Source organism: Coregonus lavaretus (genome assembly GCF_964263955.1).
Source record: "Coregonus lavaretus genome assembly, contig: HAP1_SCAFFOLD_2728, whole genome shotgun sequence".
Lineage (NCBI taxonomy): Eukaryota > Metazoa > Chordata > Actinopteri > Salmoniformes > Salmonidae > Coregonus > Coregonus lavaretus.
In genome coordinates this window covers 1,489-73,577 of record NW_028160292.1, presented here as the reverse complement: position 1 = coordinate 73,577, position 72,089 = coordinate 1,489, and the positions used below count along the sequence as shown (strand labels likewise).

The window sequence follows — 72,089 nt, the reverse complement described above, 5'->3', positions numbered from 1 at the left end:
TCAGCAACCATCAGTCCTGTGTTCCAATGGCAAGTTGTGTTTGCTAATCCAAGTTTATCATTTCAAAAGGCTAATTGATTATTAGAAAACCCTTTTGCAATTATTGTTAGCACAGCTGAAAACTGTTGTGCTGATGAAAGAAGCAATAAAACTGTCCTTCTTGAGACTAGTTGAGTATCTGGAGCATCAGCAATTGTGGGTTCTATTACAGGCTCAAAATGGCCAGAAACAAAGAACTTTCTTCTCAAACTCTTCAGTCTATTCTTGTTCTGAGAAATGAAGGCTATTCCATGCGAGAAATTGCCAAGAAACTGAAGATCTCGTACAACGCTGTGTACTACTCCCTTCACAGAACATCGCAAACTGGCTTTAACCAGAATAGAAAGAGGAGTGGGAGGCCCCGGTCCACAACTGAGCAAGAGGACAAATACATTAGAGTGTCTAGTTTGAGAAACAGACGCCTCACAGGTCTTCAACTGGCAGCTTCATTAAATAATACCCGCAAAACACTGGTCTCAATGTTAAAAGTGAAGAGGCGACTCCGGGATGCTGACCTAGGCAGAGTTGCAAAGAAAAAGTCCAGTGTCTGTGTTCTTTTGCCCATCTTAATCTTTTATTTTTATTGGCCAGTCTTAGATGTGGCTTTTTCTTTGCAACTCTGCCTAGAAGGTCAGCACTGGTACATAGTTCCTCTGTGGAGATGGGAGAACCTTCCAGAAGGACAACCATCACTGCAGCACTCCACCAAGCAGGCCTTTATGGTAGAGTGGCCAGACGGAAGCCACTCCTCAGTAAAAGGCACATGACAAATGGCACCTAAAGGACTGTCAGACCATGAGAAACAAGATTCTCTGGTCTGGTGAAGCCAAGATTGAACTCTTTGGCCTGAATGCCAAGTGTCACATCTTGAGGAAACCTGGCACCATCCCTACGGTGAAGCATGGTGGTGGCAGTATCATGCTGTGGGGATGTTTTTCAGCGGTAAGGACTGGGAGACTAGCAAGGATCGAGGGAAAGATGAACATAGCAAAGTACAGATAGATCCTAGTGGAGCCGGCTGGCTGAGAGGGCCCTAGTGGAGCCACCTGGCTGAGAGGGTCCTAGTGGGACCAGCTGGCTGAGAGGGCCCTAGTGGAGCCACCTGGCTGAGAGGGCCCTAGTGGGGCCAGCTGGCTGAGAGGGCCCTAGTGGAGCCGGCTTGCTGAGAGGGCCCTAGTGGAGCCACCTGGCTGAGAGGGTCCTAGTGGGACCAGCTGGCTGAGAGGGCCCTAGTGGAGCCACCTGGCTGAGAGGGCCCTAGTGGGACCAGCTGGCTGAGAGGGCCCTAGTGGAGCCGGCTTGCTGAGAGGGCCCTAGTGGAGCCAGCTAGTTGTGTAAATAAATGTAGTTGAATTAGTTTGTGAACTATTTTATCTTTATTTATAGACTATTTTATATTTCATTTACCGTGTATTGACCAACGACCTGTACAGGTCCATACTGATACACTCATGTTGGTGTTTGTTTTGTACATAGTTAATCATTTAACATTTCAAATGTCTTTCTCTTTTGAAACTTTTGTTTGCTTAATGTTAACTGTTTGTTATTGTTTATTTCACTTGCTTTGGCAATGTTAGCATATGTTTCCGATGCCAAATGAGAGAGAGAGAGTGACCTTTCATGATGTGATGGCGAAGATAGGCTTATCGTTGGTATGGTGCAACAACACCCATGTGTACTCACATTCCCCTTCCATGGAAATGTGAACCTCTCTTTGCAGATTACTTTATATATCATTTAATGCATTTGCTTTCGTCTGTTTTTTAAACCATTCATTTCATATGTCAGGGTCAATCTGAGCTGGACCAAGAGTTGAAGAGTGGACAAGGTTACTGGTTATGATGACATCACTGGTGAGAAGTCAGTTATGAAAAGATATTCAGTTGACTGCGTGTTAGTCTGTCAGCCCTATCTCTTTTGACATCTCCCTCTCTCTACTCCTCTTCTCTCTCACTCTCCATCTCCCCTCCCCTCCTCCTCTGTCCAATAGCCGCAGGAAGTCGTTTGGGGGTGTAGAAATACAGCTAAACCTAGGGTATGGCTAAATGGGCTGTGCAGAAATCCCCCCACCAGTTGAAGCTCATTTACTGTACTTAAAAACTCTAAAATACTATTTGGAGAACAGCAAAAACTAACAAAAATGACCCCAGACATGAATTATCAATGCAATATTAGGTTTATATTAGGTTTAAAGGTCTGTGGAATGGAGTGTACAATGTACTACTCAACCTCAACATCCCCATTGACTCATTTATCCTACTTGTGGAACAGTGCATACAGTGCAATGAAATAGATGCATAATACACGATTCAATGGATGACTTCAAATACTGACATCAATGTGAAAGTAACTGGAGCATAAAACAGCTGACTGTGAATGCAAACTATCCCAGATAAATCCTACACATGCATTGAAATAAAAGGCATACATCAAAGGAATTACTTTGGCCTACAATCAACAAGGACATATAAAGACAAACAAACTCAACCAAAGAATGAAGAAAATCATGAAATACAAAATGAAAATCTACACATTAAAGGAAAAATCCACACAAAGCCACTCATCACTTTCATTTACAGTGTTAAATTACACTAATATGTGAAAACAATTTTGTAAACAAATGTTTAATTTTGACGTTATAATAATGTTGGTAGCAACATGGAAACTCGTTGTGGAAATCTGTTGCAGCTCAAGTAGACTACAACATCCACAATGCAATGCTCTCTCTATGGGCTGGTTACACACAATAATACAAAGACAATATCAGCATGTGAAGTAGCTAGCTAGCTGTAAAATCGCCCAAACAAACTGCACAATCAATTTAGGAGTCTACAATCTCCTGCAGATCGATGTCGCTCACAGAGTGGAGTCTAACATTCACAACAGCAGATATACTTGGAGGAGATGGGAAACGTTGCCCATACTATGTCAACGGGCAGCGCGGTGCATTCTGGGTGATTCTGGTACAAGGAGAGCTCTCCTTCAAGAAGTGAATGGGAGTCTATTGGGCGCTAGCTCAAAAACCTAACATTAGCACGAATTTCTTCAACAAGAAGTGCAACATTACACATCTTTTCCCGAGATGTGAGATAATTAACTTGCTATCTGTAGTATCGCATAGCTTTGTAATCGTGTTATTACGTACTTTCGAGGAATAGAGGCACGTTTCTCGACATATAGACTGACTTTGAGAAGGAATTGCCTGACGATTAGCTTAGCAACCGCGTGACGCAGTATGACAACGTCAACGCGATTGGTCGACAGTCTGCTGGGTGGGACATTATACATTCTTCATTGGATTCTATCTCTTTTCTATAATATCTGTGGAACTACACCATGCAATGCACCCTGGACTAAAGAGGCAGACAAATAGGAAAAATGTGCTAGACCCTCTGTTAAATTACACATTTCAATCGGTAGGAATATCGCAGAAATATGATCAATGGCTCATTCGAGAGAAGACATCCTCCCGAGTCATGACATCGGCCAGTATTGAAATCTGACATGCATAATAAACGTTTTTGCGATCTAAAAGTCGTATTCCTATTAACTTCCTATTAACTTCCAGATTCACTTCCAGATTAATTTCCAGATCCCCTCCTCTCTCTCCCCACTCCCTCTTCTCTCTCCCCTCCCCTCCTCTCTCCCAATTCCCTCCTCTCTCTCCCCTCCCCTCCTCTCTCTCCCCACTCCCTCCTCTCTCTCTCTCTCTCTACTCCTCTCTCTCTCTCACTACTCCTCTCCCTACTCCTCTCTCTCACTCTTTCTATCTCTCTCTCTCTCTCTCTCTCTCTCTCTCTCCTCTCTCTCTCTCTCTCTCTCTCTCTCTCTCTTCCTGACATATAGCATCAGGCATGTTGATCTTGACTCAGGTCACAGACCTCTATCATTGGACCAGACCTGAGTCTGTGACCTGATCACTCACACAACAGAGGACAGAACAGAAAAAGGTCTGATAAACTACAGTTCCTCACAATAAAATGACAGCTCTTAAGATTGTTTAAAAAGAAAGCGCAGCTCTATAGGACATTCAAACTAATTGTTTTGAGCTGATAGTAACTCCAGGTCCAATTCATTAAGACAGGCCTTTGAAGGCGTTACAAAAGTCCCTAGTTGTGGATCTCATCAAGGAGTTAGTCCAAAGTGTCCCCCCTCCTGCTCTAACAGATGACCAATATAAAATATATAATATATACTCTCTTTCATTTACATAGAGACATGTACAATCAATCATTGACACACTGAATATACAACAGTCAGATTGCTGTCACCATCACAACTTAACTGACATTATTGCCTGTCCCCAGATGGACAATTATGCTATAGTAAAGTACATTTACAGGTGATAACATAATTGTTCTGCTTTGAGACAGATTTTTACTGTCTGCTTCCAGTTGGATGTTCATTTACTAGCCCTGCAAATGATCATATATCTTACAATATCAAATCATATCTCAGTAACTGTCAGAAGTGTATATCAGTATAACAGCCAGTGGCGGCTCCTGAAAAAATTCTCAGGAGGGGCAATTTTTCTGATGATTTAGGTGACCTACACACATTTTAAAAAAGATATGTCCAGCAACAACATGAAGACAGGGGCAGCATATAAGTCAATACCAGAAGCATTTATTGACTGATCTGGGGAGATGGATTCCAGTTTCTGTGACAGATTATAAATAATCTCTGATGCCTTTGTTATATTAGCTTTTGGTTGAATGTACTGTCGTAGTAAATATATAATGTTATAGCTTGGTCTGACTAAAATCTTGTGCATGACCCATTTTGTGTTGGGCGTTTGTTTCTGTTCCTATCCTATAACAATGGACAAAAGAGTCCTATCTTGTCAGCCTTGTCAGCAGGTGGCCAAGGAGTGGTGATCCTAGCTGACCTAAGACAGGACACTTTTACTTTACTCGCGTGCACGAACGAGTCCGTGCACGCGATTCCAGATATCTTTACCTCTGAATAAACTGCCTTTATTATACCATATCCACCCTGTCCAAAGTCTCTACTTGGTCTCAGTTCTCCAGTAAACTTGTGATTATCAACAGTACACAACGGTAACAAACAATTGGGGGAACTCACGGGGCAGATAGTAACCACTTAAAAGGAAGCGATTCCCAAACCTTCCATAACAAAGCCATCACCTACAGAGAGATGAACTTGGAGAAGAGTCCCCTAAGTAAGCTTGTCCTGGGCCTCTGTTCACAAACACAAACAGACCCCACACAGCCCCAGGACAACAACAACAACAACAACAACAACACAATTAGACCCAACCAAATCATGAGAAAACAAAAAGAGAATTACTTGACACATTGGAAAGAACAAACAAAAAAACAGAGCAAACTAGAATGCTATTTGGCCCTAAACAGAGAGTACACAGTGGCAGAATACCTGACCACTGTGACTGACCCAAACTTAAGGAAAGCTTTGACTATGTACAGACTCAGTGACCATAGCCTTGCTATTGAGAAAGGCCGCCGTAGGCAGACCTGGCTCTCAAGAGAAGACAGGCTATGTGCACACTGCCCACAAAATGAGGTGGAAACTGAGCTGCACTTCCTAACCTCCTGCCAAATGTATGACCATATTAGAGACACATATTTCCCTCAGATTACAGCGATCCACAAAGAATTCGAAAACAAACCCAATTTTGATAAACTCCCTTATCTACTGGGTGAAAAACCACAGTGTGCCATCACAGCTGCAAGATTTGTGACCTGTTGCCACAAGAAAAGGGCAACCAGTGAAGAACAAACACCATTGTAAATACAACCCATATTTATGTTTATTTATTTTCCCATTTGTACTTTAACTATTTGCACATTGTAACAACACTGTATATATACATAATATGACATTTGAAATGTCTTTATTCTTTTGAAACTTCTGAGTGTAATGTTTACTGTTAATATTTATTGTTTATTTCACTTTTGTTTACTATCTACTTCCCTTGCTTTGGCAATGTTAACACACGTTTCCCATGCCAATAAAGCCCTTAAATTGAATTGAATTGATAGTAAGGTCGCAATGACACAGAAAGCAGTTCAATGTCGGGGTACAGAGTCGCTCTCTTACCAGGATCGCGGTCCGCTCTGACCAGGGTGAAGGTGGCCGGCTCCACTTCTCTGTCCGGGACTCTGTCATCCAGCCAAGTCTCCCAGCTGTATTGGGATTACAGCTGCCTGCAGCGTTTTCATTATTTAGTCCGTTCGTAGCGGGTATGTACACGATCAACAAGATCAGTCCAAAACCGAAAGATCAGTTCAAAGCAGAATGTTTGCAGAATGTTTGTAAACTAAGTCTACAAATTAAAAACATAAAATAACGCCACACTGCAGGTCACAACAGAGACGCTGCTAGCCGCCATTGTCTTAGTTACGTTCATGGTTACGTCACGTATGACGAAAGCGCGTAAGTGCATGCCCACAGACACCCATAGAGAATGTATTGAAAGCTTTGAAATTTGAAAAAAATAGATTTTACATGACAGGCTATGAGAGACTTCTGGGCGATTTTCAACTTGACTGAAATCGCCCCAAAAACGGGCGGGGCCATTTGAAGCACGACTTTAGCCTGATTTGATATTTAGTGGCTGGCAGATCAGACGTGAACACTGATAACTACTGTTGCCGTGATATAATTGATTAGAAAAAAAATCCCTTCCTTTTCCCGTTTGGCAGTGCGTCGCCCATATCGCCCTATTGAACACACCGCCCATGATAACAGCATCCTACCTGTGAGGAGGAGGAGAGGAGAGGATGAGAAGAGGAAAGGGGAGGAGAGGAGAGGGAGGAGAAGAGGAGAGGGGGAGAATAGGAGAGGGGGAGAGGGGGAGGGGGAGAGGAGGAGAAGAGGAGAGGAGGAGAGGAGGAGAAGAGGAGAGGGGGAGAAGAGGAGAGGAGAGGGGAGGAGAGGAGAGGGGGAGAAGAGGAGATGGGGAGAAGAGGAGAGGGGGATGAGGGGGTGAGGTTCGTCTTCCACCATTCCACCCATGTCTCATGTTAGAGCAGGAGAAGGGGGGATGTGGTGTAGAAGCTAGAGGTCTGTTACCCAAGTCAACTCAACAGGTCTGATGCTATATGTCAGGGTCAGGCTGGGCTGGGCCAAGAGTGGAAAAGGTTACTGGTTATGATGACATCACTGGTGAGATGTCAGTGATAATAATATATTATCTCTCTCTCCCATCTCTTGCTCTCCTCCCTCTCTCCTCCCCTTTCCCTCTCCCTCTCTATGTCTCCCCCATTACTCTCTTCCTCCTCCCTCCCTCCCTCCCTCTCTCTCTCCCTCCCCTCCTCAGATATATATTATATATTGTAAGGGAGAAGAAGAGGGGGAGAGGGGGGTGAGGAGGAGAGGAGAGTGGGGAGAGGAGGAGAGAGGAAGAGGAGGAGAGAGGAAGAGGAGGAGAGAAGGAGAGGAGGTTGAGAGAGGGAGAGGAGGAGAAGGGGAGAGGAGCAGAGAGAAAGAAGAGCAGAGAGGGAGAAGGGGAGAGGGGGAGAGGAGGATAGGAGAGGAGAGGGGGAGAGAGGGAGAAGATCAGAGTGTGGAGAGGGGGAGAGAGGGAGAAGATGAGAGGGTGGAGAGGGGAGAGAGGGAGAAGAGGAGTGGGGGGAGAGGGGGAGAGAGGAAGAGGAGGAGAGGGGGGAGAGGAGGAGAGAGGGAGAGGAGGAGAGGGGGAGAGATGGAGAGGAGGTGAGGGGGAGAGGGTGGAGAGGGGGAGAGGAGAGGAAAGGGGGAGAAGTGTAGAGAGGGAGAGAGGGAGAAGAGGAGAGGGGAGAGAGGAAGAAGAGGAGAAGGGGAGAGGAGCAGAGAGGGAGAAGAGGAGAGGAGAGGAGAGGGGGGAGAGGGGGAGAGAGGGAGAGGAGGAGAAGGTGGAGCGGGGGAGAGAGGGAGAAGAGGAGAGGGGGAGAGGGGGAGAGGGGGAGTGAGAGGAGAAGGGAGAGAGGGATAGAGGGAGAAGAGGAGAGGCTGGAGAGGTGAAGAGAGGGAGAAGAGGAGAGGGGAGAGAGGGGGAGGGAGGTCAACTCATCAGGCCTGATGTTATATGTCAGGGTCAGGCTGGGCTGTGCCAAGAGTGGAATAGGTTACTGGTTATGATGACATCACTGGTGAGATGTCAGTGATAATAATATATTCTCTCTCTCTCCCATCTCTCGCTCTCCTCCCTCTCTCCTCCCCTTTCCCTCCCCCTCTCTATGTCTCCCCCATTACTCTCTTCTCCCTCCCTCCCTCCCTCCCTCCCCTCCTCTAATGTATATTATATAATGTAAGGGGAAAGAGACGAAGAGGGGGAGAGGGGGTAGAGGAGGAAAGAGGGAGAAGAGGAGAGGGGGGAGAGGAGGAGAGAGGGAGAAGAGGAGAGGGGGGAGAGGAGGAGAGATGGAGAAGAGGTGAGGGGGAGAGGAGGAGAGAGGGAGAAAAAGAGAGGGGGTAGAGGAGGAGAGGGGAAGAAGAAGAAAGGTGGGGAGAGGGGGAGAGGGGGTACCGTTCGTCTCCCACCGTTCCACCCATGGGACTATACCTTCTGTTATCAAGAGGGAGTTTCCACCATAGTTCTTATACCAGTCATTCCAGTTTAGGGAAGTGAACAAGTGCACACTTTAAGAGAAAGGAGTTATAATTGGGACAATGCATCGTTCTAGACTGCAGTCATGCGTCTGTGACACCAGACTATCACCTAGTGGCCATAAGAGGAACTGTCCTATCAGTATGTTTTTACTGCTGTCTCAAAACAACACATGACCTGCATACATGATATGATTCATGTGTGAGTACTAAAAGCATATGAATATAGTATATTATATTCTAGTATATTTATTATATATGTGGGTCTGATAAGTAAACACTCTTAATGTTTGCTGTTTTATCACTAAGAAGAACATTGGGCACTATGTAACCAAACACATGTGGAACCTCATGATATGAGAGATAAGGAGTGTTTAAAAAGGTGAGTCCTGAACCCTGTAGACTACTACACTACTTCTGAAGAAGACCAGACTCATTTCAGAATGAAGACTGCTATAGTTCTGATGGTGTTGCTGTTGGGTCATGGCTAGAAAGGATCCAGCTTTTGTCAGAATAACGTCAGATTTGACTTTTCGTAGCAGGTTAGGAGAATTTGTGCAGCAGTTTAGGAGAATTAACGTAGCAGGTTAGGAGAATTAGGTTAAAGTTAGGAAAAGGGTTAGGATTAGCTAAAATGCCTCAACAAAAAATATACTTTTGACATTCATTTGACAAAATCTGGATCCCTAATTGCCATGTGGTCCTCTGTAGCTCAATTGGTAGAGAGCATGGCGCTTTTAATGCCAGGGTAGTGAGTGTTTTGAGTTTTGAGTATCTGAGATGTAGTTTCATCATACGTGTGTTAACAATTGGGGAAAACTGTAATGGTTAATCACTTAACCGTTTGGTAAAGCTATATATTTTAAACTGGTTTGTCGACTATATATGGATTTAGAGAACTACAGAAATTAAATCTGTTTGTAAAGTATAAACATTTAAATTACATGTATGATACATGATGAACATACATAATGACTACTCATTATTACTAATTGATTTCACATAGTGGGAACCACAATTAGTCACCATATAAAAGGGGGTGTGAACACTTCCAGTGTCTTTCAATATGGAGCAGGATAGACAGCAAGGGAGAGGAAGACACCAAAGAGCTGGTGGACAAGAGCCCCATCAGAGAGGAGGACAAGGGGCCCGTCAGAGAGGTGGACATGGGCCCCGTCAGAGAGGAGGACATGGGCCCCGTCAGAGAGGTGGACATGGGCCCCATCAGAGAAGAGGACAAAGGCCCCATCAGAGAGGAGGACAAGGGGCCCGTCAGAGAGGTGGACATGGGCCCCATCAGAGAAGAGGACAAGAGCCCCATCAGAGAGGAGGACAAGGGGCCCGTCAGAGAGGTGGACATGGGCTCCGTCAGAGAGGTGGACATGGGCCCCGTCAGAGAGGAGGACATGGGCCCCGTCATAGAGGAGGACATGGGCCCCATCAGAGAAGAGGACAAGGGCCCCATCAGAGAGGAGGACAAGGGGCCCGTCAGAGAGGTGGACATGGGCCCCGTCAGAGAGGAGGACATGGGCCCCGTCAGAGAGGAGGACATGGGCCCCGTCAGAGAGGAGGACATGGGCCCCATCAGAGAGGAGGACATGGGGCCCATCAGAGAGGAGGACATGGGCCCCATCAGAGAGGTGGACAAGAAGCCCCGTCAGAGAGGAGGACAAGGGGCCCGTCAGAGAGGTGGACATGGGCCCCGTCAGAGAGGAGGACATGGGCCCCATCAGAGAGGAGGACATGGGCCCCGTCAGAGAGGAGGACATGGGCCCCGTCAGAGAGGAGGACAAGGGGCCCGTCAGAGAGGTGGACATGGGCCCCGTCAGAGAGGAGGACATGGGCCCCATCAGAGAGGAGGACATGGGCCCCGTCAGAGAGGAGGACATGGGACCCGTCAGAGAGGTGGACATGGGCCCCGTCAGAGAAGAGGACATGGGCCCCGTCAGAGAGGAGGACAAGGGGCCCGTCAGAGAGGTGGACATGAGCCCCATCAGAGAGGAGGACAAGGGGCCCGTCAGAGAGGAGGACAAGGGGCTCATCAGAGAGGTGGACATGGGCCCTGTCAGAGAGGTGGACAAGGGGCCCCGTCAGAGAGGAGGACAAGGGGCCCATCAGAGAGGAGGACATGGGGCCCGTCAGAGAGGAGGACATGGGCCCCATCAGAGAGGAGGACAAGGGGCCCGTCAGAGAGGAGGACATGGATCCCGTCAGAGAGGAGGACATGGGCCCCGTCAGAGAGGAGGACAAGGGGCCCGTCAGAGAGGAGGACAAGGGGCCCGTCAGAGAGGTGGGCATGTGCCCCGTCAGAGAGGAGGACATGGGCCCCGTCAGAGAGGAGGACATGGGGCCCGTCAGAGAGGTGGACATGGGCCCCGTCGAGAGGTGGACAATGGGCCCCGTTAGAGAGGAGGACAAGGGGCCCGTCAGAGAGGAGGACATGGGCCCCGTCAGAGAGATGAGGACATGGGCCCCGTCAGAGAGGAGGACATGGGCCCCGTCAGAGAGGAGGACATGGGCCCCGTCAGAGAGGAGGACAAGGGGCCCATCAGAGAGGAGGACAAGGGGCCCACAAGAGAGGTGGGCATGTGCCCCGTCAGAGAGGAGGACATGGGCCCCGTCAGAGAGGAGGACATGGGCCCCGTCAGAGAGGTGGACATGGTTCCCGTCAGAGAGGAGGACATGGGCCCCGTCAGAGAGGAGGACAAGGGGCCGGTCAGAGAGGAGGACATGGGCCCCATCAGAGAGGAGGACATGGGTCCCGTCAGAGAGGTGGACATGGGCCCCATCAGAGAGGAGGACAAGGGGCCCGTCAGAAAGGAGGACAAGGGGCCCGTCAGAGAGGTGGACATGGGCCCCGTCAGAGAGGAGGACATGGGCCCCGTCAGAGAGGAGGACATGGGGCCCGTCAGAGAGGAGGACATGGGCCCCATATGAGAGAAGGACAAAGGGCCCGTCAGAGATGTGGACATGGGCCCCGTCAGAGAGTGTCTGGGTAATGGTGTAACTGGCCTAGATTCTCCCAGAGTGTTTGGGTCATGGTGTAACTGGATGAGATTCTCCCAGAGTGTCTGGGTCATGGTGTAACTGGATGAGATTTTCCCAGAGTGTCTGGGTCATGGTGTAACTGGCTGAGATTCTCCCAGAGTGTCTGGGTCATGGTGTAACTGGCTGAGATTCTCCCAGAGTGTCTGGGTCATGGTGTAACTGGCTGAGATTCTCCCAGAGTGTCTGGGTCATGTTGTAACTGGCTGAGATTCTCCCAGAGTGTCTGGGTCATGGTGTAACTGGCTGAGATTCTCCCAGAGTGTCTGGGTCATGGTGTAACTGGCTGAGATTCTCCCTGAGTGTGTGGGTAATGGTGTAACTGGCTGAGTTTCTCCCAGAGAGAAATATTTCAATGTTCATCTTTCATACTCCCACCAATCTGCAGTGAAGAAAGTACAGGTAAAGTTTCCCCGAGGTACAGATCTAGGATCAGCTTCTCCTTCCCCAATCCTAACCTTATCCATTAGTGGGGGAAATGCAAAACTAACCCAAGATCAGCGTGTAGGGAAAACTTCACCCTATATTCAATGGTACCCTGTTCCCTATATAGAGCACTCACTACTATTGACCAGGGCCCACGGGGCTATACACTATACAGCTAAATGCTAATAGGACACTATACAGCTAAATGCTAATAGGACACTATACAGCTAAATGGAGGAACTAATGTCATTGGTATAATTGAACATTTATGTCCCACAACATCTAATGTGTGTGTGTGTGTGTGTGTGTGTGTGTGTGTGTGTGTGTGTGTGTGTGTGTGTGTGTGTGTGTGTGTGTGTGTGTGTGTGTGTGTTAATGCTGAGAAATTTGTACTTTTTTAAGTCTGTTCGGTTTCGGTTCGATTACAAAAAAAGAATAACGGTTTTCGAATTCGATAATAAAAAAAACATGAAATGCATTATCAAATAATTGCATTACAATGGTTTTAGAGCTTTTTAAGGGAAATTTCAAAGCAAAAAACAGTGAACGTTAAATTGCCAAAAAAAAAAGGAAATGACTATGAAACAATCAAATATTTCAGTTGTGTACAGTGTCTTGCGAAACTATTAACCCCCCTTGGAATTTTTCTTATTTTGTTGCTGTCACGATCGTCTTGAAAAGAAGCGGGCCAAGGCGCAGCGTGATATGCGTACATATTTATTTTATTGTACACCACAGCGAACAAAACAACAAACGAAACGTGAAGTCGTTCGATACAAACACAAATCAAAAGGAACAAGAAACCACACGAAACGAATGCCTTACAGCTACCTAAGTATGGCTCCCAATCAGAGACAAAGAGCAACAGCCGTCTCTGATTGGGAGCCACCCTGGCCAACATAGAAACACAAAACTAGAACCTAACACCCTGGCTCAACATACGAGAGTCCCCAGAGCCAGGGCGTGACAGTACCCCCCCCCAAAGGCGCGGACTCCGGCCGCGCCAACCAAAGACAACAGGGGAGGGACCGGGTGGGCACTCCGCCTCGGCGGTGGATCCGGCTCCGGGCATGACTCCCACTCCCTCTCTAACCCCCCAAAGCGCCCCTGATCCGGTCTGGCCCTGCTGGCCGGAGCTGGACTGAACACTGGTGGAGCGGAATGCTCTAGCTCCGGAGTGGAGCAGCTGACCGGTGCCGGACCAGGCACCAGTGGAACAGGCACGGGCTGTGCCGGACTGACGACGCGCACCACAGGCTTGGTGCGGGGAGCAGGGACGGGCCGGACCGAGCTGACGACGCGCACCATTGGCTTGGTGCGGGGAGCAGGGACGGGCCGAACCGGGCCGATGAAGCGCACCACTTGCTTGGTGCGGGGAGCAGGAACAGGCCGGACCGGGCTGACGACGCACACCATTGACTTGGTGCGGGGAGCAGGGACGGGCCGAACCGGGTTGACGAAGCGCACCATTGGCTTGGTGCGGGGAGCAGGGACGGGCCGAACCGGGCTGATGAAGCGCACCACTTGCTTGGTGCGGGGCGCAGGAACAGGCCGGACCGGGCTGACGACGCGCACCATTGGCTTGGTGCGGGGAGCAGGGACGGGCCGAACCGGGCTGATGAAGCGCACCATAGGCTTGGTGCGGGGAGCAGGAACAGGCCGAACCGGGCTGGCGACGCGCACCACAGGCTTGGCGCGAGGGACAGGAACAGGCCGGACCGGGCTGGCGACGCGCACCACAGGCTCGGTGCGAGAGGCAGGAACAGGCCGAACCGTACTGGGAACACACGCCACTGGCCCTAAGCGGGGATCAGGAACGGGCCGGACCGGACTGGCAACACACCCCAGTACCTCTCGCCGTGCCTCTACATACTCCTTCCCCCTGGTGTCCAGTAACTCCCTTAACCTGGCGGCCTCCTCTGCCAACCCTCTGAACCACTCTATCCTGTACTCCTGCTGCCCCGTCGTCCACGGCGTGAGCCCCCCCCTAAAAATTTTCTGGGCTTGTCTCTCCCCCGTGGACCAGGCCTCCATGGTTCTCGTCCAATTCTCTCTCCACTTCTCGTAATTCCAACCTTTCTCCTCATCACGCTGCTTGACCCAGTCGTGGTGGTTTCTTCTGTCACGATCGTCTTGAAAAGAAGCGGGCCAAGGCGCAGCGTGAGATGCGTACATATTTATTTTATTGTACACCACAGCGAACAAAACAACAAACGAAACGTGAAGTCCTTCGATACAAACACAAATCAAAAGGAACAAGAAACCACACGAAACGAATGCCTTACAGCTACCTAAGTATGGCTCCCAATCAGAGACAACGAGCAACAGCCGTCTCTGATTGGGAGCCACCCTGGCCAACATAGAAACACAAAACTAGAACCTAACACCCTGGCTCAACATACGAGAGTCCCCAGAGCCAGGGCGTGACAGTTGCCTTACAACCTGGAATTAAAATTGATTTTTTCGGGGTTTGTAACATTTCATTTCCACAACATGCCTACCACTTTGAAGATGTAAAAACATTTTTTATTGTGAAACAAACAAGAAATTTGCCCATTCTTCAAGTCAAAACTGCTCCAGCTCCTTCAAGTTGGATGGGTTCCGCTGGTGTACAGCAAACTTTAAGTCATACCACAGATTCTCAATTGGATTGAGGTCTGGGCTTTGACTAGGCCATTCCAAGACATTTCAATGTTTCTCCTTAAACCACTTCAGTGTTGCTTTAGCACTATGCTTAGGGTCATTGTCCAGCTGGAAGGTGAACCTCCATCCCAGTCTCAAATCTCTGGAAGACTGAAACAGGTTTCCCTCAAGAATTTCCCTGTATTTAGCGCCATCCATTACTCCTTCAATTGTGACCAGTTTCCCAGTCCCTGCCGATGAAAAACATCCCCACAGCATGATATTGCCACCACCATGCTTCAATGTGGTGATGGTGTTCTCGGGGTGATGAGAGGTGTTGCGTTTGCGCCAGACATAGCATTTTCCTTGATGGCCAAAAAGTTCAATTTTAGTCTCATCTGACCAGAGTACCTTCTTCCATATGTTTGGGGAGTCTCCCACATGCCTTTGGCGAAAACGAAACGTGGTTGCTTATTTTTTTCTTTAAGCAATGGCTTTTTCTGGCCACTCTTCCATAAAGCCCAGCTCTGTGGAGTGTATGGCTTAAAGTGGTCCTATGGACAGAGACTCCAATCTCCGCTGTGGAGCTTTGCAGCTCCTTCAGGGTTATCTTTGGTATCTTTGACAACTTTATGTAGACCCTAAAAGTTTGTGGGCACCTTTTGTCACCATTATAGTGCATGTAATGTATTGTTTAGATTAATTAATAATAATAATAATTATTATTATTATGTTTATTGTGTTGTGGTGTCGCTAGCATGCATCCCCCCCCAAAAAAATGGTTGTTTGCCCCACCAAGATTGGGGCGGCAGGTAGCTTAGTGGTTAAGAGCGTTGTGCCAGTAACCGAAAGGTCGCTGGTTCTAATCCCCGAGCCGACTAGGTGAAAAATCTGTCGATGTGCCCTTGAGCAAGGCACTTAACCCTAATTGCTCCGGTAAGTCGCTCTGGATAAGAGCGTCTGCTAAATGACTAAAATGGAAATGTAATGGAAATGTAAGATTGACATGCTAAAATCACCACTGCAAATGAGCCATCAATTTGATTAACCACCTAACAAGCGACCACCACTCCTACCACTACAAAGACCTGAAATGCCAAGAGATAAACATAGAGAAAAGTCCCTTCTTCCAGCTTGTCCTGAAGCTAAGTTCACAAACCACTACTAACCCAACAATGCCTCAAGACAGCCGTCAGACAATCTGGCCCAAACAAATCTGGCCCAAACAAACATAAAATTATACTGGAAAACATTACAAAACCTTGGGTGTGTAGAAATATTAGCTAAACCTAGGGTATGGCTAAATGGGGTGTGTAGAAATACAAATATACCTAGGGTATGGCTAAATGGGGTTTGTAGAAATACAGCTAAACCTAGGGTATGGCTAAATGGAGTGTGTAGAAATACAGCTAAACCTAGAGTATGGCTAAATGGGGTGTGTAGAAATACAGCTAATCCTAGTGTATGGCTAAATGGGGTGTGTAGAAATACAGCTAAACCTAGGGTATGGCTAAATGGGGTGTGTAGAAATACAGCTAAACCTAGGGTATGGCTAAATGGGGTGTGTAGAAATACAGCTAAACCTAGTGTATGGCTAAATGGGGTGTGTAGAAATACAAATAAACCTAGGGTATGGCTAAGTGGGGTGTGTAGAAATACAAATAAACCTAGGGTATGGCTAAATGGGGTGTGTAGAAATCCCCCCACCAGTTGAAGCTCATTTACTGTACTTAAAAACTCTCAAATACTATTTGGAGAACAGCAGAAACTAACAAAAATGCCCCCAGACATTAATTATCACTGCAATGTTAGGTTTATATTAGGTTTAAAGGTCTGTGGAATGGAGTGTACAATGTACTACTCAATTTCAGTTTTTTTTGCATGGGCTGCATCTCAATCTACTTCATCCGCCTGTATGTCTGCATTCCGCATCCCGAAAATTACCATAGGTAGAGAGAAGACAGGCTATGTGCCACACTGCCCACAAAATGAGGTGGAAACTGAGCTGCACTTCCTAACCTCCTGCCAAATGTACGATGATGTGAGAGAGACATATTTCCCTCAGATTACAAGGACCCCCAAATAATTTGAAAACAAATATAATATTGATAAGCTCCCGTATCTGTTAGGTGAAATACAGCAGCGTGCAATCATGGCAGCAAAATGTGTGACCTGTTGTGATAAGAATAGGGTAACCAGTGAAGAACAAACACCACAGTAAATAAAACCTAGGCCTAGATTTATCAGTTTATTTCATTTCCCTTGCCATTTGTACTTCTAATTTTGCACAAGCTCACACTCTCCTACACAGACCAGCTGGCTGAGAGGGCCCTAGTGGAGCCACCTGGCTGAGAGGGCCCTAGTGGAGCCACCTGGCTGAGAGGACCCTAGTGGAGCCAACTGGCTGAGAGGGCCCTAGTGGAGCCACCTGGCTGAGAGGGCCCTAGTGGAGCCAGCTGGCTGAGAGGGCCTAGTGGAGCCACCTAGCTGAGAGGGCCCTAGTGGAGCCACCTGGCTGAGAGGGCCCTAGTGGAGCCAGCTGGCTGAGAGGGCCCTAGTGGAGCCAGCTGGCTCCACTAGGGCCCTCTCAGCCAGGTGGCTCCACTAGGGCCCTCTCAGCCAGCTGGTCTGTGTAGGAGAGTGTGAGCTTGTGCAAAAAGTTGAGAGGACCCTAGTGGAGCCAGCTAGTTTATATTTCATTTACAGTGTATTGACCGACGGCCTATACAGGTCAGGACTGATACACTCATTTTTTTATATATTTTTTTTATATAGTTAAATTATTAACATTTCAAATGACTTTCTCTTTTGAAACTTTTGTGTGTTTAAAGTTTACTGTTTGTGATTGTTTATTTCACTTGCTTTGTCAATGTTAACATATGTTTCCCATGTCAATGAAACCCCTTTGAATTGAACTGAGAGAGAGAGTGAGAGAGAGAGAGAGAGGGGGAGGGGCAAAAGAGAGGAGAAATGAACATCAACATCACCTTCCATGATGTGATAGAGAAGATAGGCTTAAAGTTGGTGTGGTGCAACAACACACGTGATGTGATGGGGAAGATAGGCTTATAGTTGGTATGATGCAATAACACCCATGTGTACACACATTCCCCTTCCGTGGAAAGGTGAACTTACTTACTTACTTTATTGTCCCCATGGGGAAATTTTTGTTGCAGTGTCATGTACACATTTAAAGTGGCGTTAAATACAAAACAAGATAGACCTCTCTTTGCAGATGAGTTTATATATAATTTAATGTCTTTGCTTTTGTCTGTTTTTGAAATCATTCATTTCATAGGTCAGAGGTCAAGCTGAGCCGTCAAGCTGAGCCGTACCAGAGTGGAAGAGCGGAAAAGGTTACTGGTTGTGATGACATCACTGGTTAGAAGTCAGTTATGAAAAGATATTCAGTTGACTGCGTGTTAGTTTGTCAGCCCTATCTCTTTTGACATCTCCCTCTCTCTACTCCTCTTCTCTCTCACTCTCCATCTCCCCTCCCCTCCTCCTCTGTCCCATAGCCACAGGAAGTAGTTTGGGGGTGTAGAAATACAGCTAAACCTAGGGTATGGCTAAATGGGGTTTGTAGAAATACAGCTAAACCTAGGGTATGGCTAAATGGGGTGTGCAGAAATACAACTAAACCTAGGGTATGGCTAAATGGGGTGTGAAGAAATACAACTAAACCTAGGGTATGGCTAAATGGGGTGTGTTGAAATACAGCTAAACCTAGTGTATGGCTAAATGGGGTGTGTAGAAATACAAATAAACCTAGGGTATGGCTAAATGGGGTGTGTAGAAATATTAGCTAAACCTAGGGTATGGCTAAATGGGGTGTGTAGAAATACAAATATACCTAGGGTATGGCTAAATGGGGTTTGTAGAAATACAGCTAAACCTAGAGTATGGCTAAATGGGGTGTGTAGAAATACAGCTAATCCTAGTGTATGGCTAAATGGGGTGTGTAGAAATACAGCTAAACCTAGGGTATGGCTAAATGGGGTGTGTAGAAATACAGCTAAACCTAGGGTATGGCTAAATGGGGTGTGTAGAAATACAGCTAAACCTAGTGTATGGCTAAATGGGGTGTGTAGAAATACAAATAAACCTAGGGTATGGCTAAGTGGGGTGTGTAGAAATACAAATAAACCTAGGGTATGGCTAAATGGGGTGTGTAGAAATCCCCCCACCAGTTGAAGCTCATTTACTGTACTTAAAAACTCTCAAATACTATTTGGAGAACAGCAGAAACTAACAAAAATGCCCCCAGACATTAATTATCACTGCAATGTTAGGTTTATATTAGGTTTAAAGGTCTGTGGAATGGAGTGTACAATGTACTACTCAATTTCAGTTTTTTTTGCATGATCTGCATCTCAATCTACTTCATCCGCCTGTATGTCTGCATTCCGCATCCCGAAAATTACCATAGGTAGAGAGAAGACAGGCTATGTGCCACACTGCCCACAAAATGAGGTGGAAACTGAGCTGCACTTCCTAACCTCCTGCCAAATGTACGATGATGTGAGAGAGACATATTTCCCTCAGATTACAAGGACCCCCAAATAATTTGAAAACAAATATAATATTGATAAGCTCCCGTATCTGTTAGGTGAAATACAGCAGCGTGCAATCATGGCAGCAAAATGTGTGACCTGTTGTGATAAGAATAGGGTAACCAGTGAAGAACAAACACCACAGTAAATAAAACCTAGGCCTAGATTTATCAGTTTATTTCATTTCCCTTGCCATTTGTACTTCTAATTTTGCACAAGCTCACACTCTCCTACACAGACCAGCTGGCTGAGAGGGCCCTAGTGGAGCCACCTGGCTGAGAGGGCCCTAGTGGAGCCACCTGGCTGAGAGGACCCTAGTGGAGCCAACTGGCTGAGAGGGCCCTAGTGGAGCCACCTGGCTGAGAGGGCCCTAGTGGAGCCAGCTGGCTGAGAGGGCCTAGTGGAGCCACCTAGCTGAGAGGGCCCTAGTGGAGCCACCTGGCTGAGAGGGCCCTAGTGGAGCCAGCTGGCTGAGAGGGCCCTAGTGGAGCCAGCTGGCTCCACTAGGGCCCTCTCAGCCAGGTGGCTCCACTAGGGCCCTCTCAGCCAGCTGGTCTGTGTAGGAGAGTGTGAGCTTGTGCAAAAAGTTGAGAGGACCCTAGTGGAGCCAGCTAGTTTATATTTCATTTACAGTGTATTGACCGACGGCCTATACAGGTCAGGACTGATACACTCATTTTTTTATATATTTTTTTTATATAGTTAAATTATTAACATTTCAAATGACTTTCTCTTTTGAAACTTTTGTGTGTTTAAAGTTTACTGTTTGTGATTGTTTATTTCACTTGCTTTGTCAATGTTAACATATGTTTCCCATGTCAATGAAACCCCTTTGAATTGAACTGAGAGAGAGAGTGAGAGAGAGAGAGAGAGGGGGAGGGGCAAAAGAGAGGAGAAATGAACATCAACATCACCTTCCATGATGTGATAGAGAAGATAGGCTTAAAGTTGGTGTGGTGCAACAACACACGTGATGTGATGGGGAAGATAGGCTTATAGTTGGTATGATGCAATAACACCCATGTGTACACACATTCCCCTTCCGTGGAAAGGTGAACTTACTTACTTACTTTATTGTCCCCATGGGGAAATTTTTGTTGCAGTGTCATGTACACATTTAAAGTGGCGTTAAATACAAAACAAGATAGACCTCTCTTTGCAGATGAGTTTATATATAATTTAATGTCTTTGCTTTTGTCTGTTTTTGAAATCATTCATTTCATAGGTCAGAGGTCAAGCTGAGCCGTCAAGCTGAGCCGTACCAGAGTGGAAGAGCGGAAAAGGTTACTGGTTGTGATGACATCACTGGTTAGAAGTCAGTTATGAAAAGATATTCAGTTGACTGCGTGTTAGTTTGTCAGCCCTATCTCTTTTGACATCTCCCTCTCTCTACTCCTCTTCTCTCTCACTCTCCATCTCCCCTCCCCTCCTCCTCTGTCCCATAGCCACAGGAAGTAGTTTGGGGGTGTAGAAATACAGCTAAACCTAGGGTATGGCTAAATGGGGTTTGTAGAAATACAGCTAAACCTAGGGTATGGCTAAATGGGGTGTGCAGAAATACAACTAAACCTAGGGTATGGCTAAATGGGGTGTGAAGAAATACAACTAAACCTAGGGTATGGCTAAATGGGGTGTGTTGAAATACAGCTAAACCTAGTGTATGGCTAAATGGGGTGTGTAGAAATACAAATAAACCTAGGGTATGGCTAAATGGGGTGTGTAGAAATATTAGCTAAACCTAGGGTATGGCTAAATGGGGTGTGTAGAAATACAAATATACCTAGGGTATGGCTAAATGGGGTTTGTAGAAATACAGCTAAACCTAGAGTATGGCTAAATGGGGTGTGTAGAAATACAGCTAATCCTAGTGTATGGCTAAATGGGGTGTGTAGAAATACAGCTAAACCTAGGGTATGGCTAAATGGGGTGTGTAGAAATACAGCTAAACCTAGGGTATGGCTAAATGGGGTGTGTAGAAATACAGCTAAACCTAGTGTATGGCTAAACGGGGTGTGTAGAAATACAAATAAACCTAGGGTATGGCTAAGTGGGGTGTGTAGAAATACAAATAAACCTAGGGTATGGCTAAATGGGGTGTGTAGAAATCCCCCCACCAGTTGAAGCTCATTTACTGTACTTAAAAACTCTCAAATACTATTTGGAGAACAGCAGAAACTAACAAAAATGCCCCCAGACATTAATTATCACTGCAATGTTAGGTTTATATTAGGTTTAAAGGTCTGTGGAATGGAGTGTACAATGTACTACTCAATTTCAGTTTTTTTTGCATGGGCTGCATCTCAATCTACTTCATCCGCCTGTATGTCTGCATTCCGCATCCCGAAAATTACCATAGGTAGAGAGAAGACAGGCTATGTGCCACACTGCCCACAAAATGAGGTGGAAACTGAGCTGCACTTCCTAACCTCCTGCCAAATGTACGATGATGTGAGAGAGACATATTTCCCTCAGATTACAAGGACCCCCAAATAATTTGAAAACAAATATAATATTGATAAGCTCCCGTATCTGTTAGGTGAAATACAGCAGCGTGCAATCATGGCAGCAAAATGTGTGACCTGTTGTGATAAGAATAGGGTAACCAGTGAAGAACAAACACCACAGTAAATAAAACCTAGGCCTAGATTTATCAGTTTATTTCATTTCCCTTGCCATTTGTACTTCTACTTTTTGCACAAGCTCACACTCTCCTACACAGACCAGCTGGCTGAGAGGGCCCTAGTGGAGCCACCTGGCTGAGAGGGCCCTAGTGGAGCCACCTGGCTGAGAGGACCCTAGTGGAGCCAACTGGCTGAGAGGGCCCTAGTGGAGCCACCTGGCTGAGAGGGCCCTAGTGGAGCCAGCTGGCTGAGAGGGCCTAGTGGAGCCACCTGGCTGAGAGGGCCCTAGTGGAGCCACCTGGCTGAGAGGGCCCTAGTGGAGCCAGCTGGCTGAGAGGGCCCTAGTGGAGCCACCTGGCTGAGAGGGCCCTAGTGGAGCCAGCTGGCTCCACTAGGGCCCTCTCAGCCAGCTGGCTCCACTAGGGCCCTCTCAGCCAGGTGGCTCCACTAGGGCCCTCTCAGCTAGGTGGCTCCACTAGGCCCTCTCAGCCAGCTGGCTCCACTAGGGCCCTCTCAGCCAGGTGGCTCCACTAGGGCCCTCTCAGCCAGCTGGTCTGTGTAGGAGAGTGTGAGCTTGTGCAAAAAGTTGAGAGGACCCTAGTGGAGCCAGCTAGTTTATATTTCATTTACAGTGTATTGACCGACGGCCTATACAGGTCAGGACTGATACACTCATTTTTTTATATATTTTTTTTTATATAGTTAAATTATTAACATTTCAAATGACTTTCTCTTTTGAAACTTTTGTGTGTTTAAAGTTTACTGTTTGTGATTGTTTATTTCACTTGCTTTGTCAATGTTAACATATGTTTCCCATGTCAATGAAACCCCTTTGAATTGAACTGAGAGAGAGAGTGAGAGAGAGAGAGAGAGAGGGGGAGGGGCAAAAGAGAGGAGAAATGAACATCAACATCACCTTCCATGATGTGATAGAGAAGATAGGCTTAAAGTTGGTGTGGTGCAACAACACACGTGATGTGATGGGGAAGATAGGCTTATAGTTGGTATGATGCAATAACACCCATGTGTACACACATTCCCCTTCCGTGGAAAGGTGAACTTACTTACTTACTTTATTGTCCCCATGGGGAAATTTTTGTTGCAGTGTCATGTACACATTTAAAGTGGCGTTAAATACAAAACAAGATAGACCTCTCTTTGCAGATGAGTTTATATATAATTTAATACCTTTGCTTTTGTCTGTTTTTGAAATCATTCATTTCATAGGTCAGAGGTCAAGCTGAGCCGTCAAGCTGAGCCGTACCAGAGTGGAAGAGCGGAAAAGGTTACTGGTTGTGATGACATCACTGGTTAGAAGTCAGTTATGAAAAGATATTCAGTTGACTGCGTGTTAGTCTGTCAGCCCTATCTCTTTTGACATCTCCCTCTCTCTACTCCTCTTCTCTCTCACTCTCCATCTCCCCTCCCCTCCTCCTCTGTCCCATAGCCACAGGAAGTAGTTTGGGGGTGTAGAAATACAGCTAAACCTAGGGTATGGCTAAATGGGGTTTGTAGAAATACAGCTAAACCTAGGGTATGGCTAAATGGGGTGTGCAGAAATACAACTAAACCTAGGGTATGGCTAAATGGGGTGTGAAGAAATACAACTAAACCTAGGGTATGGCTAAATGGGGTGTGTTGAAATACAGCTAAACCTAGTGTATGGCTAAATGGGGTGTGTAGAAATACAGCTGAACCTAGGGTATTGCTAAATGGGGTGTGTAGAAATACAACTAAACCTAGTGTATGGCAAAAGGGGGTCTCTATCTCCCCTCCCCTCCCCTCCCCTCCCTCCCCTCTCCTCTCTCTCCACTACGCTCTCCTCCGCCCCCCACCCATCCTCTCTCCTCCGCCCCATCTCTCTCTGCTCATCTCAAGCAGCCCTTTGACATCTCCCTCTCTATCTCCCCTCCCGTCCTCTGTCCCCTCTTCTCACTATCCATCTCCCCTCCCCTCCTCCTCTGTCCAATAGCCGCAGGAAGTAGTTTGGGGGTGTAGAAATACAGCTAAACCTAGGGTATGGCTAAATGGGGTGTGTAGAAACACAACTAAACCTAGTGTATGGCTAAATGGGGTCTCTATCTCCCCTCCCCTCCCCTCCCCTCCCCTCCCCTCCCCTCTTCTGTCCCCTCCCCTCTCCTCTCTCTCCACTACGCTCTCCTCCGCCCCCCACCCATCCTCTCTCCTCCAACCCCATCTCTCTCTGCTCATCTCTCGCAGCCCTTTGACATCTCCCTCTCTATCTCCCCTCCCGTCCTCTGTCCCCTCTTCTCTCTCTCCACTACCCTCCCCTCCTCACTCTCTCTCTCTCTCTCTTCCTGACATATAGCATCAGGCTTGTTGAGCTTGACTCAGTTGACTTGGGTAACAGACCTCTAGCTACCCCCCTTCCCCTTGCTCTGTTGAACCTTTAATAAACCTTTATTTAACTAGGCAAGTCAGTTAAGAACACATTCTTATTTACAATGATGGCCTACCCAGGCCAAACCCTCCCCTATCCCGGACGATGCTGGGCCAATTGTGCACCGCTCTATGGGACTCCCAATCCCGGCCGGTTGTGATATAGCCTGGGATCGAACCCGGGTCTGTAGTGACGCCTCTACCACTGCGATGCAGTGCCTATGATCACTGCGCCTCTCGGGAGGCCATAGAAAAATAAGACGAAAATTAAATAGATACATCATATATACTCTCATTCAATTCCATAGGGACAGATACAATCAATCATTGACACACTGAATATACAACATCACATACACCATCACACCTTAAATGACATTAGTGCCTGTCCCCAGATGGACAGTTATTGTCACGCCCTGGCTCTGGGGACTCTTTAATGTTGAGCCAGGGTGTGTAGGTTTCATTGTTTAGTTTTCTATGTTTGTGTTCTAGATCGTTTAGATCTATGTTGGCCAGGGTGGTTCCCAATCAGAGGCAGCTGTAGCTTGTTGTCTCTGATTGGGGACCATACTTAGGCAGCCTGTTTGGCACTGTTCTTTTGTGGGATCTTGTTCCGTTTGGTTTGTGTTATGACCTAGGACTTCACGTATTGTTTGGTTTATTGTTTTGGTTCGTGTGTGTACTAAATAAAGTATGTACGCCTATCACGCTGCGCCTTGGTGCGCTTCCGTCAACGATCGTGACAGTTATGCTACAGTAAATTACATTTACTGGTGATTACATCATTGTCCTGCTTTAAGACAGATTTTTACTGTCTGCATCCAGTTGCATGTTATTTACTAACCCTGCAAATGATCATATATCTTACAATATCAAAACATATGCTCCAGAACAGGATCATCAATATCACTGCCGGTATCATATCTGTCTCTAACTGGGGCTCCACTGAGCTAAACAAGTCTACTGTCATGAAGAGTGGACTGAAGAGTGGAAAATACTGCTAGGCTATATGACTTCTATGTCATTAGTTCATTACTTCAATGATGTGAGAAACTTCTTAGCAACTTATCTTGGATCAGTGGTTGAGCCCAGCTAAACACAGCAAACTGATCTGTCTTGCAGCAATGTTTCACATAGTGTGTCCTATAATATCACCTCTAACTTTCTACTGCTTGAGTTCACCTCTTATATAATATTGGCTTAATGTTCCTTAATGTTCCAGGCAGTGAAAATACTTTAATCTTTCTTTTATATAGTTATCAAAATTCTCAGCCATTTGTACTTCTACGTTTTGCACAGACAGCTCACACTCTCCTACAAACACCAGCTGGCTGAGAGGGCCCTAGTGGAGCCACCTGGCTGAGAGGGCCTAGTGGAGCCAGCTGGCTGAGAGGGCCCTAGTGGAGCCACCTGGCTGAGAGGGCCCTAGTGGAGCCACCTGGCTGAGAGGGCCTAGTGGAGCCACCTGGCTGAGAGGGCCCTAGTGGAGCCAGCTGGCTGAGAGCACCCTAGTGGAACAGCTAGTTTATATTTCATTTACAGTGTATTGACCGACGGCCTATACAGGTCAGGACTGATATACCCATTTTTATTTTTTGTTTTTTTATATAGTTAAATTATTAACATTTCAAATGACTTTCTCTTTTGAAACTTTTGTGTGTTTAAAGTTTACTGTTTGTGATTGTTTATTTCACTTGCTTTGTCAATGTTAACATATGCTTCCCATGTCAATGAAACCCCTTTGAATTGAACTGAGAGAGAGAGTGAGAGAGAGAGAGATGGGGAGGGGCAAAAGAGAGGAGAAATGAACATCAACATGACCTTTCATGATGTGATGGAGAAGATAGGCTTATAGTTGGTATGGTGCAACTACACACGTGATGTGATGGGGAAGATAGGCTTATAGTTGGTATGATGCAATAACACCCATGTGTACACACATTCCCCTTCCGTGGAAAGGTGAACCTCTCTTTGCAGATGAGTTTATATATAATTTAATACCTTTGCTTTTGTCTGTTTTTGAAATCATTAATTTCAATCAATCAATTTTATTTTATATAGCCCTTCTTACATCAGCTAATATCTCGAAGTGCTGTACAGAAACCCAGCCTAAAACCCCAAACAGCTAGTAATGCAGGTGTAGAAGCACGGTGGCTAGGAAAAACTCCCTAGAAAGGCGAAAACCTAGGAAGAAACCTAGAGAGGAACCAGGCTATGAGGGGTGGCCAGTCCTCTTCTGGCTGTGCCGGGTGGAGATTATAACAGAACCATGCCAAGATGTTCAAAAATGTTCATAAGTGACAAGCATGGTCAAATAATAATCAGGAATAAATCTCAGTTGGCTTTTCATAGCCGATCATTAAGAGTTTGAAAACAGCAGGTCTGGGACAGGTAGGGGTTCCATAACCGCAGGCAGAACAGTTTAAACTGGAATAGCAGCAAGGCCAGGCAGACTGGGGACAGCAAGGAGTCACCACGGCCGGTAGTCCCGACGTATGGTCCTAGGGCTCAGGTCTCTCAGTTGGCTTTTCATAGCCGATCATTAAGAGTTGAAAACAGCAGGTCTGGGACAGGTAGGGGTTTCGTAGCCGCAGGCAGAACAGTTGAAACTGGAATAGCAGCAAGGCCAGGCGGACTGGGGACAGCAAGGTGTCATCATGCCCGGTAGTCCTGACGTATGGTCCTAGGGCTCAGGTTCTCAGAGAGAAAGAGAGAACGAGAGAATTAGAGAGAGCATACTTAAATTCACACAGGACACTGGATAAGACAGGAGAAGTACTCCAGGTATAACCAACTAACCCCAGCCCCCCGACACATAAACTACTGCAGCATAAATACTGGAGGCTGAGACAGGAGCGGTCCGGAGACACTGTGGCCCCATCCGAAGAAACCCCCGGACAGGGCCAAACAGGAAGGATATAACCCCACCCACTCCGCCAAAGCACAGCCCCCGCACCACTAGAGGGATATCCCCAACCACCAACTTACAATCCTGAGACAAGGCCGAGTATAGCCCACAGAGGTCTCCACCACAGCACAAACCAAGGGGGGGGGCGCCAACCCAGACAGGAAGATCACGTCAGTAACTCAACCCACTCAAGTGACGCACCCCTCCCAGGGACGGCATGAAAGAGCACCAGCAAGCCAGTGACTCAGCCCCTGCAACAGGGTTAGAGGCAGAGAACCCCAGTGGAGAGGGGAACCGGCCTGGCAGAGACAGCAAGGGCTGTTCGTTGCTCCAGCCTTTCCGTTCACCTTCACACTCCTGGGCCAGACTACACTCAATCATATGACCTACTGAAGAGATAAGTCTTCAGTAAAGACTTAAAGGTTGAGACTGAGTCTGCGTCTCTCACATGGGTAGGCAGACTGTTCCATAAAAATGGAGATCTATAGGAGAAAGCCCTGCCTCCCGCTGTTTGCTTAGAAATTCTAGGGACAATTAGGAGGCCTGCGTCTTGTGACCGTAGCGTACGTATTGGTATGTACGGCAGGACCAACTCGGAAAGATAGGTAGGAGCAAGCCCATGTAACGCTTTATAGGTTAACAGTAAAACCTTGAAATCAGCCCTTGCCTTAACAGGAAGCCAGTGTAGGGAAGCTAGCACTAGAGTAATATGATCAAATTTCTTGGTTCTAGTCAGGATTCTAGCAGCCGTATTTAGCACTAACTGAAGTTTATTTAGTGCTTTATCCGGGTAGCCGGAAAATAGAGCATTGCAGTAGTCTAACCTAGAAGTAACAAATGCATGGATAAATTTTTCTGCATCATTTTTGGACAGAAAATTTCTGATTTTTGCAATGTTACGTAGATGGAAAAAAGCTGTCCTTGAAACAGTCTTGATATGTTCGTCAAAAGAGAGATCAGGGTCAAGAGTAACGCCTAGGTCCTTCACAGTTTTATTTGAGACGACTTTACAACCATCAAGATGAATTGTCAGATTTAACAGAAGATCTCTTTGTTTCTTGGGACCTAGAACAAGCATCTCTGTTTTGTCCGAGTTTAAAAGTAAAAAGTTTTCAGCCATCCACTTCCTTATGTCTGAAACACAGGCTTCTAGCGAGGGCAATTTTGGGGCTTCACCATGCTTCATTGAAATGTACAGCTGTGTGTCATCCGCATAGCAGTGAAAGTTAACATTATGTTTTCGAATAACATCCCCAAGAGGTAAAATATATAGTGAAAACAATAGTGGTCCTAAAACGGAACCTTGAGGAACACCGAAATGTACAGTTGATTTGTCGGAGGACAGACCATTCACAGAGACAAACTGATATCTTTCCGACAGGTAGGATCTAAACCAGGCCAGAACTTGTCCGTGTAGACCAATTTGGGTTTCCAGTCTCTCCAAAAGAATGTGGTGATCGATGGTGTCAAAGGCAGCACTAAGGTCTAGTAGCACGAGGACAGATGCAGAGCCTCGGTCTGACGCCATTAAAAGGTCATTTACCACCTTCACAAGTGCAGTCTCAGTGCTATGATGGGGTCTAAAACCAGACTGAAGCATTTCGTATACATTGTTTGTCTTCAGAAAGGCAGTGAGTTGCTGCGCAACAGCTTTTTCTAAAATTTTTGAGAGGAATGGAAGATTCGATATAGGCCGATAGTTTTTTATATTTTCCGGGTCAAGGTTTGGCTTTTTCAAGAGAGGCTTTATCACTGCCACTTTTAGTGAGTTTGGTACACATCCGGTGGATAGAGAGCTGTTTATTATGTTCAACATAAGAGGGCCAAGCACAGGAAGCAGCTCCTTCAGCAGTTTAGTAGGAATAGGATCCAGTATGCAGCTTGAAGGTTTAGAGGCCATGATTATTTTCATCATTGTGTCAAGAGATATAGTACTAAAACACTTAAGTGTCTCTCCCGATCCCAGGCCCTCGCAGAGCTGTGCAGATCCAGGACAGCTAAGCCCTGGAGGAATACGCAGATTCAAAGAGGAGTCCGTAATTTGCTTTCTAATGGTCATGATCTTTTCCTCAAAGAAGTTCATGAATTTATCACTGCTGAAGTGAAAGCCATCCTCTCTTGGGGAATGCTGCTTTTTAGTTAGCTTTGCAACAGTATCAAAAAGAAATTTTGGATTGTTCTTATTTTCCTCGATTAAGTTGGAAAAGTAGGATGATCGAGCAGCAGTGAGGGCTCTTCGGTACTGCACGGTACTGTCTTTCCAAGCTAGTCGGAAGACTTCCAGTTTGGTGTGGCGCCATTTCCGTTCCAATTTCCTGGAAGCTTGCTTCAAAGCTCGGGTATTTTCTGTATACCAGGGAGCTAGTTTCTTCTGACAAATGTTTTTCGTTTTTAGGGGTGCAACTGCATCTAGGGTATTGTGCAAGGTTAAATTGAGTTCCTCAGTTAAGTGGTTAACTGATTTTTGTCCTCTGACGTCCTTGGGTAGGCAGAAGGAGTCTGGAAGGGCATCAATGAATTTTTGTGTTGTCTGAGAATTTATAGCACGACTTTTGATGCTCCTTGGTTGGGGTCTGAGCAGATTATTTGTTGCGATTGCAAACGTAATAAAATGGTGGTCCGATAGTCCAGGATTTTGTGGAAAAACATTAAGATCTACAACATTTATTCCATGGGACAAAACTAGGTCCAGAGTATGACTGTGGCAGTGAGTAGGTCCAGAGACATGTTGGACAAAACCCACTGAGTCGATAATGGCTCCGAAAGACTTTTGGAGTGGGTCTGTGGACTTCTCCATGTGAATATTAAAATCACCAAAAATTAGAATATGATCTGCTATGACTACAAGGTCTGATAGGAATTCAGGAAACTCAGAGAGGAACGCTGTATATGGCCCAGGAGGCCTGTAAACAGTAGCTATAAAAAGTGATTGAGTAGGCTGCATAGATTTCATGACTAGAAGCTCAAAAGATGAAAACGCCATTTTTTTTTTTTGTAAATTGAAATTTGCTATCGTAAATGTTAGCAACACCTCCGCCTTTGCGGGATGCACGGGGAATATGGTCACTAGTGTAACCAGGAGGTGAGGCCTCATTTAACACAGCAAATTCATCAGGCTTAAGCCATGTTTCAGTCAGGCCAATCACATCAAGATTATGATCAGTGATTAGTTCATTGACTATGACTGCCTTTGAAGTGAGGGATCTAACATTAAGTAACCCTATTTTGAGATGTGAGGTATCACAATCTCTTTCAATAATGGCAGGAATGGAGGAGGTCTTTATCCTAATAAGATTGCTAGGGTGAACACCGCCATGTTTAGTTTTGCCCAACCTAGGTCGAGGCACAGACACAGTCTCAATGGGTATGGCTGAGCTGACTACACTGACTGTGCTATTGGCAGACTCCACTAAGCTGGCAGGTTGGCTAACAGCCTGCTGCCTGGCCTGCACCCTATTTCACTGTGGGGCTAGAGGAGTTAGAGCCCTATCTATGTTGGTAGATAAGAGGAGAGCACCCCTCCAGCTAGGATGGAGTCCGTCACTCCTCAGCAGGTCAGGCTTGATCCTGTTTGTGGGTGAGTCCCAGAAAGAGGGCCAATTATCCACAAATGTTATCTTTTGGGAGGGGCAGAGGTCAAGCTGAGCCGTACCAGGAGTGGAAGAGTGGAAAAGGTTACTGGTTGTGATGACATAACTGGTGAGAAGTCAGTTATGAAAAGATATTCAGTTGACTGCGTGTTAGTATGTCAGCCCTATCTCTTTTGACATCTCCCTCTCTCTACTGCTCTTCTCTCTCACTATCCATCTCCCCTCCCCTCCTCCTCTGTCCAATAACTGCAGGAAGTAATTTGGGGGTGTAGAAATACTGCTAAACCTAGTGTATGGCTAAATGGGGTGTGTAGAAATACAGCTAAACCTAGGGTATGGCCAAATGGGGTGTGTTGAAATACAGCTAAACCTAGGGTATGGCTAAATGGGGTGTGTAGAAATACAGCTAAATCTAGTGTATGGCTAAATGGGGTGTGTAGAAATACAGCTAAACCTAGGGTATGGCTAAATGGGGTGTGTAGAAACACAACTAAACCTAGTGTATGGCTAAATGGGGTGTGTAGAAATACAGCTAAACCTAGTGTATGGCTAAATGGGGTGTGTAAAAATACAACTAAACCTAGGGTATGGCTAAATGGGGTGTGTAGAAACACAACTAAACCTAGGGTATGGCTAAATGGGGTGTGTAGAAACACAACTACACCTAGGGGTATGGCTAAATGGGGTGTGTAGAAACACAACTAAACCTAGTGTATGGCTAAATGGGGTGTGTTGAAATACAGCTAAACCTAGGGTATGGCTAAATGGGGTGTGTAGAAACACAACTAAACCTAGGGTATGGCAAAATGGGGTCTCTATCTCCCCTCCCCTCCCCTCCCCTCTCCTCTCTCTCCACTACACTCTCCTCCGACCCCCACCCCTCCTCTCTCCTCCGACCCCCACCCCTCCTCTCTCCTCCGCCCCCACCCCTCCTCTCATCTCTCGCAGCCCTTTGACATCTCCCTCTCTATCTCCCCTCCCGTCCTCTGTCCCCTCTTCTCTCTCTCCACTACCCTCCCCTCCTCACTCTCTCTCTCTCTTTCTTCCTGACATATAGCATCAGGCTTGTTGAGCTTGACTCAGTTGACTTGGGTAACAGACCTCTAGCTACCGACCTTCCCCTTGCTCTATTGAACCTTTAATAAACCTTTATTTAACTAGGCAAGTCAGTTAAGAACAAATTCTTATTTACAATGATGGCCTACCCAGGCCAAACCCTCTGAATATACTACCTACTGAATATACAACATCACATACACCATCACACCTTAAATGACATTAGTGCCTGTCCCCAGATGGACAGTTATGCTACAGTAAAGTACATTTACAGGTGATTACATCATTGTCCTGCTTTAAGACATATTTTTACTGTCTGCATCCAGTTGCATGTTATTTACTAACCCTGCAAATTATCATATATCTTACAATATCAAAACATATGCTCCAGAACAGGATCATCAATATCACTGCAGGTATCATATCTGTCTCTAACTGGGGCTCCACTGAGCTATACAAGTCTACTGTCATGAAGAGTGGACTGAAGAGTGTAAAATACTGCTAGGCTATATGACTTCTATGTCATTAGTTCATTACTTCAATGATGTGAGAAACTTCTTAGCAACTTATCTTGGATCAGTGGTTGAGCCCAGCTAAACACAGCAAACTGATCTGTCTTGCAGCAATGTTTCACATAGTGTGTCCTATAATATCACCTCTAACTTTCTACTGCTTGAGTTCACCTCTTATAGAATATTGGTTAATGTTCCAGCTCCTAAATATAAACAGTACCAGCACCCAAAATGAGTACTGATGAGGTCTCATGTTAGAGCAGGAGAAGGGGGGATGTGGTGTAGAAGCTAGAGGTCTGTTACCCAAGTCAACTCAACAGGCCTGATGCTATATGTCAGGGTCAGGCTGGGCTGGGCCAAAAGTGGGTAAGGTTACTGGTTATGATGACATCACTGGTGAGAAGTCAGGGATAAAAATATATTATATATTCTCTCTCTCTCTCAGATCTCTCTCTCTCCCCCTCCTCCATCTTCTCCTCGCCCTTCCCTCCCCTCTCTCTGGTTCTGACCATTACTCCCTCCCTCCCTCCCTCCCACCCTCCCTCCCCTCCTCTAATGTATATTATATAAGGGGAGGGAGAATGAGAAGGGGAGAAGAGGAGAGGGGAAGAAGAGGAGAGGGGGAGAGGCGGAGAAGAGCAGAGGGTGAGAAGAAGAGAGGAGGAGAAGAGGAGAGGGGAAGAAGAGGAGAGGAGGAGAAGAGGGGAGGGGAAGAAGAGGAGAGGGGGAGAAGAGGAGAGGGGAAGAAGAGGAGAGGGTGGAGAAGAGGAGAGGGGGAGAAGAGGAGAGGGGGAGAAGAGGAGAGTGTGAGAAGAGGAGAGGAGGAGAAGAGGGGAGGGGAGGGGAAGAAGAGGAGAGGGGGAGAAGAGGAGAGGAGGAGAAGAGGAGAGGGGAAGAAGAGGAGAGTGGGAGAAGAGGAGAGGAGGAGAAGAGGAGAGGGGAGAAGAGGAGAGGAGGAGAGGGGGAGAAGAGGAGAGGAGGAGAAGAGGAGAGGGGGAGAAGAGAAGAGGGGGAGAAGAGGAGAAGGGAAGAAGAGGAGAGAGTGGAGAAGAGGAGAGGGGAGAAGAGGAGAGGGGGGAGAAGAGGAGAAGAGGAGAGGAGGAGAAGAGGAGAGGGTGGAGAAGAGGAGAGGGGGAGAAGAGGAGTGGTGGGAGGAGAGGAGGAGAAGAGGAGAGGGGGAGAAGAGGAGAGGGTGGAGAAGAGGAGAGGGGGAGAAGAGGAGAGGGGGGAGAAGAGGAGAAGAGGAGAGGGTGGAGAAGAGGAGCGGTGGAGAAGAGGAGAGGGTGGAGAAGAGGAGAGGGTGGAGAAGGGTAGACGTTTTTCTCTCATAGTTCCACCCATGGGACTATACCTTCTGTTATCAACAACAAGTGTAAAACTGGACCATGTGACAGTTTGGACCAAGGTAGCCTTGTGGTGGACCAATGTGGTTGATTAACAGAGCATCTGGGTGTGTACCAATAATATCTCCTTTCTCCTGAAGTGTGCACTTGCTCCCTACTTCCCATAATTTAAATGCATTGGATTGGTGGAGGCAAGTACACAACTTTCATTACACGATTCAATGGATGACTTCAAATACTGACATCAATGTGAAAGTAACTGGAGCATAAAACAGCTGACTGTGAATTCAAACTATCCCAGATAAATCCTACACATGCATTGAAATAAAAGGCATACATCAAAATAATTACTTTGGCCTACAATCAACAAGGACATATAAAGACAAACAAACTCAACCAAAGAATGAAGAAAATCATGAAATACTAAATGAAAATCTACACATTAAAGGAAAAATCCACAAAAAGCCACTCATTCCTTTAATTTACAGTGTTAAATAACACTAATATGTGAAAACAATTTTTGTAAACAAATGTTTCATTTTGGCGTTATAATAATGTTGGTAGCAACATGGAAACTCATTGTGGAAATCTGTTGCAGCTCAAGTAGACTACAAAATCCAGAGTAACTTCCAGATTAATTTCCAGATCCCCTCCTCTCTCTCCCCACTCCCTCCTCTCTCTCCCCTCCCCTCCTCTCTCTCAATTCCCTCCTCTCTCTCCCCACTCCCTCCTCTCTCTCTCTCTCTCTCTCTCTCTCTCTCTCTCTCTCTCTCTCTCTCTCTCTCTCTCTCTCTTCCTGACATATAGCATCAGGCATGTTGATCTTGACTCAGGTCACAGACCTCTATCATTGGACCAGACCTGAGTCTGTGACCTGATCACTCACACAACAGAGGACAGAACAGAAAAAGGTCTGATAAACTACAGTTGCTCACAATAAAATGACAGCTCTTAAGATTGTTTAAAAAGAAAGAGCAGCTCTATACGACATTCAAACTAATTGTTTTGAGCTGATAGTAACTCCAGGTCCAATTCATTAAGACAGGCCTTTGAAGGCGTTACAAAAGTCCCTAGTTGTGGATCTCATCAAGGAGTTAGTCCAAAGTGTCCCCCCTCCTGCTCTAACAGATGACCAATATAATATATATAATATATACTCTCTTTCATTTACATAGAGACATGTACAATCAATCATTGACACACTGAATATACAACAGTCAGATTGCTGTCACCATCACAACTTAACTGACATTAGTGCCTGTCCCCAGATGGACAATTATGCTACAGTAAAGTACATTTACAGGTGATAACGTCATTGTCCTGCTTTGAGACAGATTTTTACTGTCTGCTTCCAGTTGGATGTTCATTTACTAGCCCTGTAAATGATCATTTATCTTACAATATCAAATCATATCTCAGTAACTGTCAGAAGTGTATTTCAGTATAACAGCATCCTACCTGTGCTCCAGAACAGGATCATCAATATCACTGCAGGTATCATATCTGTCTCTAACTGGGGCTCCACTGAGCTATACAAGTCTGCTGTCATGAAGAGTGGACTGAAGAGTGGACAATACTGCTAGGCTATATGACTTCTATCTCATTAGTTCATTAGGTCTTTGATGTGAGATAAACTTCGTAGCAACTTATCTTAGATCACTGGTTGAACTCAGCTCTGTTTTGAAAAACCCCACAGGAAACTGCTGACAGAGCAGCAAAGTTTCACGTAGTGTGTCCTATAATATCACCTCTAACTTTCTACTGCTTGAGAGGGGGAGGGGGGGAGGGGGAGGGGGAGAGGAGGAGGAGAGGAGAAGAGAGGAGGAGGAGAGGAAAGGGGAGGAGAGGAGAGGGAGGAGAAGAGGAGAGGGAGAGAATAGGAGTGGGGGAGAGGGGGAGGGGGAGAGGAGGAGAAGAGGCGAGGAGGAGAAGAGGAGAGGAGAGGAGAGGAGAGGAGAGGAGAGGAGAGGAGAGGAGAGGAGAGGAGAGGAGAGGAGAGGAGAGGAGAGGAGAGGAGAGGAGAGGAGAGGAGAGGAGAGGAGAGGAGAGGAGAGGAGAGGAGAGGAGAGGAGAGGAGAGGAGAGGAGAGGGGGAGAAGAGGAGATGGGGAGAAGAGGAGAGGGGGATGAGGGGGTGAGGTTCGCCTTCCACCATTCCACCCATGGGACTTTACCTTCTGTTATCAAGTCGGAGTTTCCACCATAGTTCTTATACCAGTCATTTCAGTTTAGGGAAGTGAACAAGTGAACACCTTAGGAGAAAGGAGACATAATTGAGACAGTGCTTAATTCTAGACTACAGTTCTGCGTCTGTGAAACAATATTATCACCTAGTGGCCGTAAGAGGAACTCTCCTGTCAGTATGTTTTCACTGCTGGCTCTTAACAACACATGACCTTCATTCATGATATGATGTGTGAGTACTAAAAGCATATGAATATAGTATATTATATTGTAGTATATTTATTATATATGTGGGTCTAATAAGTAAACACTCTTAATGTTTGCTGTTTTATCACTAAGAAGAGCATTGGGCACTATGTAACCAAACACATGTGGAACCTCATGATATGAGAGATAAGAAGTGTTTAAAAAGGTGAGTCCTGAACCCTGTAGACTACTACACTACTTCTGAAGAAGACCAGACTCATTTCAGAATGAAGACTGCTATTGTTCTGACGGTGTTGCGTCATGGCTAGAAGGGATCCAGCTTTTGTCAGATTAACTTCAGATTTGACTTTTCATGGAAAGTTAGGAGAATTTGTGCAGCAGGTAGGTAAACCATGTGACGATTTGACCAAGGTAGCCTTGTGGTGGAACAATGTAACGACCAGAGCCATTTCATCTATCTATCTATCTATTACATTTAAGTCATTTAGCAGACGCTCTTATCCAGAGCGACTTACAGGAGCAATTAGGGTTAAGTGCCTTGCTCAAGGGCACATCGACAGATTTTCCACCTAGTCGGCTCGGGGATTAGAACCAGCGACCTTTCGGTTACTGGCACAACGCTCTTAACCACTAAGCTACCTGCCGTATCTATCTATCTATCTATCTATCTATCTATTTATCTATCTATCTATCTATCTATCTATCTATCTATCTATCTATCTATCTATCTATCTATCTATCTATCTATCTATCTATCTATCTATCTATCTATCTATCTATCTATCTATCTGTCTGTCTGTCTGTCTGTCTGTCTGTCTGTCTGTCTGTCTGTCTGTCTGTCTGTCTGTCTGTCTGTCTGTCTGTCTGTCTGTCTGTCTGTCTGTCTGTCTACACTAAATGACCAAAAGTATGTGGACACCTGCTTGTCGAACATCTCATTCCAAAATCATGGGCATTTGATTTGGAGTTGGTCCCCCCTTTGCTGCTATAACAGCCTTCACTCTTCTGGGAAGGCTTTCCACTAGATGTTGGAACATTGCTGCGGGGACTTGATTCCATTCAGCCACAAGAGCATTAGTGAGGTCGGGTACTGATGTTGGGCGATTAGGCCTGGCTCACAGTCGGCGTTCCAATTCATCCCAAAGGTGTATGATGGGGTTGAGGTCTGGGCTCTGTGCAGGCCAGTCAAGTTCTTCCACACCGATCTCGACAAACCATTTCTATATGGACCTCGCACTGTGCATGGGGGCGTGTCATGCTGAAACAGGAAAGGGCCTTTCCCAAACTATTGCCACTAAGTTGGAAGCACAGAATCGTCTAGAATGTCATTGTATGCTTTAGCGTCAAGATTTCCCTTCACTGCAACTAAAGGGCTTATCCCAAACCATGAAAAACAGCCCCAGACCATTATTTCTCCTCCACCAAACTTTACAGTGGGCAATATGCATTGGGGCAGGTAGCGTTCTCCTGGCATCAGCCAAACCCAGATTCATCCGTTGGACTGCCAGATGGTGAAGTGGGATTCATCACTCCAGAGAAGGCGTTTCCACTGCACTCCAGCCGACGCTTGGCATTGCGCATGGTGATCTTAGGCTTGCGTGCGGCTGCTTGGCCATGGAAACCCATTTCATGAAACTCCCAATGTACAGATCTTGTGCTGATGTTGCTTCCAGAGGCAGTTTGGAATTCGGTAGTGAGTGTTGCAACTGAGGACAGATGATTTTTACGAGCCTCAGCACTCAGCGGTCCCGTTCTATGAGCTTGTGTGGCCTACCACTTCACGCTGAGCCGTTGTTGCTCCTAGACGTTTCCCTTCACAATAACAGAACTTACAGTTGACCTAGGCAGCTCCAGCAGGGCAGACATTTTACTAAATTACTTGTTGGAAAGGTGGCATCCTGTGACGGTGCCACGTTGAAAGTCACTGAGCTCTTCAGTACGGCCATTTTACTGCCAATGTTTGTCTATGGAGATTGCATGGCTGCGTGCTCAATTTTATACACCTGTCAGCAACAGGTGTGGCTGAAATAGCCGAATGCACTAATTTGATGGGGTGTCCACATACCTTCATAGTGGGTAATGTAGGCTACATCAATATACTGTAATATAGTGGGTAATGTAGGCTACATCAATATACTGTAATATAGTGGGTAATGTAGCCTACATCAATATACTGTAATATAGTGGGTAATGTAGCCTACATCAATATACTGTAATATAGTGGGTAATGTAGCCTACATCAATATACTGTAATATAGTGGGTAATGTAGCCTACATCAATATACTGTAATATAGTGGGTAATATAGTGGGTAATGTAGCCTACACCAATATACTGTAATATAGTGGGTAATATAATAAAAATATGCCATTTAGCAGACGCTTTTATCCAAAGCGACTTACAGTCATGCGTGCATATATTTTTGTGTATGGGTGGTCCCGGGCATCGAACCCACTACCTTGGCGTTACAAGCGCCGTGCTCTACCAGCTGAGCTACAGAGGACCACAGTAATGTAGCCTAAATCAATATACTGTAATATAGTGGGTAATGTAGCCTACATCAATATACAGTAATATAGTGGGTAATGTAGCCTACATCAATATACTGTAATATAGTGGGTAATGTAGCCTACATCAATATACTGTAATATAGTGGGTAATGTAGCCTACATCAATATACAGTAATATAGTGGGTAATGTAGCCTACATCAATATACTGTAATATACTGGGTAATGTAGCCTACATCAATATACAGTAATATAGTGGGTAATGTAGCCTACATCAATATACTGTAATATAGTGGGTAATGTAGCCTACACCAATATACTGTAATATAGTGGGTAATATAGCCTACATCAATATACTGTAATTTAGTGGGTAATGTAGCCTACATCAATATACTGTAATATAGTGGGTAATGTAGCCTACATCAATATACTGTAATATAGTGGGTAATGTAGCCTACATCAATATACTGTAATATAGTGGGTAATGTAGCCTACATCAATATACTGTAATATAGTGGGTAATGTAGCCTACATCAATATACAGTAATATAGTGGGTAAAGGTAGCCTACATCAATATACTGTAATATAGTGGGTAATGTAGCCTACACCAATATACTGTAATATAGTGGGTAATATAGCCTACATCAATATACTGTAATTTAGTGGGTAATGTAGCCTACATCAATATACTGTAATATAGTGGGTAATGTAGCCTACATCAATATACTGTAATATAGTGGGTAATGTAGCCTACATCAATATACTGTAATATAGTGGGTAATGTAGCCTACATCAATATACAGTAATATAGTGGGTAATGTAGCCTACATCAATATACTGTAATATAGTGGGTAATGTAGCCTACATCAATATACAGTAATATAGCCTACATCAATATTAGAATATTCCTCAGCAGAATTCCTTGAATATTCCCTAACACTGCTTACCCCTGATAATACATTTACATTTACGTCATTTAGCAGACGCTCTTATCCAGAGCAACTTACAAATTGGTGCATTCACCTTATAGCCAGTGATACGCATTGTTGGGAGTGTGTGTGTGTCAGGATGGGGTGTGTGAAACCCAAATTTCACACATACACACGTCTCACCTCCTAAACCCTAATCCCCTTTGGTTTTGTTCTCTCATTTCACATACATCCCCCTCTCCACACACACACACACAAACCCCACGCACGCCCGCACACACAAACTATAATGTGCTGTGGCAGCCTGCGTCCGTAGACAGGCGCGAAGGATCAAGTCTTCACCCAGTGTTCTACCGATATTCATAAGATAAGGCCGCAGAGGAGAGGGGAGAGAGAGGGGTGTGGTGGGGAGGGGAGGGGTTCTGTTGACGTCCTCTACCATTGGCTCGTTCAAATGGTGGGGGAGGGGCAGACACCACCATGTCCTCACCAGCTGTAGAGAGAGAGAGAGAGAGAGGGAGAGAGAGAGAGAGAGAGAGAGAGAGAGAGAGAGAGAGAGAGAGAGAGAGAGAGAGAGAGAGAGAGAGAGAGAGAGAGAGAGAGAGAGAAGAGAGAGAGAGAAAGAGAGAGGAGGAGGATAGAATAGATGTGTTTTAATATTGATATCCAGGCCTAATTAATTGCGGAGTCAAAGTGCACTCCCCCATAGGGCTCTGGTAAAAAGTAGTGCACTATATAGGGAATAGGGTGCCATTTGGGGTGCAGACAGAATCTATAATTTCATTCCACATGAGATATGCAGAAGAACAAATGGCCTCCGTTGCCTTGAGTGAAAAGCCATATTAGTTATCACTATTTAGATACCATGGAATAACAAAGAGAGGGTTTCCATTGAAGATTAGCCTTCCATCAGTGATGAAGTGACACAAAAATAGGTGGTGAGTACAGTAACGCTCCCTACACTTTCAATGGATTATTCTGCATAACCTGGGTCAGTTATCACTATGGGTCAACACTCATGCAAAACAGAAAAGGTGCACGCACGCACACACGCGCACACACACACACACACACACACATACACAGACAGAGAGAACCATGTGTTCAAACCTCAGTAGCTTTAAACCCACAAGCCAGCTCAAACTGAACATGAGAGAGAGAGAGAGAGAGGACGGAGAGGGGGGAGGGAGGGAGGGAGGGAGGGAGGGAGGGAGGGAGGAGGGAGGGAGGGAGGGAGGGAGAAACAGAAACTAAAACAGAGAGATTGATGGAGAGAGAGAAAGAGATGGAGTGAAAGAAGGAATAGCGTGATCCTCTCTCTAGTCCAGCCAAACCCCACCAGAGAGAGTTGACAGTGGACCCTTTGGCTTCAGCATTAAGAGGGGAAAACAATCAGACGCACAAAAATGAAAAGGCCAAAAAGCCTGAATGAACAGGCAAGAATCAACACATTTCAGCCCCTCTTCCTCTGCTTCCCCACACTGTTTCCTCAACACATTTCATCCCCTCTCTCTCTGCCCCCCCACACTGTTTCCTCAACACATTTCAGCCCCTCTCCCTCTGCTTCCCTACACTGTTTCCTCAACACATTTCAGCCCCTCTCCCTCTGCTTCCCTACACTGTTTCCTCAACACATTTCAGCCCCTCTCCCTCTGCTTCCCACACTGTTTCCTCAACACATTTCAGCCCCTCTCCCTCTGCTTCCCCACACTGTTTCCTCAACACATTTCAGCCCCTCTCCCTCTGCTTCCCCACACTGTTTCCTCAACACATTTCAGCCCCTCTCCCTCTGCCCCCCCACAATGTTTCCTCAACACATTTCAGCCCCTCTCCCTCTGCTTCCCTTATTCATCTTCTATCTAAAGGTTGTTATATTTCTATGTATCATATCTTTCTAGTTCTATGTATCATATCTTTCTAGTTCTATGTTTCATATCTTTCTAGTTCTATGTATCATATCTTTCTAGTTCTATGTATCATATCGTTTCATAACATAACTTTGTCCTATTTCTATGTATATTTTGTATTACCATTGACACCAATGTGTTGATATAGCATTTTCTTTTGAAATGATTTTTCTTTGTCTCGCTGTGACAAGGTACTCGCCACATCCTGGTTCTGTCATCAGAACACGTCACATTCAGAGAGTTGAACCTATTTCCTGTACATCTCTCTGACACACACACGTTTTCTCTACACACTCTCTCACACACACGTCTCTCTCTCTACAGACACTTTCTCTTTCTCTACACACACACTTTCTCCATCTCACACTCACACTCTCTACGTCCACACTTGCTGTCTGCTAAATAACAGTGTCAGGAATATCAGCTATCATGGTGGGCTACTGTCCCATCTGTGGGAACCCGTCTACTTTGGTGAGTGCAATGTGTGGGAGTGTGTGTGTGTGTGTGTGTGTGTGTGTGTGTGTGTGGTGTGTGTGTGTGTGTGTGTGTGTGTTTGCAGTGTCATACAGTGGGTCAGAGATGCCATAGAATTATGGAATAGTTACAGGTTTCTGAGAGGCATCGCTCACAAATCTTTTCTAGCCTCAATCGTTATACCTTTCCTATTTGTGTGTGTGTCTGTGTGTGTGTGTGTGTGTGTGTGTGTGTGTGTGTGTGTCTCCATGCTCTGAACAGTCTGTCATGACTCACACACAGACAACAGGAAGTGGCTTCTCTGAGGGAGCAGACTGTTCTCTAACACACCGCTATGCTACAACACTCTAACCTGGTGTCCTTTCCTTTCTAACCGGCCTTCTTTTCATCCCGGGATAAGTTCCAACACCCTAAACTGGTCTCTTTCCTTGACTGGCTGGGTTCCAATAGTCTAACCTGGCTTCCTTTCCTTCAGAGGCTGGGTTCCAATAGTCTAACCTGGCTTCCTTTCCTTCAGAGGCTGGGTTCCAATAGTCTAACCTGGCTTCCTTTCCTTCAGAGGCTGGTTCCAATAGTCTAACCTGGCTTTCTTTCCTTCAGAGGCTTGGTTCCAATAGTCTAACCTGGCTTCCATTCACCTGGCCTCCTTTCCTTTCCTGTGTCTTAAGTCCTCAGTTGATATGAGGCAGCAGACTGTTGTCTCACATTCCGGCTTTGTTCAAATACTAACTTGGCTTCCTTTCCTTTAGGGACTTGCATTATTTGCATGTGTCTGGTACAGGAAATAGGGTTGCAAATTAAAGGTATATTATTGGATAGTTTCTATGTTTACCAGTAAACTACCAGAATTTTGGTAACATTTAAGTTTGGGGGGAATTTTATTTTTAATTTTTTATCTAGTTGTATTTTTGGGTACTTCAGATTATCACATGAGTCTGTAATTATCTCTGGCCCTCTGTGTGGCCTTATCACATGAGTCTGTAATTATCTCTGTCCCTCTGTGTGGCCTTATCACGTGAGTCTGTAATGATCACTGGCCCACTGTGTGGCCTTATCACATGAGTCTGTAATGATCTCTGGCCCTCTGTGTGGCCTTATCACGTGAGTATGTAATGATCTCTGGCCCTCTGTGTGGCCTTATCACATGAGTCTGTAATTATCTCTGGCCCTCTGTGTGGCCTTATCACATGAGTCTGTAATTATCTCTGGCCCTCTGTGTGGCCTTATCACATGAGTCTGTAATTATCTCTGGCCCTCTGTGTGGCCTTATCACATGAGTCTGTAATTATCTCTGGCCCTCTGTGTGGCCTTATCACATGAGTCTGTAATTATCTCTGGTCCTCTGTGTGGCCTTATCACATGAGTCTGTAATTATCTCTGGTCCTCTGTGTGGCCTTATCACATGAGTCTGTAATTATCTCTGGACCTCTGTGTGACCTTATCACATGTTAAATATATACAATAATTAAATAAGATGGTTTAAAATATATATATATAATACAAAGCTGTAAAACATTATCCTTAATATAAACCATGAACTTAGTAAATAGAATTGGTGTTTAATATGAGGGTTTCAGCATGAAATATACTTTATATATATTTTTTTACACACTTGTATTTATTTGACTGTCAATATGTCTTTGTTGTAAATGTGTTGGCGCCAAACTGGTGCAGTTGGGAAAAAGTAATAGTTGTCAGAGTTGCAGAATTAATTTTAAAAAATGCCATTGTTGATTAGATGCTTTTTTCATTAATTAGGCTATTTTCTTTTGAAAACGCATGGACAATATGGACACAGACACACTATATAGGAATACTTTTTAAAAAAGTTACTCAAGTATACATTTCCAAAGTTACCATAGAACATTCCAGTAACTTTGGTATATTACCGGTAGCTTAGCAACTCTAACAGGAACCTAACAGGTAACTCTCCAGTCACAGTGCAGATCTCTCTCTGAATGGCAGACACCATTTGACCTCTAACCCCTGCTATCCTCTAACCCCATTGGTTCATGACAGACATTTGACCTCTAACCCTTGGTATCCTTGAACCCCATTGGTCCAGGTGAGAAGAAGAGGTCGTTGGGGCGTGACTACCACCCTCTGTGTCTGAAGTGTCAACAGTGTCAGAGACAGTTGACCCAGGACAACATGCAGAGGTATGGAGAGAGAGAGAGGGAGGGAAGAGGAGGTGGGAGAGAGGGGGAGGGAGGGAGGAGAGGGGGAAAGGTAGTATCAACAGTGTCATAGACAGCTGACCCAGGACAACATGCTGAGGTACAAAGACAGGGAGAGGGAGGGAGGGAGGGAGGGAGGGAGGGAGGGAGATAGTATCAACAGGGAGGGAGTGAGAGAGGGAGGGAGGTATAACGTGGAGGGGGAGATGTAGGAGGGAGAGGAGGAAGGGAAGGGGGAGAGAGAGTAAGTCAGGGAGAGAAGGGGGAGGGAGAGAGATGGAGGGGGGAATCTCTATCTATCTATCTATCTATCTATCTATCTATCTATCTATCTATCTATCTATCTATCTATCTATCTATCTATCTATCTATATCTATCTATCTATCTATCTATCTATCTATCTATCTATCTATCTATCTATCTATCTATCTATCTATCTATCTATCTATCTATATATCTATCTATCTATCTATCTATCTATCTATCTATCTATTATCTATCTATCTATCTATCTATCTATCTATCTATCTATCTATCTATCTATCTATCTATCTATCTATCTATCTATCTATCTATCTATCTATCTATCTATCTATCTATCTATCTATCTATCTATCTATCTATCTATCTATCTATCTATCTATCTATCTATCTATCTATCTATCTATCTATCTATCTATCTATCTATCTATCTATCTATCTATCTATCTATCTATCTATCTATCTATCTATCTATCTATCTATCTATCTATCTATCTATCTATCTATCTATCTATCTATCTATCTATCTACTATCTATCTATCTATCTATCTATCTATCTATCTATCTGTGTAAATCTATGTATCTAATGAACTAAGATGTTTTCTGTGCATTGTGTTTCAGCATGATGAGAAGCCCTACTGCACTAACTGTTACATGAAGACGTTCGGTCACAGAGGTAGCTACTCCCTGGTGATGTACTGTACCAACTGGCAGCCTATTCCCATAAATATGGTGTATACAGTAAGTCTCTCATGTATCTCTCTCTCTCTCTCTCTCTCTCTCTCTCTCTCTCTCTCTCTCTCTCTCTCCCTCTCTCTCCCTCTATCTCTGTCTCTCTCTCTCTCTCTCTCTCTCTCTCTCTCGCTCTCTCTCTCCTCTCTCTCTCTCTCTCTCCTCTCTCTCTCTCTCTCTCTCTCTCTCTCTCTCTCTCTTCTCTCTCTCTCTCTCTCTCTCTCTCTCTCTCTCTCTCTCTCTCTCTCTCTCTCTCTCTCTCTCTCTCTTCTCTCTCTCTCTCTCTCTCTCTCTCTCTCTCTCTCTCTCTCTCTCTCTCTCTCTCTCTCTCTCACTCTCTCTCTCTCTCTCTCTCTCTCTCTCTCTCTCTCAGCAGGTAAGGGGAGAATGATGTCATACTGTCACAGCTCAGCCTCCTCTTCCTCTTCCTCCTCCTAGGAACCAGTATAACCAACAAAACAACCAAATACAACCTAATGAAAACTAACAGCCTATCAACAATGGTCTATATTCAACCAACCTGACATTCAGCCAACAAGCCAATGACTAAACATCTAGGCCCAACATTCAACCAACCAACCAATGTTCGACCAACCAAGAAATAACCAATAGACAACCAACCTGACATTTAATTAACTACTATCCAACCAACCTGACATTTAATTAACTACTATCCAACCAACAGACATCAGTCTCACTCTGAAAGTCCCCCTCTTTCAGTCAATCATAAAACAACTACCTGGACCACAACTTTGTGCTCAATGGAGACAACGGTTGTTCTTCAATAAACCCAAAGCTCCTACAGCCGTCTTGTTGCAGTGTGTGAGTTAAACACAGGGTCCCTTTAGGCCTCAACACATCCTTATACTACACATGTACTGGAGTGGACACTCCCTAGCAAGAATCATGTCTAGAATACCACCGGAGTTCTGAAACACACACCCAAACTTACAGAATTGGAGTGTAGCTATGTACCTCTCCCTTTCTCTGTCATCAACCAAAGCCAGAGAAGGAGTGTGTGTATGTTTATGTGTGTGTGTGTGTGTGAGTGTGTGTGTGTGTGTGTGTGTGTGGTGTGTGTGTGTGTGTGTGTGTGTGTGTGTGTGTGTGTGTGTGTGTGTGTGTGTGTGTGTGTGTGAGAGAGAGAGAGAGAGAGAGAGAGAGAGAGAGAGAGAGAGAGAGAGAGAGAGTGAAAAACCACAGTGTGCAAATCAGAGCTGCAAGATGTGTGACCTGTTGCCACAAGAAAAGGTAAACCAGTGAAGAACAAACACCATTGTAAATACAACCCTTATTCATGTTTATTTATTTTCCCATTTGTACTTTAACTATTTGCACATTGTTACAACACTGTATATAGACATAATATGACATTTGAAATGCCTTTATTCTTTTGGAACTTCTGAGTGTAATGTTTACTGTTAATATTTATTGTTTATTTCACTTTTGTTTACTATCTACTTCACTTGCTTTGGCAATGTTAACACACGTTTCCTATGCCAGTAAAGCCATTAAATTTAAATTTAAATTAGAGAGAGAGAGAGAGAGAGAGGAGAGAGAGAGAGAGAGAGAGAGAGAGAGAGAGAGAGAGTGAGGAGTAGAGAGAGAGAGGAGCACAGAGAGAGGGAGAGAGAGAGGGAGAGAGAGAGAGAGAGAGAGAGAGAGAGAGAGAGAGAGAACAGTCTGCTGGAATGGGCATTTGAGTGAGACAGAGCTGGTACACATGCACACAAACACACACACACACACACACTTCTTCCTGTTCCTCTGTTAGTAGTGGAACACTTCCCCCTGTTCCTCTGTTAGTAGTGGAACACACTTCCCCCTGTTCCCCTGTTAGTAGTGGAACACACTTCCCCCTGTTCCTCTGTTAGTAGTGGAACACACTTCCCCCTGTTCCTCTGTTAGTAGTGGAACACACTTCCCCCTGTTCCTCTGTTAGTAGTGGAACACACTTCCCCCTGTTCCTCTGTTAGTAGTGGAACACACTTCCCCCTGTTCCTCTGTTAGTAGTGGAACACACTTCCCCCTGTTCCTCTGTTAGTAGTGGCACACTTCCCCCTGTTCCTCTGTTAGTAGTGGAACACACTTCCCCCTGTTCCTCTGTTAGTAGTGGAACACACTTCCTCAAAAAACATGCTGCCTGCCTGGTTTGCTTAATATACGGAATTTGAAATAAATTATATACTTTTTTTCTTGATCATTAAGTATATTTAAAACCAAATGTTTTACTGGGTGACTTTCACTTTTACTTGAGTCATTTTCTATTAATGTATATTTTCTTTTACTCAAGTATGACAGTTGGTTACTTTTTCTACACTGCTTCCATCCAGCTATCTACTATCATTATCATATGTGTGAAAAACTTCACACAAGACTGATCTCAGTTAATTCATACTGTATGTTGTAGTCTGTCTAAGAGAGAAATCACACAAGACTGATCTCAGTTAATTCATACTGTATGTTGTAGTCTGTCTAAGAGAGAAATCACACAATACTGATCTCAGTTAATTCATACTGTATGTTGTAGTCTTTCCAAGAGAGAAATCACACAAGACTGATCTCAGTTAATTCATACTGTATGTTGTAGTCTGTCTAAGAGAGAAATCACACAAGACTGATCTCAGTTAATTCATACTGTATGTTGTAGTCTTTCCAAGAGAGAAATCACACAAGACTAATCTCAGTTAATTCATACTGTATGTTGTAGTCTGTCCAAGAGAGAAATCATACAAGACTGACAGCCTGTGAGTTTATTAAAAGCATTCAGTGATTACATGGCAGTTTAGAGAGCAACAGGTCTTTATCTGTAAAGGGTAAATAACATAACATCAACATAATCTGCACTCACATCACAAATATGAAATAAACACTTCTCAACAATACCTTTGAGATCATTGATATATATTACCATATTTATTTACTTTAATTTGATTAATTGATTGATTTGCACACAGCATATTCACAATTTAATGTATATCAGACCTGAACTAAGTACTATACTTTCTCTGTAACCCACAGATCATAAGAGAATAAAACAAATATCTCTATATAGTACAAACATCATAACAATAATCTACATAATAATCAATACCATAATATTTATAATGAATAACATCATTATCTCTATACTACTAACAACATAACAATAATCTACATCAGTCAATATCATAAAATGTATAATCAATAACATCATGAGGTAAACAACAGCAACAAAACAATCCCCAACAAACTAAAATGACCCCTTTATTCAGATGTTTCAAAATACAAAGAATGAACAGATGATTATAATAATACATGGACTAATAATGGAAACTCTTCAAGATAAAGAATCTAAGAGAAACACTAAATAAGATAAAGACATAAAGACAAAAGCTAAAAGCAGCAATACATTCTGGAACACAAAACAGACCTAATTGAGCTACTCTCTAAAAATAATCAAAACCCCATGTTACCCAAAACCCCATGTTACCCAAAACCCCATGTTACCCAAAACCCCATGTTACCAAAAACCCCATGTTACCAAAACCCCCATGTTACCAAAACCCCATGTTACCCAAAACCCCATGTTACCCAAAACCCCATGTTACCAAAACCCCCATGTTACCAAAACCCCATGATACCCAAAACCCCATGTTACCAAAACCCCATGGTACCATGGTGGTACAAAACAAACAAAAATGAATAATGGTGGTTACAATCACTCCTTTTAGATTTCTTCCAAGGTTATAAAAAGATAAACTAATTCTGAAGGTGTTATTAAAATTAGAACCACTTAAGGTTTGTCACCACATTATAAACACCAGTCTACTGCTGACCATCGAGTTCAAAACACAAAACTGACCTAAGATCAGCATGTAGGGTCAGCATCATTCTACTCCTACTCAGTCCCCTGCGCTGCTCTCTCCTCTCCCGGTCCAGCTTCAGCTCTGGAGCTCAGAGAGACCATCTCCATGGCATTGGCATCAACATAAAGATCCATGCTGCTCACCCTGTTCACTCTCTTCTGCCTCCTGGTGGTCTAGGGAGACACAGCACCAAGAGTGAGTGAGTGAGTGAGTCAGTCATGGACTAATAATGGAAACACTTCAAGATAAAGAATCTAAGAGAAACACTAAATAAGATAAAGACATAAAGACAAAAGCTAAAAGCAGCAATACATTCTAGAACACAAAACAGACGTAATTGAGCTACTCTCTAAAAATAATGAAAATCCCATGTTACCATAACCTCATGTTACCATGGTTGCAAAAAAACTAACTTAAAGGAATCATGGTGGTTGCTGTCACTCTTTTTAGATGTCTTCCAAGGTTCTAGAAAGATAAACTAATTCAGAACTTTTCAGCTATTATTAAAATCTCTCTCTCTCTCTCTCTCTCTCTCTCTCTCTCTCTCTCTCTCTCTCTCTCTCTCTCTCTCTCTCTCTCACACTCTCATACTCTCACACTCTCACACTCTCACACTCTCACACTCTCACACTCTCACACTCTCACACTCTCTCACTCTCACACTCTCTCACTCTCACACTCTCTCACTCTCACTCTCACAGAACTTACAGTTGACAGAGGAAGCTCCAGCAGGGCAGAAATTTGACAAACTGACTTGTTGGAAAGGTGGCATCCTGTGACGGTGCCACGTTGAAAGTCAATGAGCTCTTCAGTATGGGCCATTCTACTGCCAATGTTTGTCTATGGAGATTGCATGGCTGTGTGCTCGATTTTATACACCTGTCATCGACGGTTGTGGCTGAAATAGCCGAATGAAGAGGACAGAGGTTTAGTTTCCTGGGGTTTTGAACGGTGAGGTGTGAGCGATGGCTTCGCAGCCTAGCGCGGAGGAGACGCTGTCGTTACGGCATAGATTCAGGGGTGTTCCCGATAATGGAATTAAGGTGGAGGAGGTTCTGCTCGTGGTCGGCGAACAGGTAGGAGCTGAATTTATACATTCCGCGTCCAGAATGAACAAAGCTGTGGTTGTGTTCATGAAAAGAGCAAATTTGGTGGGTAGGCTCATTTCAAGCGGAATATATGTAAGGGATGTGTTGGTGCCAATTTCTCCTCTTTCTACCCCTTCGACCAGGGTGGTAGTTGCAAAATTGCCTCCGTTTATTACGGATGACCAAATCAGGAAGGAGTTGAGTCGTTTTGGTAAATTTGCTAGTGGTTTTCGTGTACTGTCGGCAGGTTTTCAGGCAGATGCCGTCAAGCACGTTGTTTCATTCCGGAGGCAAGTGTTCATGTTTCTGAACAACAACGAGCAACAGTTAAATGTGCACTTTAAAGTGAGGCATGTGGAGGGGCTCTACGCAGGTTTTGCCAGCACAGATAGTCTACGGTGCTTTGAGTGTGGGGATTTGGGGCATAAGAGCTTTGTGTGCCCACATAAAGGCCGTAGACAAGGTGAGGGTTCAAGCACCAGTGGGGGAAATCGAGGTCAACGTGCAGGGGGCCATGAGACACAGGCAGCAGAGGCTGGGCCTAGTCATGCTATAGGTGGTGGTGTAGATGGGGCTGGGTCTAGTCATGCTATAGATGGTGGTTTAGATGGGGCTGGGTCTAGTCATGCTATAGATGGTGGTGTAGGTGAAGCTGGGTCTAGTCATGCTATAGGTGGTGGTGTAGATGGGGCTGGGTCTAGTCATGCTATAGATGGTGGTGTAGATGAGGCTGGGTCTAGTCATGCTATAGATGGTGGTGTAGATGAGGCTGGGTCTAGTCGAATGATGGATGGTGGTGTAGGTGAGGCTGGGTCTAGTCATGCTATAGATGGTGGTGTAGATGAGACTGGGTCTAGTCATGCTATAGATGGTGGTGTAGATGAGGCTGGGTCTAGTCATGCTATAGATGGTGGTGTAGATGAGACTGGGTCTAGTCATGCTATAGATGGTGGTGTAGATGAGACTGGGTCTAGTCATGCTATAGATGGTGGTGTAGATGAGACTGGGTCTAGTCATGCTATAGATGGTGGTGTAGATGAGGCTGGGTCTAGTCATGCTATAGATGGTGGTGTAGATGAGGCTGGGTCTAGTCATGCTATAGATGGTGGTGTAGATGGGGCTGGGTCTAGTCGTGTGATGGATGGTGGTGTAGCTGAGGCTGGGTCTAGTCATGTTATGGAGTGTGGTGTAGATGAGGCTGGGCCTAGTCATGCTATAGATGGTGGTGTAGATGAGGCTGGGTCTAGTCATGCTATAGATGGTGGTGTAGATGAGGCTGGGTCTAGTCATGCTATAGATGGTGGTGTAGATGAGGCTGGGCCTAGTCATGCTATAGATGGTGGTGTAGATGAGGCTGGGTCTAGTCAGGTTATGTTAGTGGATGAGGAGAGTGTAGTGGGGAAGGGTAAGCGACTAGGAGGGGTGGAGGAGGGTGTCAAGCGGAAGAGGAAAAAGGGGGAGAAGAAAGGAGGTGGGAGGGCAGAGGCTGGTGTGATGAAAGGCACCAAGGAACCTTTGCCTGGTGCTGGGGGGAGGCCCCGACTAGAGAGGAAGGACAGGTGGTCAGGTTGGGAGATGGAGATGAGGAGGAGGAAGGTGAGTCTGAGGAAGAAGCCGATGAGGATTTCTTTTCAGACTCCTCCTCAATGGGTCCAGAGCTGACAGCCAGTCAGTCAGAGGGGTCAAAGTACACGGTGACGGAACTGTCAAGGTTCCTGAAGGAGACTAAGGGGAAAAAAGTTAATCTTGAGGCTTTTTTTTGCGATCCGGGAAAGTTTGTAAGATCAGTGCAACATGCAATGAAAAATGAGGGGCATGGTGTCCTCTCACCCAGGAAACGGTTTAGGTTAAGGAAGTGGGTCACAACTGTGCGTAAAGGTCTACCTTCAGACACTGTTTAGATGAAAGTTTTCTTTCTGGCACTGGAGCTTTTTGAGCTTTGCTATTGGTCTCTTTCTTTGCTGGCTTTTCTCCCACTTCTTATGGAGGCTCTTTGGGTAGGCTCGCTTAATATTAATGGCACCAGAGATGCGGGAAAGAGGAGTGTGTTGGGTGAATATGTCAAACAAAAAAAAGTACAAGTGTTGTTTCTGCAGGAGACGCATAGCGATGTGGTGAATGAAGTTGATTGGGGGCTCTGGTGAAAAGGGGCAAGTGTGCTGAGCCATGGGACAAATGTTAGTGCAGGGGTGGCAGTCCTTTTTGTACCGGGTCTGTCTGTAAAAATGTGCTCCTCAAAAGAGGTGTGTACAGGTAGACTGCTTGTAGTAAAGGCAGAAATTAACAACAGGGGTTTTGTCTTTATAAATGTGTATGCGCCCAACACAGGGAGAGAGAGGGGGCTTCTATTTGGGTGTCTTAGAAAGGAACTCTCACAGGTAGCGCCTGAGGAGACGCTGGTGGTCGTCGGGGACTGGAACTGTACGATGGATTTTACGAAAGACAGAAATGGGGAGGAGCCTCATTCAGGCTCAGTGGGGGTGTTAAGGGACATTATTGATCAATTTGACCTAGGGATGTCTAGTTCTCCAAACATCAACAACACAAGACAATAAACATGGGTGAAGGTCTTTGGGGCTAGGGTGAGTGCAGCCCGGCTTGATCGATTGTACATGTCCAGGAATCAGAGCAATAGGCTGTTGGGCGCTACCATTCTCCCGGTGGGTTTTTCGGATCATCACATAACCATGGCTCGGCTGTCTATTTCACCAGGGCCCCGGCAGGCATCCTATTGGAAGTTTAATGTAAAGCTCTTACAAGATGCCACCAAGGAACCTTTGCCTGGTGCTGGGGGGAGGCCCCGACTAGAGAGGAAGGGCAGGTGGTCAGGTTGCCTGGTGCTGGGGGGGAGGCCCCGACTAGAGAGGAAGGACAGGTGGTCAGGTTGGGAGATGGAGATGAGGAGGAGGAAGGTGAGTCTGAGGAAGAAGCCGATGAGGATTTCTTTTCAGACTCCTCCTCAATGGGTCCAGAGCTGACAGCCAGTCAGTCAGAGGGGTCAAAGTACACGGTGACGGAACTGTCAAGGTTCCTGAAGGAGACTAAGGGGAAAAAAGTTAATCTTGAGGCTTTTTTTTGCGATCCGGGAAAGTTTGTAAGATCAGTGCAACATGCAATGAAAAATGAGGGGCATGGTGTCCTCTCACCCAGGAAACGGTTTAGGTTAAGGAAGTGGGTCACAACTGTGCGTAAAGGTCTACCTTCAGACACTGTTTAGATGAAAGTTTTCTTTCTGGCACTGGAGCTTTTTGAGCTTTGCTATTGTTCTCTTTCTTTGCTGGCTTTTCTCCCACTTCTTATGGAGGCTCTTTGGGTAGGCTCGCTTAATATTAATGGCACCAGAGATGCGGGAAAGAGGAGTGTGTTGGGTGAATATGTCAAACAAAAAAAAGTACAAGTGTTGTTTCTGCAGGAGACGCATAGCGATGTGGTGAATGAAGTTGATTGGGGGCTCTGGTGAAAAGGGGCAAGTGTGCTGAGCCATGGGACAAATGTTAGTGCAGGGGTGGCAGTCCTTTTTGTACCGGGTCTGTCTGTAAAAATGTGCTCCTCAAAAGAGGTGTGTACAGGTAGACTGCTTGTAGTAAAGGCAGAAATTAACAACAGGGGTTTTGTCTTTATAAATGTGTATGCGCCCAACACAGGGAGAGAGAGGGGGCTTCTATTTGGGTGTCTTAGAAAGGAACTCTCACAGGTAGCGCCTGAGGAGACGCTGGTGGTCGTCGGGGACTGGAACTGTACGATGGATTTTACGAAAGACAGAAATGGGGAGGAGCCTCATTCAGGCTCAGTGGGGGTGTTAAGGGACATTATTGATCAATTTGACCTAGGGATGTCTAGTTCTCCAAACATCAACAACACAAGACAATAAACATGGGTGAAGGTCTTTGGGGCTAGGGTGAGTGCAGCCCGGCTTGATCGATTGTACATGTCCAGGAATCAGAGCAATAGGCTGTTGGGCGCTACCATTCTCCCGGTGGGTTTTTCGGATCATCACATAACCATGGCTCGGCTGTCTATTTCACCAGGGCCCCGGCAGGCATCCTATTGGAAGTTTAATGTAAAGCTCTTACAAGATGCCACTTTTTGCTCAGGTTTCCAGACTTTTTGGGAAAGGTGGGGGCAGCGAAGAGAGGAGTATGAGTCTCTGAGTCAATGGTGGGATGTGGGAAAAGTCCAAATTCGGCTTTTCTGCCAACAGTATACAGCTCTGTCATCCTCAGAGGCTAGGAGAGTATTGGGGGAACTCGAACGTAGTATTAGTGAGATGGAGGTAGAGCTGGTGGGGCGGGGCAAGGCAATGTAGGCCTCCAGGCTAATCTAGCTGAACTACGTATGGACCTGGGCAGTTTTTTCCAGGTTAAAGCAAAGGGAGCACTTGTAAGAGCTAGGTTCTCCCAGCTCCTTCTTCTTTGGTTTGGAAAGACAGAGCGGTGAAGCCAAGGGTATGCATTGTCTACGGCTTTCGGATGGGCGGGTGACCTCTGTGGTGGGGGAGATGCGGGAGCGGACTGTGGAGTTTTATACTGAGTTGTATAAGGCAGAACTGTGTGATCCTATGTGTGCTCAGGTTTTGTTTGCCGAACTCCCTAAGCTCTCTCTGGCACAAAGGGATGAAATGGACATTCCCCTGTTGTGCCATGAACTGGCAGAGGCCGTAACCCAGATGTCCCCCGGCCGTGCACCGGGGGTCGATGGACTCCCAGTGGAGTTTTATAAAAAATTGTGGGGAATAATTGGACTGGACTTCTTTCGCGTGTTGCGTGAATGTGTCGGGGTAGGAGAGTTGCCGATGAGCTGCCGGCGGGCGGCTCTGACTCTCCTGCCCAAAAAAGGGGACTTGTGTGAACTTAAGAACTGGAGGCCTGTGGCATTGCTCTGTGCGGACTACAAGATATTTGCCAAGGTCCTCGCTAACAGACTAAAGTCCCATCTGGACTCTATAGAACACAAGGACCAGACATATTGTGTACCGGGACGCTCAATCACGGACAACTTGTTCTTAATCAGGGACATCTTGGACTTGTCGAGAAGTTCTAATGTGAACTTTGGTCTGGTCTCTTTAGATCAAGAGAAGGCTTTTGATAGAGTGGACCATGAGTATCTGTTTAATGTGATGTCTGTGTTTGGGTTTGGGGAAAGGTTTTTGGCCTATGTGAAGATGTTGTATGCTGGGGCATCATGTATGGTTAAAGTGGGAGGGGGGCCCAGTAGGCCAGTCTGGGTGAGGCGGGGCATTAGACAAGGATGCCCTCTATCAGGGCAGTTATATACACTAGCCATTGAGCCTTTTTTGGGCCTGCTACGCAGGAGACTGAAGGGAGTGTGCTGGACAGGCATAGCAGTGTCAGCGTATGCAGATGACGTTTCTGTGATGGTCAGGGATGGTCAGGATATGCAGGCACTAGAGAATAGTCTGAAGGTGTACGAGGGAGCTTCGTCAGCTAAGGTAAACTGGGGAAAGAGCAAAGCTCTGTTATGTGGGGCATGGGGGGATAGGGCCCCTCCTCTGCTTCCAGGGGGGTTGCAGTGGGGTTGTGAAGGGCTTAAAATATTGGGGGTGTACCTGGGCTCGGAGAGGTGGGTCAGGAAGAACTGGGAGGGGCTGTCACAGGCAGTGGTGTCAAGACTGGCCAGGTGGAGGTGGCTCCTGTCCCAAGTGTCATATAGAGGGAGGGTGCTGATAATCAACAACCTGGTGGCATCTTCCCTGTGGCATAAACTGGCTGTCCTCAACCCCCCCGCTGGGCTGCACGCAGACCTGCAACGCAAGCTGGTGGATTTCTTCTGGTCGGGCCATCACTGGCTGAGGGCGGCAGTGTTGTATATGTCCGTAAATGAAGGAGGACAGGGCCTGGTGGAACTGGAGAGCAGGGTGGCTGCATTCCGACTAAAGGCGGCACAGAGACTGCTGTACCATACTGATGTCGGATGGAGGGAGCCAGCATGCGCGCTGCTGAGGAGAGCTGGCTGGACCGGCAGCTATTCCTCATGAGGCTGGAGGGGCTGAGTACAGCAGGTCTCTCTGATTTTTACTCTGCGGTGCTGAGGGCCTGGCAGCTACTAAGGCCCACACGAAAAGGGGGTGTGGAGCCTGGGCTGTGGGTGTGGGAGGAGCCTATCTTCCACAACCCAGTCATCCTTTTGAGATCGGTTCAGTCAGCCACCCTGAAGAGGCGACTGATGGCAGCGGGATTACTAAGGCTGGGTGACCTGCGACTGCTGGAAGAGGATGGATGGAAAACCCCAGAAGTCCTAGCAAAACAAACAGGACTAACGTCTCTTAGGCTGCTGGAGAGATTCCTGGGGGAGGTCCAGGAGGCACTGTCTGAGACGGTAAGGGGGGTGTTTGAGCAGCCAAAGGGGGAGGGGCCACCAATGTTTCCGCCACTGCACGTGACTGCAGAGACTGGGGACTGGCAAGGGGGTCTGGAGGACTTGTTAGATTTTAACACTCCGAGTCTGGGGGAGTTTGAGGGGGTGGGAGGTAAAGCCCTCTACAACCTCTGCATTAAGGTAAGGAACATTAGGAGCCTAACAGGAGTGAAGGCACATCAGTGGCAGGGGGTATGTGGGGCGGAGAGTATGGTGGGTTTTAGATGGAGGGGAATCTACAAACTCCCAGTACCAAAGAGGTCAGGGGACCTCCAGTGGAGGGTTTTACATGGAGCCCTGTCCACTAACAGCTGGTTAGCACGGGTTGAACCGGGAGTCAGACAGGGGTGTCCTTTCTGTGTCATGAGTGAAACAGTGATTCATGTGTTTTCTATGTGCACCAGGTTAATGCCTTTAATGTCTTAGTTGGAATGTCTGTGTGAGAGGTTGGGGGTGGGTTTTTACTGTCGGGATGTTTATAATGGGGTACAGGTATTCAAATAAGGAAAAGGAAAAATGTGTGTTGTTGAATTTTCTGTTTGCTCAGGCAAAGTTAGCTATTTGGATAACAAGGAGGAACAGGGTTAAAGGTGGAGGGATAACAGACCCTTTACTGTTATTTAATGGGATGGTCTCTGCACGCCGCAGGGTGGAATTTGAGTTCTATGAAATGATAAAAAGTGTGGAGATGTTTCAAGAAATATGGTGTGTTGGGAGGGGGGCTGTCTGTATAGCTGAGGAAGATGGTCTGGATATACGGTTGTAGAGTTGGTGAGTTTTGGGTTATTGTGATGTGTGGTGTTGTTTTTGTATCGTGGGGTAGAGGAAAAGGTGAGTATGCAGTACAGGGGATATTGGTAATTTGTTTATTTTAGGGGGTGGGGTGAGGTTTTAATGAAATGAGGATGAACCATTAAAGAAAGTCTCTCTCTCTCACTCACTCACTCACTCACTCACTCACTCACTCACTCACTCACTCACTCACTCACACACAAGCATAGTACAACAGTTGAACAAATATCCACTCCTGGTTGACCATATAAACACATGACACAGACCAACACTCTACCGGACTACTAATTAATACAGTCAGATTTTAGGCACGTCGGAGTAGGGATGCAAAATCCCAGGAACTTTCAATAAATGCAATGCTTTTCCAAAATTGTTGGTTGTAATTGTAAATTTTAATTCCTGTGGATCCTCCAATCGGAATTGTGCAACCCTACGTCTGAGTAAATGTCTTTACCTTGTAGTACAGGTAGAAGGTGGTGATGGCTGTCAGTAGGATCAGCAGCACTACAACGTGTCTGATGATGAAGGCTGGCAGAGGAGATGCTGAAAACAGAAACACCTTTGATGAGGGGACTGGTCATCATCACATAGATCTGTGGGAAATCTGTCAATGACAAAGTTATAAGTCTGGTTCATGTTCAGTTACCTGTGACGGTGAGGGAGAGGAGCTCACTCACAGAGAAGAAGTTATGAGAGAAAACATAATTGTCATAAATACAGCTGTAGTTCCCTTGGTGGGAGTCATCTGCAGCAGGGAAGAGGAAGGCAGCAGAGTGATTGACAGCTGGCTGGGTCTGGCTTATCTTGGAGCCGCTGAACGTGAGGAGGAAGGAGCCTCCTGGGTACTGTGGCTGAGTGGAGCAGGTGATGGTGAAGCTGTGGCCCCTGAACACCTCTGGCCCCTCATGGCCCCTGGAGACCCCTCCCATTGAGTCAGTCAGGAAGATATCAAGCTGGACCAGGAGATCTGTAACAATAAAAGAGAACAAGAAAAACCTCTTCAACTAGTTTCCTATAGATATGACAATAACATCAGCATGTAACAGTGCTAGCCACCCTCCCTCACAGGGCAACATGAGTAGTGGGCCTACAGTCACTGAGACAACATATGTTGATGTCAGGCTGAAGCAGGACATCTGGAACAAGAGGAGAGAAAAAGAAAACGTAGCTCCTCAACTACTTTCCTCATTTAGATATGACAATAACATGACATGTGGCAGTGGTAGTGAGTAGAGACGTTCACTGAGATAACACTCAAATACAAAAGCATTCTGGGATATTTAAGTTGTATTTGATTCCTACTTGACTGAGTGATTTATTTTGCAAAGCAGACTGACAAGCTAAACAGTCATTGTGAGAGGGGAAGAGGAAGTTGTATGAATGAAGGAAATCCATTTAATATAATTATAATTATTTTATTTTTTAGTCATTTAGCAGACGCTCTTATCCAGAGCGACTTACAGGAGCAATTAGGGTTAAGAGCCTTGCTCAAGGGCACATCGACAGATTTTTCACTTAGTCGGCTCGGGGATTAGAACCAGCAACCTTTCGGTTACTGGCACTATGCTCTTAACCACTAAGCTACCTGCCAAGATAATAATATCTTGATATTACCTGAGCAGATCACTGTGAGTCCAGGAAGGAAATCATACATTCTCCAACACTCCCTCAGTGAAGGCTCAGACCCAAAACAGATAACTCCAATCTCTCTAGTTCTGTTTCCAGCTAGTACTGAAACAGTGGAGCCACAACCCAGCTGTCTACACACTATTGCAGGTACAGCCTCCTTGTTGCCGTCATCAGCTCCCACAGTCGTCCACTCTCCCTGATCGTACCGCTCCAGTCCACCAGCACAGCGACTGCCTCCTCCCACCAGCCTCACATCATCAGGCTCTGAGAAAAGAAGAGAGAGAGACAGTAATCTTAGTATTTTCTCACTAAAACACATCTACATTGGGCTCCAAAATTACTGGCACCCCTGACTGCACAAACAATACTTTAGAAAATATAAACAATACTGTACTTTATTATTGTTTCAATGGAACCAACCAAAATCATACAATTATTTAATACAAAATAAATGTCACCTAAATCAAGGTTTCATAATTATTGGCACTCCTCATTTAGTACTTAGTGCAACCACCTCTGGCAAGGATAACAGCATGGAGTCTTTTCCTGTAATCTTTGACAAGGTTAAGGAACACATTTGGAGGGATTTTGGACCATTCCTTTCAATTGGATTGAGGTCTGACTGAGATGGCCATGGCAGAACATATATATTTTTTGTCACAGAACCATTTCTGTGTGGATCTTGAGGTATGTTTTGGGTCATTGTCTTGTTGGAAAGTCCACCTACTGCCAAGTCCCAGCCTTCTGGCAGAGAAAACTAGATTGTCAGCCGAAATTGCCTGATACTTGGTGGAATTCATTATGCCATCCAGTGCCCCTGGACCTCTGGAATTAAAACAGCCCCAAATCATCACTGACCCACCACCATATTTCACAGTGGGTATGAGGTGCCTCTCCTTGTATGCATCTCTGTTTCGACGCCAAACATGTCGATGCTGTATCTGACCAAAACGTTCAATGTTGGTCTCATCTGACCAGAGCACCTTCATCCAGTCATAATTTAAATGACGTTTGGCAAACTCAAAGCGCTTGCGTCTGTGTCTTGGGGTCAGAAAAAGAGCCTGTGGTTGTGGAGGTGCCTGTGGTTGTGGAGGTGGCGTCTGATGGTGCTTTTTGAAACCTGGTGACCTCAAGACGCCACCAAGGCCTGCAATTCGTTCACAGTTATTCTTGGGGATTTTGTTGCTTCTCTCACCATCCTCCTCCCTATCCTGGGGGGCAAAATGCATTTGCGTCCTCTATCGTGAGGTTTTCAAATGTTCCATATCTTTTTTATTTTTTAATAATTGCCCTGACAGTGCTCAGTGGTATATTCAATCGTTTGTGGATCTTCTTGTAGCCATTACCAGATTTATGAAGGTCTACGACCATCTGTCTCTTTTGAACTGCCAGTTATTTTGTTTTCTTCATGGTGTTGGATGACAAAGGGATATTGTATGCATGTTACCTCATTTTTGTACCCTAGTGAAACAGAAAGTGATGTAATGGCTCAATATAGTTCCTTAAGACTTAGATACACTTACATACGTGGAATTTAATTCCTGGTTGATAGAATAATTATTAATGACTAATTATTACACCCTGAAACTGTGTGAAATGTATTAGAATGTGTGAGTGTAGGACCAGTAAAGACTATGAAATTGAGCTACTATTTAGCAATGGGAGTAAGAGTTAGACCAGACAACAAGGGACAAGGAGAACTGTCTACAGACAACTGGGAAACCAAGATAAAGAGGCCTCCTAATTAAGGGAGGAGAGAAACGGTTAGGCTTTTTAAGGAGTATGAGGACGGCGATAACTAAGGAATGCAGCCTATGATAAGAACATGTGTGTGTGACCTGATGGTTAGGAGAGCAGAGGAAAACAGCCCGCCTAAAAGGGGTGGGATTTTTGTATGACGTGTGAGTATAAAAGATGGACTCTGAAATTGTGATAACAGAATTCTCAATGAATAAAGGCCTGACTATGCAGACCGGGACTCTGTCCGTTTCTTGATCCAAAAGCATTACAACCTTTTGGGAGACGCACAGAGACACTGAAATAGTTGAGTTCAACCATTGAGATTAAAATATTCACTTAACACTGGTTTAATTTTGGTAGATGTTATTTACAATAATCTTTAAGGGTGCAATTAATTGTGAAACCTTGATTTGGAGGACATAGATTTTTAATTTAATCAATTAATGATTTTGGTGGGTTCCATTGGAACATTATTATAGTACAGTATTTCTCACATGTTGGTATTTTCAGATTCTCTCTATAATTATAGTGTTTATATTTCTGTAAGTATTGTTTGTGCATTGCCAGACAGGGGTGCCAGTAATTTTGGAGCCCACTATATATTGCCTCTCATATTCTTCACTCCAGGCGGGAAACAATGTTGATTGAGTGACAAACTGTTTCTTACCTGAGCAGGTGAGTCCAACAGCATTACCAGGTAGGCAGGTGTTGTTTTTTCTGTCTGAGGTGTCACAGTCCAGGAGAAGGGACTCATTGCCTTTACACTGGAACTCTTTATCCCAGGTCTGACCCTCACCTTCTCCATAGAGCCCCCCCTGTAGAGCTGCAGGAGCCCCACAGCCAAGCTCCCCACAGACTACCTCTGCATCCTGCTGGTCAAAGTCAGCTTCACACACTGAGGCCCAGGACTGATTGGACTTCACCTCCAGTCTCCCAGAGCAGAGACCAGCTCCATCCACAAGCTGCACAGACTCTGGAGAAAAATAGTTGGTTGAACATTCAATCCGTTTTGTTGATGACACTGTCAAGGACTAAACACAAATATGTTGGATAAAAGATTGTAGGTTGCTATGTTTGATACTGTAAGAGGTAGAAATGGGTTCTTAGTCACTCAGGACAGGGTTGGGAATAATGCAGGCAGGAGACAGGAATAAGTTCACTTCACTTTATAGAAAATAAACAGCTGGACATCCATCAGGCAGCTTCACTTCAGTAACATCTGAACTACAATGATCTGCCCATGCACATCTCCCATAAACCAATATGACAAACACAAATATAATGTCTAAATACATCTAACATCTCTCCCTCTCTTTAAATGAAATGAAAAACACATAAAACATGATACATGTAAATCTTGTATAATGTACAAATTAAATATCTCAATATTACCAGTGTCTTACCTGAACAGATCACATGATGATATCCACCATAACAGACAGTAGGTCTTACTCCACACTCTCTAATAGTAGACTCATTTCCACTGCAACTCCCCCCTAGTGTGGCTCCTCTTCTTCCATCTTCAACCCGAGGTCCTCTAGATACAGCTACAAAATTCCCACAGCCCAGCTCTCTACACACAACCTTAGTCTCTCTCATGCTCCACCACATAGTACATAGACCTGACCACTCTCCTCCATAAAATACTTCCAGTGTCCCAGAACAGGAACTGGTCGCATTCACCAGTCTGACTGAGTATTCAGCTGTAAACAGCAGAAAGGAAAACACAGTGGTGAGGACAGATTATGACAGGGCTTCTGTTATTCTAACAGCAGTAATGCTTTGTGGTTGACAAGTATTAGTAGTTCCATAAAACAGTACTTGTTATTGGGTTTTAGAATGGTGTGTACGGACACATGAATTTCTCCATGTGGGATAATAAAGTTGACTAATATTGAACTGCTATAATCACTGGAGATTTATACTCTACCTACCTGGTGGACTGATGCTTTGAGCCTGGATATCTGGAGAGAGAGAGAGAGAGAGAGAGAGAGAGAGAGAGAGAGAGAGAGAGAGAGAGAGAGAGAGAGAGAGAGAGAGAGATAGAGAGAGAGAGAGAGAGAGAGAGAGAGAGAGAGAGAGAGAGAGAGAGGTTAAATGAACATCAACATGACCTTTCATGATGTTCTGGGGAAGATAGGCTAATTGTTGGTATGATGCAACAACACCCATGTGTACATACACTATAGATGGTAACACTCTTTCCAGATGAGTTTATATCTAATTTATTTTTAAAAAATTGTCTGTTGTTTCAGAGGTCAGGGTAGAGCTGAGTGGAAGATTAGAAAAGGTTACTGGTTATGATGACATCACTGGTGAGAATTCAGTGATGAAAAGATATTCAGCTGGCTGCATGTTAATCTGTCAGCCCTATCTCTTTTGGAATCTCCCTCTCTCTCCTCTCCCTTCTCTCTCCCTCTCTATCTCCCTCCCCTCCTCTGCCCCCTCCATCCTCTCTCCACCACTCTCTCCTCTGCCCTCCCCACCCCCTCCTCTCTGTCCTCTCTCTCTCTTCCTGACATATCATCAGGCCTGTTGAGCTTGACTCAGGACACAGACCTCTAGCATCTACACCACCCATTCTCCTACAATAACATAAGACCAATATAATATATAATATATACTCTCATTTGTTCATCACACATCACATACACCATCACACCTTAACTGACATTAGTGCCTGTCCCCAGATGGACAGTTATGCTACAGTAAAGTACATTTACTGGTGATTACATCATTGTCCTGTTTTAAGACAGATTTTTACTGTCTGCATCCAGTTGCATGTTATTTACTAACCCTGCAAACTATCATATATCTTACAATATCAAAACATATCTCAGTAACTGTCACAAGTGTATATCAGTATAACAGCATCCTACCTGTGCTCCAGAACAAGATCATCAATATCACTGCAGGTATCATATCTGTCTCTAACTGGGGCTCCACTGAGCTATACAAGTCTACTGTTATGAAGAGTGGACTGAAGAGTGGAAAATACTGCTAGGCTATATGACTTCTATCTCATTAGTTCATTAGGTCTCTGATGTGAGATAAACTTCTTAGCAACTTATCTTGGCTCAGTGGTTGAACCCAGCTAACTACAGTAAACTGGTCTGTTTTGAAAAACCCCACAGGAAACTGCTGACAGAGCAGCAACGTTTCACATAGTGTGTCCTATAATATCACCTCTAACTTTCTACTGCTTGAGTTCACCTCTTATAGAATATTGGTTAATGTTCCAGCACCTAAATATAAACAGTACCAGCACCCAAAATGAGTACTGATGAGGTCTCATGTTAGAGCAGGAGAAGGGGGATGTGGTGTAGAAGCTAGAGGTCTGTTACCCAAGTCAACTCAACAGGCCTGATGCTATATGTCAGGGTCAGGCTGGGCTGGGCCAAGAGTGGAAAAGGTTACTGGTTATGATGACATCACTGGTGAGAAGTCAGTGATAATAATATATTCTCTCCCATCTCTTCCCCTCTTTGTCTGCCTCCCCCATTACTCTCTTCTCCCTCCCTCCCTTCCCTTCTCTAAAGTATACTATATAAGGGGAGAGAGAAGGAGAAGAGGAGAGGGGAGAGAAGAGGAGAGGGGAGAGAAGAGGAGAGGGGAGAGAAGAGGAGAGGGGGAGAAGAGGAGAGGGGAGAGAAGAGGAGAGGGAGAGAAGAGGAGAGGGGAGAGAAGAGGAGAGGAGAGGGGAGAGAAGAGGAGAGGGGGGAGAAGAGGAGAGGGGGAGAAGAGGAGAGGGGGAGAAGAGGAGAGGAGGTACTGTCTGTCTCCCACCGCTCCACCCATGGGGCTATACCTTCTGTGATCAAGTGTAAAAGTGGACCATGTGACAGTTTGGACCTAGGTAGCCTTGTGATGGACCAATGTGGTTGATTAACAGAGCATCTGTCTGTGTCCCAATAATATCTCCTTTCTCCTGAAGTGTGCACTTGTTCACTACTTCCCATAATCTAAAAGCATTGGATTGGTGGAGGCATGGACTAGTGGGAGTTTCCACCATATTTATAATGTTGATGTAACCCTATCACCACAGGCTCAGATAAATCAATAGAGTAAAGGTATGGTGAAAAGGTCCACTCAGTACATAATAAACCTGGTATGACTAAACTCTCTAAGGAAAAACCAAAGAGACCAGGGTTCTTACCTACAGATAGAATGTTTATATAAAAATAATGAATAATGAATGATTCACTTGCAAACAATTGGCAATACACACAATAAAATAACACTTTAAGATTTAAAAAATGTTCGTTGGCGCCATTGGAGCTATAAAAAATAACATTAGGCTAACCCCACATTAATCACGATAGAAATCCCTTGAAACCAACCTGATTAAATGTATACAGGGTACATCCACATGTTATTATTATTTAAACCATTGTTTTAAATACATGTTTTAACAGGGTATTGTGTTGACATCAGCAAACCGCTCGCCCACACAACGCCACACACGCTGTCTGCCGTCTGCCCAGAACAGTTGAAACCAGAATTCAACTGTCACGATCGTCTACGAAATGAGCGGACCAAGGCGCAGCGTGTTGAGCGAACATGACTTTATTTAATTAAAGTCCACGAAACAAAACAACAAAACAATGACGATATCGTGAAGTCCTCGGTGACACTGACCGAACATGGAACAAAAACCCACAACACCCAAAGGAAAACTTACAGATTAAATATGGCTCCCAATCAGAGACAACCAGCCCACAGCTGACACTCGTTGCCCCTGATTGGGAGTCATTATCTCAAACATAGAAATAGACAACCTAGAACAACCCACATAGAAAATGAACACATAGAATGCACACACCCTGGCTCAACATATAGAGTCCCAGAGCCAGGGTGTGACAGTACCCCCCCCTAAAGGCGCGGACTGAGACCGCGTCTTAACAAAACCCCCAAACAGGGGAGGGCTGGGTGGGCATTCCTCCTCGGAGGCGGCTCCGGCTCCGGCCTTGACCACCACCCCTCCATAATTCCCCCGTAGCGCCCCTGGTCCGGTCTGACCCCGCTGGCTGGATCTGGACTGGACATTGACGGAGCGGATTGCTTACGCTCCGTTGTGGAGCAGCTGACCGGTCTTACCAGGCTGACGACTCGCACCCCGGGCTTGGTGCGAGTAGCAGGAACGGGCTGAACGAGGCTGACGACTCGCACTGGCTTGGTGCGAGTGGCAGGAACAGGCCGGACCGGGCTGGCGACGCGCACCGTAGGTTTGGTGCGAGTGGCAGGAACAGGCCGGGTCGGGCTGGCGACGCGCACCGTAGACTTGGTGCGGGTGGCAGGAACAGGCCGGACCGGGCTGGCGACGCGCACCGTAGGTTTGGTGCGAGTGGCAGGAACAGGCCGGGTCGGGCTGGCGACGCGCACCGTAGACTTGGTGCGGGTGGCAGGAACAGGCCGGACCGGGCTGGCGACGCGCACCGTAGGTTTGGTGCGAGTTGCAGGAACAGGCCGGGTCGGGCTGGCGACGCGCACCGTAGGTCTGGTGCGAGTGGCAGGAACAGGCCGGGCAGGGCTGTCGACGCACACCGTAGGCTTTGTGCGTGGAGCAGGGACAGGCCGGGCTGGGCTGGCGACGCACACCGTAGACTTGGTGCGTGGAGCAGGGACAGGCCGGGCTGGGCTGGCGACGCACACCGTAGGCTTTGTGCGTGGAGCAGGGACAGGCCGGGCTGGGCTGGCGACGCACTCCGTAGGCTTGGTGCGTGGAGCCGGAACAGGCCGGGCAGGGCTGGAGACGCGCACCGTCCATTTGGTGCGAGGGGCCGTAACAGGCCGGACCGTACTGGGGACACACACCACTGGCTCTACTCCGGGAACTGGAACGGGCCGGACCGGACTGGTAACACACCCCAGTACCTCTCGCCGTGCCTCTAAACCTCCTTTCCCTACTTTGACCAGTGGCCCCCGTAACCTGGTGGCCTTTTGAATACGCCCCTTCTCTAATTCCGTCAGCCCCGTCGTCCATGCCCTGTGCCCCCCCCCTAAAAAATTCCTGGGGGTGCCTCTCGTCCTTCCGACGATGGCCCTGCTGACGCCGTTGCTCCTCTCTCAGTCGCCTCTCCACTGTTTTACTCCATGGCCGGCGATCCATCCCATCCAGGATTTCCTCCCAAGTCCAAGACCCTTTACCATCCAAAATCTCCTCCCATGTCCAGACCCTTGGCTCCTGGACACGCTGCTTGGTCCTGGTACGGTGGGTTTTTCTGTCACGATCGTCTACGAAATGAGCGGACCAAGGCGCAGCGTGTTGAGCGAACATGACTTTATTTAATTAAAGTCCACGAAACAAAACAACAAAACAATGACGATATCGTGAAGTCCTCGGTGACACTGACCGAACATGGAACAAAAACCCACAACACCCAAAGGAAAACTTACAGATTAAATATGGCTCCCAATCAGAGACAACCAGCCCACAGCTGACACTCGTTGCCCCTGATTGGGAGTCATTATCTCAAACATAGAAATAGACAACCTAGAACAACCCACATAGAAAATGAACACATAGAATGCACACACCCTGGCTCAACATATAGAGTCCCAGAGCCAGGGTGTGACATCAACCATGAAGAGCACACTTCTCCAGCGTGCCAGTGGCCATCGAAGGTGCCAGTGGTGGAAAAAGTACCCAATTGTCATACTTGACTAAAAGTAAAGATACCTTAGTAAAAAATGACTCAAGTAAAATGGAAAGTCACACAGTAAAATACTACTTGAGTACAAGTCTAAAACTATTTGGTTTGAAATATACTTAAGAATCAAAAGTAAATGTAATTGCTAAAATATACTTAAGTATCAAAGGTAAAAGTAAAAGTATAAATCATTTCAAATTCCTTATATTAAGCAAACCAGACAGCACCATTTTCTTGTTTTTTTAGCCAGGGGCACACTCCAACACTCAATCATTTACAAACAAAGCATTTGTGTTTAGTGAGTCCATCAGACCAGAGGCAGTAGAGATGGCCAGGGATGTTCTCTTGATAAGTGCGCGAATTGGACCATTTTCCTGTCCTGGGCTGGCGTGGTTACATGTGGTCTGCGGTTGTGAGGCCGGTTGGACATACTGCCAAATTCTCTAAAACGACATTGGAGGCGGCTTATGGTACATACATGAATATTCAATTATCTGGCAACAGGTCTGGTGACATTCCTGCTGTCCCCATGCTAATTGCGCGCTCCCGCAAAACTTGAGACATCTGCGGCATTGTGTTGTGTGACAAAACTGCACATTTTAGACTGGCCTTTTATTGTCCCAAACACAAGGTGCTCCATAATCATGCATTTAATCAGCTTCTTGATATGCCTCACTTGTCGAGTGGCTGGATTATCTTGGTAAAGGAGAAATGCTCACTAACAGGGATGTAAACAAAATTGTGCACAACATTTTAGAGACATAAGCTTTTTTGTGTGTATGGAACATTTGTGGGATCTTTTATTTCAGCTCATGAAACATGGGACCCACACTTTACATGTTGCGTTTATATTGTTGTTCAGTGTATATACAGATCATCTCGGTTTACCACATCCAGTGGCCACTCACGTCACCCAGAGGCAATAACTAGAACAATAATTTGGGTAGGGTGTAAGAGCAGATTAATGTCATCTTGTCTTCAAATGATTTGATGATTTATTTACTTTATTTAGTCTGATCAGTGGAACAATTCTCATTCTTAACAACGGGCTAAAATAAAGGGTAATGAGTGTGCTTGTCAGCAACAACACTGCTGTTATTCACCACACTTATTGTATTATTCCACTTCTTCCCAATGTTGCCACCTTAATAACATCTCTGAAATCTGATATGCCTACTTGTTTCTGAAAATGAATTTATATGAGGCTATGTATTTTTGCAGCCATTCATGGACAGTTTTGAATAAGTCATTGGATATTAAATGCTCCAGGAATCAAGCCTCTGCCTCTAACCTGAGGAAGCTCTTTGCCACCTTCTCCTCCCTGCTGAATCCTCCTCCTCCTCCCCCTCCCTCCTCCCTCTCTGTGGATGACTTCGTCAACCATTTTGAAAAGAAGGTTGACGACATCCGATCCTCATTTACTAAGTCAAATGACACCGCTGGTCCTGCTCACACTGCCTTACCCTATGCTTTGACTTCTTTCTCCCCTCTCTATCCAGATGAAATCTTGCGACTTGTGACAGCCGGCCGCCCAACAACCTGCCCGCTTGACCCTATCCCCTCCACTCTTCTCCTGACCATTTCCGGAGACCTTCTCCCTTACCTCACCTCGCTCATCAACTCATCCTTGACCGCTGGCTATTTCCCTTCCGTGTTCAAGAGAGCGAGAGTTGCACCCCTCCTCATAAACCTACACTCGATCCCTCCGATGTCAAAAACTACAGACCAGTATCCCTTCTTTCTTTTCTCTCCAAAGCTCTTGAGCGTGCCGTCTCTAGCCAACTCTCCTGCTATCTCTCTCAGAATGACCTTCTTGATCCAAACCGGTCAGGTTTCAAGACTGGTCATTCAACTGAGACTGCTCTTCTCTGTGTCACGGAGGCTCTCCCCACTGCTAAAGCTAACTATCTCTCCTCTGCTCTTATAGGGCGATCATTATGTAATGTTATCCTTCTAGACCTATCTGCTGACTTTGATACTGTGAACCATCAGATCCTCCTCTCCACCCTCTCCGAATTGGGCATCTCCGGCGCTGCTCACTCTTGGATTGCGTTCTACCTGACAGGTCGCTCCTACCAGGTGGCGTGGCAAGAATCTGTCTCCGCACCACGTGCTCTCACCACTGGTGTCCCCCAGGGCTCAGTTCTAGGCCCTCTCCTATTCTCACTATACACCAAGTCACTTGGCTCTGTCATATCCTCACATGGCCTCTCCTATCATTGCTACGCAGATGACACACAATTAATTTTCTCCTTTCTGATAACCAGGTGGCGAATCGCATCTCTGCATGTCTGGCAGACATATCAGTGTGGATGTCGGATCACCACCTCAAGCTGAACCTCGGCAAGACGGAGCTGCTCTTCCTCCCGGGTAAGGACTGCCCGCTCCATGATCTCGCCATCACAGTTGACAACTCCATTGTGTCCTCCTCCCAGAGTGCAAATAACCTTGGCGTGACCCTGGACAACACCCTGTCGTTCTCCGCTAACATCAAAGCGGTGACCTGATCCTGCAGGTTCATGCTCTACAACATTCGCAGAGTACGACCCTACCTTACACAGAAAGCGGCATAGGTCCTAATCCAGGCACTTGTCATCTCCCGTCTGGATTACTGCAACTCGCTGTTGGCTGGGCTCCCTGCCTATGCCATTAAACCCCTACAACTTATCCAGAATGCTGCAGCCCGTCTGGTGTTCAACCTTCCCAAGTTCTCTCATGTCACCCCGCTCCTCTGCACACTCCACTGGCTTCCAGTTGAAGCTCGCATCCACTACAAAACCATGGTGCTTGCCTACGGAGCTGTGAGGGGAACGGCACCTCCGTACCTTCAGGCTCTGATCAGTCCCTACACCCAAACGAGGGCACTACATTCATCTACCTCTGGCCTGCTAGCTCCCCTACCTCTACGGAAGCACAGTTCCTGCTCAGCCCAGTCAAAGCTATTCGCTGCTCTGGCACCCCAATGGTGGAATAGGCTCCCCCATGACGCCAGGACAGCGGAGTCACTGACCACCTTCCGGAGACACTTGAAACCCTACCTCTTTAAGGAATACCTGGAATAGTAAAACAGTAAGCCTCTGAATTAGCAGTGAGTGATCAACAGCCTTTGACAGGTCAATGAAGAGGGCAGCACAATGTTGCCTTCTATCCTTACAGTGAACCACATCAATTATAACTAGGGATGCAGCAGAGATAGTGCTATCACCTGGTCTAAAACCCCACTGATGTACATTTAGAATACATCTTAGCTGAGAATTAATTAAGGATTCTAATATTTTAGCTAGGCAAAAAAGTTTATAAATAGGGCGATCATTATTTAGGTCACAAGGGGTCACCACCTTTGTGAAGGGGGAGTACATGGGCCGCCTTCCAAACCTTGGAGATAGTACTAGATATAACTGTCAGGTTACGGGTTGATGATTCAGCAATCAGGGGGGCAGAGAGCTGCAGTAGAAATGGATCAAGCATATCAGCCCCAGTGGATTTTTTTTTTTACATCAATCTTAAGCAAGACATCTAGCACATCACAGATAGTAAATTGTTGAAATGAAACAAAGATTGACTAGAAGTTGATGGGTCAACCGTTGAGTCAGCTAGAGGCTGGCAGAGGGAAGAGCAGTCGATTGGCTGACCAGGGTCAACTAAACCACTGTTTCTCTCAAATAAAAAGCCTGCCGAGGTAACATGATGATTAAAAGCATCACTTATTCCATTCTTCTCAGTTATGATGCCAGAGTCAGGCAGAACTCCCTCCTAGCTCGAAAAACCTACCCTGTTGTTTCAGTTTGTTAGGGACAAGAAACGTATTCTACCTAAGCTACATCAACACAATGTAATGAAGAATGTTATTATTGTTTTCAAGTGAGTACACAACTCTAGTCTAGGCTGTAAACTGCAGTGAATAGCCCAGGTCATTTGAATAACCGCTCAAAAGCCAGGCGTTTTGAATATATATTAATTTCAAAATAACTGCATCTAGCCTGTCTGATTTGGATCAGTTATGGGTTTTTACTCAGCAGTTTAGCCTAGAAGGTCCAGGAACATTAGCAGGACAGTAATATTCTCTATTTTGTCATGATGTATCATCTAACAGAAACAGGCTAACGCATATTAATTATAATAATGCGCGAGCGCGGAGGAAGTTGGATCCATTCCTTCCGTGTTTGGCGTCAGTGTTTTCAACAGCGTTAGAAAATGAGGTGGGGACTCCTGGGGTCCTCTCTACTCTCTCCTCACCTCCTTCTCTAAACCCATTGGAGGAGAAGGTCAGAGGGGAAACCCTCCGGCTTTCTCATCTAATGGGTTTTGAGAAGGAGTCGAGGAGAGAGCAGTGAGGACGCAAGGATTATGCAATTGAGAATCTCCTCATTAGTGGAGAGGGAAAAACAAGTGTGGGTGTCTGAAGGTGGGTGTTGCTAAATAAGTGGGAGGATCAACAGAAGTGGGTGTATGGAAACATAACAGCTAATTGGGCAGATTGGTTGCCACTCAAAACCGTTTGGCGTGGCTGCTAGCTGCTTCCTTGTTGCATTTTAGCTAAGCGGGTTAGGCAGGTTAGGCTAATTAATGTGTCAGGTTAGGATAATTAACATGTCAGGTTAGGATAATTAACATGTCAGGTTAGGATAATTAACATGTCAGGTTAGGATAATTAACATGTCAGGTTAGGATAATTAACATGTCAGGTTAGGATAATTAACATGTCAGGTTAGGATAATTAACATGTCAGGTTAGGATAATTAACGTGGCAGATTAGGATAATTAACATGTCAGGTTAGGATAATTAACATGTCAGGTTAGGATAATTAACGTGGCAGGTTAGGATAATTAACATGTCAGGTTAGGATAATTAACATGTCAGGTTAGGATAATTAACCTGTCAGGTTAGGATAATTAACGTG

General features: G+C 45.6%; 1 long non-coding RNA gene and 1 pseudogene across 2 annotated transcripts; one reads left to right on the top strand and one right to left on the bottom strand.

The window, feature by feature from the left end:
- Positions 1 to 41,849: 41,849 nt before the first annotated feature.
- LOC311121937 (cysteine-rich protein 1-like) lies at positions 41,850 to 45,516 on the top strand (annotated as a pseudogene). The gene is made up of 4 exons: positions 41,850 to 41,891; positions 43,960 to 44,053; positions 44,956 to 45,075; positions 45,505 to 45,516. The product of its transcript is annotated as a cysteine-rich protein 1-like (transcript).
- Positions 45,517 to 58,091: 12,575 nt separating this feature from the next.
- LOC311121938 lies at positions 58,092 to 61,236 on the bottom strand. The gene is made up of 3 exons (XR_014612364.1): positions 61,206 to 61,236; positions 59,005 to 59,062; positions 58,092 to 58,136 (listed from the first exon to the last, which is right to left on the bottom strand). It is a non-coding gene; the product is annotated as an uncharacterized lncRNA (long non-coding RNA).
- Between the last annotated feature and the right edge of the window lie 10,853 nt (positions 61,237 to 72,089).